The following is a 60,948-nucleotide window of genomic DNA, read 5'->3' as shown; positions in this document are numbered from 1 at the left end:
AGTCTTATCAGTAAAATCATTCGTGCCCATAAGCCCTAAAGAAAGAAAAATATAAATAAAAAAAAAAAAATGGTTGTTGGAAATAGGAAATGGGTGAATCACTCGGATCTTGAATCAACTAGTAGATCATCAAATCAACCTTACACAAAACAGTGATTATCAAACTTTTTTTGCTTTTTATGAAGTCTGGGAACTAGTGCTTGCCGGATAAATAATGTAGGAGTCGGGATTTGACCACTATTTAACATTTTTTTTATAGATTAAATGCAAGTTGCCTTAATTTATTTAGTTATATTGATCAAAATTGACTTTGAAACGTGTTGATTTAAGAAATATAAAAAAAAAAGATTAAATAAATTGAAAGAGTTTGTCATACACTCAAAATGTTATAAATTTAATATTAAATTACAGGTTTTTTTTTAAATTTTAAATTTTGAAGATTAAGAAACCTTTATTTTTGGGTCCTAAAACAAAAAAGATGAGAAATTGGACGGAATAATATTGAAAATTAATGAATTTGAGTTGCCACTTTTTTGTTCTTATTTACCCTATATTCACCTTCTCAAATATTTTCTTATTTCAAGTTTAGATATCAAAATTCATATTATCTCATCGGGGAAGCGGGCGCGACTATCATTTCAAATTTTGGTTCACAAATTTCAATTTTAATCAAAACTGTCGATGAAAAGAAAAGTCTTGGCTAATTTAGGAAATTATCATGAGTTTATAATCAAAGAATACTCTCTTCATCAATTTATAATCAAAGAATACTCTCTTCATGTATGAGCCCTCTCTTCATGTACGAGCCTTTTGGAGAAGTCCAAAGCAAAGTCAGAAGAACTCATGCTCAAAGTGAACAATATCATACCATTGTGAAGTCGTGTTCATCTAACAAAAATACCTAATTGAATATGGTGATGTATGTTACTACCCCTAAATGATATCCACTATCTTTTTAAACTATTGATTTTGTGTTTAATTACTTCAATTTTTTTGTTTATGGCTTTTGGATTGGTCATTGTCGTTTTTTCAAGGTGATATTTGTAATCCTGCATCCATTCCTGTTTCAAAATTAAAATAAATAAATAAATAAAAACTTGGAAGAAAAAAAAAAAGTCACATAAATTAGGAGTTTATTACTGAAATGGACAATTTTAAAAAATTATTATTTATCACGTCTATTTCCCTTTTTTATATCTAAAGTTAGATATCTATCTTTATTACATAGTTTTATATTTAAAGCACAAAAATAGACATTATTTTAGTTATAATAACTAAATCACAACAATTTAGTATTAATTACTTACTATAGACAAGACAAGTTGGAAAACAAGGTAGTGAAGCAACTCATCATAAAAGAAAAAGACAAAAAAAACGACAAAGAGGGTGAAGACAAAATAAAAATAAAATTAGATTTCTTATATAGTCTTAATTTTAAAACCTATCGAGTTAGTATAAGAGAATTTGTGGAACTACAATCTTTTTTCAAAACTAACTTAGACTTAGTTTGAGATTATTATTACTTGTAAAATAGTCATCACCCCTAATTAAATTAGTGTTCAATAAATTAATTTTAAATTTTAAATTTTTTAGTATAAAATAGGTAACAAAACAAAGAAATTAATAGGTGTAAATAGTATTAATAAAGCTCCATATTTAAAAATTAAAAACAAAAAAGCAAGTTCTTCCTTGATAAGAATTTTGCCTTAATTTTCTATTATGGTTTAGACTTGGACTTATCTTCAAGCTTCCCTAAAAGGTTAAAGACTAATCTAATAAGATATTTACTCAAGAGTTTGAAAGGGAACTAATCTTTACCAAACCATCAATTCCCTTGTTCATGATTAAAGGAAGATTGAGATGTGAGTTACAAAACTGACCCATATTCAAGCTTTTTTCAAGTTCAAAATTATGAAAACCTAAGTCTGTGACAGTTTCTTTTGAAGGGTAATCAAACCAAGAGCCTCCAGACTCGACTCAAATTCAAGAAAATGGTGCAATTGAATGCGAGAAGGATTGAGTTGAAGAGTAAAGCAAAAAACAAAAACAGGGAAAAACATGCTAACCTGAAAGTTGAACGCTTATAGAAATCTTCCCTGTGTTCCGTGTCCACGTCAGCTACACGTGTAATTAGTAGAAGAGCCACCTGTCAGACACGTCAACATCAGTAAACATCTTCCCTTGAGAACACAAGAATATTGAGCATGATCCATAGTTTCCAATATAAGAGTAACAAATGAGTTTCTTCTATACCATAGAATGCAGTTCTGATGGAGTGATTATTTCCCTGTCAAAAACATCAAGGCATTTCACAAATTGTTGTGGAACATCAACTTCTGGTAACTTTTGATTCATCTTCTCAATTAAAGACATACCTGTCATGAAATACAGGACAATATTACAGATCCCAAAGAAAGAAACGAAACAAACTTTTGATTGATTGGTGAAAAGGAAGAAGAATTGAATGCAAAAAGAGAATCAATAGGACTAAAAGCTAGAACACTTGCGAGAACAAGGAACACCGACACCAAGAATACAGATGCAACAAAAAGAATACTAAAAAATGGCTTGTTAAACAACAACAAGAACAAAGATATTGATCAATGACAAGATCTTGTTTAAACAGAGACGAAAAACTTGAATAACCAAACCGAACCACCAAGCAGAAAGGATGTGTAATGAAAACAATATTAACTTTTCATTGCATTATGATTAGGACATTATGAAACCCACTCCATAAAGTTCATCACCTTCTTCATCAGGACGGTCAACACCAATGTTCTGCTCAGGATCATTGTTTGAGGTTGTTGTGAGTGAAGGACAAGGAAGAAAATCAGCAAAACCTTCAACAAGGTCTGGGTGGTCTTGCATCAGTACACAAACCTGCAAACCCAAAACTATTAATCTTAAATGAAGCAACAAAAACAGCAATTTTGTTTCTTACTTGAACTTGAAAAGTGAAAACAAACCTCCCGGTGGAGCTCATTTAGAGGCTTTTTTCCTCTTTTGTACAAATGCAAATTTCTCATAAATGAATTGAATATATGGAACTCACCTTCAAACCGTCTCTGCATATACAAAAACAAAAATGTATACAATGCAGGAAAGCAAAATAATGACATCAAACTACGTCAAGAAGTGATTGAAAAGTACTCCTAAACTACGAAGTTGGTTTCATTTATACCGAAACTCATAAATGCTTCATTTTAACGTTTGAAGTTTGAAGTTTGTTTCAAAACAACCTTTCGCTATTAAATTCATAGACAAAAAAGGTTAAATTTGCATAAGTGAACAATAGAAACACATTGTTCATCTGGTCGTCCTCATCCTTCAACCTCAAGCCCCAAATTTTCTTTCTTCTGTTTGTAACTTCTTCACTAAACCTAAACCAAAATTTTCATCCCGCATGTGTTTAGATTGTTCATTTCAACAATATATAAGCAGATACAAACTTTTCCATCATGAATTTAACGAGAAAAAACTTCAAATTCCAAACTTCAATGGTTAAAGTGAAAGTTTTCAAGTTTCGAGACAAAATTTACCTTAACCTCACTGACATAGTCCAAAGCGTCTCCAAGTTTAAGAGGCCGCCTCCTTCGAGGAGGCGTTTCATCCTCAAGAGGACAAGCTATTGCATATCTTTGTGGCAAAAAAGTATTAAAGCCCAAAATCAGGTCATTATGACCTCTGAATAGACGCTTTACCCCTGTTATGACGCCCACAATGTCAATTCTGCAAATCGATAACAACACAGATCACTTCAAAACTCAAATGGAGAAACCTATAAACTAGATTTTATATTGCAACCAAACCTTTGAAACGCTAAATCCTTCATGAGTTGAAGAAATTCTTCATATTTTTCCGTCTCGTTTCCAATGACGTCCTTCACATTCTTGAGAAATTCTAAGGCATCCTCCGCTGTTAATTTCCGGATACTTCCATCTGCCTCCCCGCGGTTCTTCATTTCTGACAAAGCACCTGTTAACTACGGTGATCTATAGAACTCACTACTCAACCAGTATCAAGATACAGACACAAGCACGTCCTATTCTATTGATTTGGCAAACCTCTATCCTGATCATTAGTTTTCATTTAATCCTCAACCATAACCAATATACTTCTCGATTGAAAGCAACGATAATAAAATCCTAAAAGAACAAACCAGTTCACATTTCTTGATAGCAACGCAACGATAATAAAATCCTAAAAGAACAAAAAGATTGAAGGAACAAAACAAATTCACATTTCTTGATAGCAACACACGACAATAAAATCCTAAAAGAACAAGAAGATCGAAGGAACGAAAACAATTAACATTTGTTCATAGCAAGGCAACAAAGACACGATTATGGAACAAAAAGATAAACGATTACCTGAAGAAAATCTGCGGAAGCTTTGTCGAATGAGCAAGAGTTGAGCAGTAGAACGAACTTAGGAAGGGCGGTTTTTGAAGATTCAAATATTCTCAAGTGGTTTATATAATTAATTTGAAAAATAATTAATTCAATAAAAATAAAATCGTATTTCATGTAGTTGGGAGATATATTTACGAAAATGCCCATGAAAATAAAAATTCTAAAGTAATTATTACAAACATAAATTAAAATATTTTCATTTTGATTTTAATATTTAGGATTTAATTCAATGGTACGAAATTTTAAATGCTCCATGTATTTGCTTGCATGCATAAAATTTTAAGATTTTTTTAATTCAATTAAATCCGGGTTTGATTTTTTGAAAAGACAAAAATAACCCCAAACAAAATTGAAATTTGAAAATTTTAATTTTTAATAATATGGAATTACCATAATAATAGACTTTATTTAAATTATATCCAAACATTTTGATTTTTTCTTATATATTTATTAAAGATTAAAAAATAAAACGTGAACGATAACCATCAGAAAAATAAAATCAACATGCAAAATATAATATATTAGATATGTTAGATGAACACGAATCTCTGCAATGGTATGATGTTGTCCACATCGAGCATAAGCTCTCGTGACTTTGCTTTGGGCTTCCCCAAAAGGCCTCGTACTAATGAGATAGTATTATTTGATTATAAACTCATGATCATTTTCTAAAAGACCTCGTACCAATGGATGAAAGTTCCGACTAATTTAGGAAATGATCATGAGTCTATCATTAAGAAATATTATATTTGGAGAAACCCAAAGCAGAGCCATGAGAACTTGTGGTTAATGTGGACAATATCATACCATTGTGGAGAGTCGTGTTCATCTAACAAGATAAACTCATTTTAAGCAAGTATTGATATTACAATGGATAAAATAGTGATACACTTCAGTTTTATGCAGTATGATTGATATGCATTTTTTTTTAATGATATCAATTGAATGATCATCCCGAGGACACACTATTTTTGTTGTTGTTTTCTTATTCCATCAGTTTGGTCTATTTAAACTCTTCTTAGAATTGATAATTGATTAATGGGTAATTGAAAAATCGACTCGAACAAAAAACATAAGGTAACTAACCAATTTGACTTGTTTGAGTTGGTTAGTTGGATTTTTCAATCTTTATTACTTACTCCTATTATAGTTTAATTTTAATTATAATATTAAAACTTCATTTATTTTTAGAAGATTGCAAATTTACTGGATGGTTAAAATCTAGATTTATTGTATTTTATTACTCTATTTTAAATTTTAAGACTATTTATTTTTAGGTTACAAAATTTTCACCTATGTCAAAAATTTGATTGGGAGGTTGTATAAAGTTATGTATGTTATATCTGTAAAATGAGACGGAAAATAGAGTAAAAAGAATCTTTGTGCTCTCCTTTAGCCAAACGACTAAGTTTATTTGCAATTCAATGTAATTTAAATTTCATGCTTAAAACCATTCAAACTTGGCATGATCCATCTTGCATGCGGAGTGATTCGAATTTAAAACAAGTATTCTTGTCTTGAGTAAGATCGATCTCGTTAAAAATACCTATTTGAGATTTTAAAATTGTAGTGATTTATACCTTTTCATGGATTTTAAAATTATAGTAATTTTAAAATTCAAATCTCAAATAAGATTTTTGACAGGATCAAATATTTGATCGGGATCTTATTTTTCTTGCTTGAGTTAAAAATATTTTTATTAGAAACCAATAATTTTAAAATTTAATGAGCTGTATTAAAGGAAATATTTATTTCTCTATTTGTTAGAAATAATAAAACTTAGAGTTTCTCTTTTTTTTCTTTTCATTTATTGAGTTGACCAATTGAGGTGAATAATAATTAAACAAGAACTAATTTACACCTTCACTTCTTTAGTTAATTAAAATCTCAAATTATGAAAAATAAAACATTCATAAAAAAATATTTTTTTTTTTATTAAAGAGACGTGAGAAATTAGAACGTCATAACACGGGCTATAACAAATACTTTGAAGATGAAAATAGAAAAGTAATAATAATAGGCCATTAGTCGGGTTGTCGAGACCCACCAAACATTCTCCAGAAACAAAAATTTCTCGATGTCAAATTTAAAATAGAAAATATAAATTCGTGAGAATCTAATTTATGAGTTTACGATACATTTTACATGGTATTCAATTAAATTAGTGGCCAATGTTAGACGAACACGACTCTCCACAATAGCATGATATTTTTCACTTTGAACATAAGCTTTCATGGCTTTGCTTTGGGCTTCCCCACAAGGTCTCATACAAATAGAGACAGTATTCCTTACTTATAAACCCATGGTCATTCCCTAAATGAGGTGTTGTTGGATGATGAAAGTCCCAGACTAATTTAGGGAATGATCATATGTTTATAATCAATGAATACTCTCTCCATTAGTACAGAAGCCTTTCGGGGATGCACAAAACAAAGCCATGAGAGCTTATGCTCAAAGTGGACAATATCATACCATTGTGAAAAGTCGTGTTCGTCTAACAGCCAAATTAAAAAAAAAAAAAAAAAAAAACTCAATTACAATATTTAATTTAAAAATATTTGATTTCATTTTTCAATTATGTATTTGTTATTATCTTGTATTTGCAAATTGATTAGAGATAGATTTTTTTAGTAGAAGAAAACGCGAATCATTCAAAGTAATATAAAATAAAAAAAAAAATATTAAATGAAATAATTTGGTATTATATATTTTTAAATTAGAAAAAAAAAAAAAGAAGCAAAATTTGCATTCGGTGTAGGAGTTGGCAGGGGCGTGCAAGGCACGTGAGCAGAATAATGACTTTCAAATTTTACTTATCTTTATCTATTTTAAATAAATCTTAAAATTAATTAGCTATTTTTAATAAATCTTAAATCTATTAAAACGGATTAAATAATACTAATAATAATAATAATAATAATAATTTTGATAAATAGAATATCTTTTTATATATATTTGAAAGAAAATATTAATAGAGACTAATTTAAAAATGATTTAATTTAATTTGATAATTAATATAATAAAAAGGTGGAGATGAATAATAAATAATAAATAATAAATAATAAATAATAAATATTAAATATTAAATATAGGATGTACAAAATTAATAATTTTAAGGTTTAAATATTTGGGAGTATATAAGATTTAGAGAGAGTTTCTTCTTCACCTAAGGTTGTTAGAAAATCACATAATCTTCAAAAGCCTCCTTCCTTCCTTCATTCCTTCTTATTCAGTTTCCTTCCTTTTCATTGCGTTTCTCTCCTAGCTTGCTACTGCACAACTCCTGCTCATTCACCCAGACTTCACGATTCATCGCAATTTTTATCTTCCTGTAATTCCTTCCTCTTTTCCTTCTCCAATTTCATCTCAATGTTATTGTCTTTTGTTCCTTCAATCTTGTTGTTTTCAGATTTTGTTTGTTGTTTTTGTTGGTGATCCGTCCACAGCTTCCGAATGATTTCTCGTTTTTACTTTTTTTCTAACTTTTTTCTTTCTTTCTCTTGGTTAGATCTGCTGCTTCTTTCAAACAACGAGTGTGGCTTGCAGGATTTTGGTTCTAATCCGGCGTGGGGTATGCTTTGCTGTTCCACAACAAATACTTAACTTTAGCGATGAAGAGGTCCAGAGAGGATGTAAACATGGAATCACACCTCCAGCGTCCAGTATTTCCCTCTAGAGGAGAATCGTATGTCTATTTTTGATGTGTTTGATGAATTTTGGTTTGCCACTATTTCGATTTTTTTTTTTTTTTTTTTTTTTTTTTTTTTTTTTTTTTTTTGGGAGTAAGTAAGGTTTTGTGTGTTGAGTTTGCTTTATCCTTTTACTTCGTTTTCTCCTTTGACAATCTTTTGAGTTCTGGTAGTTTTTTGTGCTTTAACTTGATGCGAAATATACTGATTTATGCTCTAGGATTTTCCATTTAATGAATACATCTGAATGAATACTATGATCAGGACAGATGGTTTGCCAAATTAACTAATGAGAAGTGCTTGTTTGTGCAATATTTTTTCTTGAGACTCGTTCAGTTGTGAGTTCTATAGATCACCGTGATTACCAGATCTTTATATTTTTCTGTATGTCGCCTTGGGAATGAAGAACTGTGCAGAGCCAGATGGTGGGAGGTGGCAGTATTCAGAAACTAACAACGAATGATGCCCTAGAATATCTTAAGAATGTCAAGGACATCTTCCGAGACAAGAAGGAAACATATGAAGATTTTCTTGAAGTTATGAAAGAATTCAAGGCTCAAAGGTTTGGTTGCAATAAAATGTGTACTTTCTTCCTTTCCCAGTCTAGTTTATAGGTATTCTCTTGAGTTTTGAATGATCCGTGTTGATGTTATCTGTTTGTAGAATTGATACTGCCGGTGTCATAGCAAGAGTAAAGCATCTATTTAAAGGTCATCGTGACCTGATTTTGGGCTTTAATACTTTTTTGCCCAAAGGATTTGCAATAACTTGTTCTCCTGAGGATGAAACACCTCCTCAAAAGAAGAAGCCTGTTCAATTTGAAGAAGCTATCAACTTTGTCGGTAAGATTAAGGTAATTAAAAATCACATTTTGACGTATTTTGGTGTGATTTTTTTTTTTTTCTTTACTGCATTATAAGCAGATATCTTTTTTTTTTTTTTTTCTACGTGCAGACACGGTTCGAAGGTGATAGCCATGTATACAAGTCATTTTTAGAAATTTTGAATTTGTACAGGAAGGAAAACAAATCTATAAGTGAGGTGTACCGGGAGGTTTGTTTTCACTTTCAAGTTCATGACTCTTTTTATAACAACAATCCAATGGCTATTAGTTTCAAGATTTCCTCTTTTTGTTGGTCTTTTAACATTTGATGACAAGTTTTGCCTTTTGCAGGTCTCTGCACTGCTGCAAGACCACCCAGATCTTCTCAGGGAGTTTGTTCATTTTCTGCCTGATGCTTCAGCCACAACCTCAAATAATCACGTGTCATCTCTGAGAAATTCTGTGCTTCGTGATAGAAATTCTTCAATGCCACCTATTCAACAAGTACTTACCGACATGGTTTTAAAATGTTCATGCTTTCACAACATTGTCATTTTTTTCAATTTTTTTTGCCAATATTTAGTTTGTGTTCATCATTTACAGAAAGAAAGGACAATGGCTCCACATGCTGACCACGACATGGGTGTTAACCATCCTGATTGTGACCATGCTAGAGTAACTATAAAAGGTGATAAAGATAAATGTCAGTACAGTGAAAAAGAGAAGGACAGGAGAGACAACACAGATAGTAGGGAACAGTATAGGGACATTGATAAAAAGTTTAATGAGCATGATAACAGTAGGGACATCAGCATGCAAAGTTTTTCCCTAAAGAAGAAATCTACCATTAGGGTTGAAGATACAACTTCAGAGAAATTGCGTCCAGGTGGAGAAGGTGAGTAACTTTCTGGAGTGCGTTTCATGTCCTAATGATAACAAAATGTAAAGTGTATCTGCAACGTAGTTTTCATTGTACATCCTTCCAAAAGTTCCTTTTCTTAAATTTGTAATTTTTACACGCACAGCCTCTTTGGGATCTGTAATCTATATTTGATTTCAGCAAAAAGAGCTGTAACTGTGTCCTTAAACTTGGTAGCAAAGAAATTTTGAATCGGTAATCTAATGGCTCTTTCTGTTGTTCCATCTTTTAATTTGTGTATTTCATGACAGGTATGTCTTTTATTGAGAAGATAAGGCAGAAGTTACCAAATCTTGATGTTTACCAAGAAGTTGTGAAGTGCCTTGATATATTTGACAAGGAAATAATCACTCGATCAGAACTGCATTCTCTGGTATGAAAAATATATATAACAAGAACTTTATTACTCTTGTCTTGTTGAATATATTTGCTCAGAAAATTGTGTTGTGGTAGTTAATCATGGAAGAAGCTCGCAGCATTGCAAATGTATTTGCAACAATGAACGAATTTGGAAGCACATTTTCTTTTTTGCACCGTTGAGTTGATATCTGATTTAATTTTTTGATGTGGCCATGTTTGCAATCTAGGAACAATGATTGTTCTTCCTTAGTCTGTAGTCCTCAAGTTAACTCCCCGACCTTATTGCTATTTTATCATGGGTACCAGACACAATTAGTAATCATCTTGACATTTCCTTTTAGATAGGGGCTGTCGTTCCCGTTTCCTACTCCTCAAGGCTTTACATTTCTCTAAAACATTTTAAATAAATTTTTTGGTGGTTCAGGATGACTCTAAATTAATTCTCAATATTAAAAGTTAGCCTAATATATCATTTGTTTGGCATTTTGGTCATCTATTTATGAAGTTATGAGAACAGGTTTTTTCTTTTTAATTGAGTGAAATATGAAGGGGGCGAGGAGGTTGGGGTATGTAGGGCATTGGATGAGTTTTACTTTTAGTAATTCGGTGAGATATGGAGTGTCCTATGATAATCTTTTGCTTGGTGAGTTTAGGATAAGATCTGTTAGATCTTTAAGTCAGGTAGTAATAAAGTAAGATATTTAAGACAAAAAACTGACCAAGTCATGAAATATATTTTGAAGTCTATATCATGATATTGTGATTCAATTTCAACGACATTATGGACAAAATTGAAGCTTTTAAAATATTAGAGACCAAATTGCAACATTGTGTATAGAAGGACCAAATGATATATTTAACCAAGAAAGGAAAACAGTATATAATATCAAATCGATTCTATTCAAACTTTGATTCTAAAATATTTTTAATAAAGAGGATCTTAGTACATTTCCTTAGCTCTCTTTTCCTGCATGAACCAGCATAGTTTTGGAGTAAAAGGCTTAAGGAACATAACAGCTCTTGAGCTGTTGGTAAAAGAAGAGAATTCAGAGGTTATTTCGTGGTGGTTAGAAGTAGTGGGACTAATTTCAACACCCCTGATTTATTTCTAGTGCTGTTTAGCCATGTCCTTTATACTACTAAAAACCTTTGATGGTTTTCGGAAAATGAATACTACATTAACTATGTTTGTATACATTTAACCTTGATCAGGTGAGAGATTTGCTTGGAAGATATCCAGACCTTATGGATGCTTTCGGTGAATTTATGACACTTTGTGACAGAACTGGTAACTGCTAGTAAATTAATATATTACCCGATATTGATGCTGTATTGCTAAAATGATAACTTTATCAATTACTATCCTGCAGATGGGCTTCTAGCAGATATTATGAGTAAAAGTAAGTGAAGCGATTTCCTTGCCCTATATGCTAGTATCAGTCAATAAAAAGAATTTTCTCAGGCTTGTGGCATTCTGTGTTTCTTTCCTTCTTTCTTTCCCTTCCCCATATAATTGCAGAAGTTATTTGAGATAATTTTTAACCTTAAAGAATTATTACTATGTCACAGAATCCTTGTGGAATGAAGGTAGTTTACCAAGATTGGTGAAGGTAGAGGAAAAGGATAGAAATCGAGATCAGGAAAGGGGGGATGGTGTTAAAGAACGAGACCATGGAAATCGAGAAAGGGATAATAGGCTTGATAAAAGTGTTGCTTTTGGCCATAATGATGTTGGAAGCCACAAGATGTCTCTATTTTCTGGCAAGGACAAATATTTTGCAAAGCCTATCAATGAACTTGACCTCTCTAATTGTGAGCGGTGTACACCCAGTTACCGTCTTCTTCCGAAGAATGTAAGAAGTAAAATAAATATTATTATGTTTTTATAAAAACAAAAACAACTATTATTATGAACTGACATTTCAATTTTGGCGTGTTTTTTTTTACCTTTTGTCTTTTTTTGGTAATTTATGTGCAGTATCCAATACCCTATGCTAGCCAAAGAACAGAAATTGGTGATCATGTTTTAAATGATCATTGGGTTTCTGTCACTTCAGGAAGTGAGGATTACTCTTTTAAACACATGCGCAAAAACCAGTATGAAGAAAGCCTCTTTCGTTGTGAGGATGACAGGTGGAATCTCAACTAAGATTAGTTCATGTATTTTCATCACTTCATATCTGTTGAATTAACAGATGGGATCAAATTTGAGGGTCTATTTCCTATAGCTCTATTGGATATAGTTGGCAGTTCTTTGCATTCACTGTTTCATGCCAATGCATAGTCTTGATTTTCTGTCATTGAATCTATCATCACGTTGAAGTATTTATTCATCTACGTTGATCCATGCTTTCTAATAACTATCTTAACTTATATTATGAATTATTTTCACTTATTTTCCCTTTCTTTTGAAGTTTTATTGGCACTGATTATTAGCTGTCTTCTGTTTATGCTGGCAGGTTTGAATTGGATATGTTGTTAGAGTCTGTTAATGTAACATCCAAGCGTGTCGAAGACTTATTAGAAAAAGTCAACTTGTCTGACAATCCAGTCCATATTGAAGATCATTTAACAGGTATTCTTATTGATGATATCTATAGGATATTTAATGAGTTCAATCTTCATGTTGTATTTTTAAATAAATTACATTCTTCATATAAATTTCCGAAATTTTCATTCTAGCAGCACTTAATTTGAGGTGCATCGAGCGCTTATATGGCGATCATGGTCTTGATGTGATGGATGTGTTAAGGAAGAACGCTCCTCTTTCTCTCCCTGTTATATTAACCCGTTTGAAGCAAAAGCAAGAAGAGTGGGCACGATGTCGATCTGATTTTAATAAAGTTTGGGCTGAAATATATTTTAAGAATTATCAGAAATCACTGGATCATCGCAGCTTCTATTTCAAGCAGCAGGATACAAAGAGCTTAAGCACGAAAGGTAAATTACAAATGCAAGCACAAAAAGTGAATTTCAAGTTCTCTCTCCATTCCTCATTTTCTCTGTGCATGCTATTTGCAGCTTTGTTATCAGAGATCAAGGAAATTAGTGAAAAGAAGCATAAGGAAGAGGATGTCCTGCTCTCTACTACTGCAGAAAATAAACGACCTATAATCCCAAATTTGGAATTTGACTATCCTGATCAGGATATTCATGAAGATCTCTATCACCTTATCAAATATTCCTGTAGAGAAATATGCTCCACAGATCAATCCGATAAAGCTATGAAGATTTGGACAACCTTCCTGGAGCCCATGCTTGGTATTCCTTCACGGCCCCTGGGTGCTGAGGATTCCAAAGAAACTAATAGGGAAAATAATTTTGCAGTTAGAGGTACTGCAGTTGGCATGGTAGAGATCAGCAGTAGTTCTAATGGTGGAGGTGCTGAGTCCAAGCTGTCAGATCCTCCCAGAACTGAAGTAGAAAGCATTCCACCTAAACAATCAAGCCCTTGCAGGGTTTGGCCCACGAATGGAGATTCTTGTCCTGAAGAAAATAGTTTTCACAAAGAAAACCGTGTTGACAGCAAGGTTGATGCTCTCTGTAAATTGCAGTTCAACAACAAACAAGAGAATTCTAATGAGAGGTTGGCAAAATCCAATGCGTTGGTTAGCAGTGCACTCGAACAAGAGAATGGAAAAGTAATTGTAGAAACTGCATCAGGTTTGCATAATGCTTCCAATTGACACTTTAAATTAATTGCTCGCTTTTCATCTGCATCTTTTTCTAACCATTGTATTCTAACGTTTGTCTTTTGGTTGTCAAGGGCTGCGTTCTACTTCATCCAGAACTTGGAATGGTAGTGTTGATAAAGGGCTTGAGTTAGCATCATCACAGGTATGGCCAATGGTGCAGAAAAATTTCTTTTAATTGGAACTGCCTTATGCTTCTTTTCTCCTGATTTAGAGATGTGTGGGGGAGGGTCAAGGTCGTGAGGGTATAAGAAATGAGAGTTGAGGTATCAGATAAAAAATTTCATCGAGGAAAGCATAAAAGTTAGAACAAATAAACAAAGAGCATGTTTTGTTTGAGAGATAAGGAAGAGTTTTGTTCTGTTAATTTGATGGTGATCTGAGGAAATTAAAGAAATGGGAGGAGGATCTCTCAATTTACCATCTTTTAACATAAAACATAAAGACCTAAGCCGCTTTAATGAACAAACTAATCTTTAACAATAGCGAGAGGTAACATTATAATAATTCTCATTCTATGCCCAAGTTTACAACTTTCAATTGGAAAATAATTTTTTTTTTTTAGATTTAGCAAAAAAGTTGGCTAATTTTATAAGCAAGGCTAAAGAAATTGCCACTTTTTAGTACTCAAGGATGTAGTCGATTAAATTTAGAATCCGAGGACTGTATTTTAGCTACCTCTGTAGACTAGTAGTTTACTTGTAGGTTTTGCAACTCATCTTTAACTTTAGAATAAATAAATGAAATTATAAATGAAATAAATAAACTTTAGAATTTGTAAAGTACATTTAAAGAGTCTTAACTTATGCAAAATATCCCTAATATATGTAATTGTTTTGATCTTACTCACAGTTTTAGAAGTTTTAATTATACCCTTGTTAATTTTATAAGAATCATTAAAACTTGCGTAACCTTTTTCCTTGTTTGTTTTGGGAAGGTATTTTATCCTCCAACCTTTATTTTCTTTTCATTAATCAAATGTTTCCATTTTAAAAAAATAAAGTATGATCTGTTATAGAGGTTAATACATGTTGTGGAAAGCTGCAAGCTGAATAGTCTTTTGGATACTTCAGGGTGGTGGTTCATCAAGGCCACTGTTGTCCAATGGTGTGACGGCCGAAGGCTCAAATGCTCCAAGTTTCAATGAACAATGTGATGGTCACTCAAAGATAGAGAGAGAAGAGGGCGAATTATCACCAACCGGAGAACTTGAGGATAATTTTTCAAATTATCAAGAAGCTAGTCTCGATAAAGCAAAAGACAGTGCCAAAGACAGGCAATGTTTCAGAACATGTGCAGACAAAGTATCTTGCAGGGGTGTGACAGGAGAAACTCATATAGATGCTGATGACGAAGGGGAGGAAAGTGCTCGGCGGTCATCAGAAGACAGCAAAAATGGTTCTGAGAATTGTGATATTTCTGGAACCGAGTCTGTTGATGGAGAGGACAGTACTCGTGAAGGGCAGGATGATGGGGGTCATCATGACCGTGATAGTAAGGTTGAGAGTGAAGGTGAGGCTGAAGGAATGGACGATGCCCACAGTGCCGAGGGTGATGGAACAGCATTACCCTTTTCAGAACGTTTTCTTCTTAATGTGAAGCCTCTTGCCAAGTACATCCCATTGGCATTACAGGATGAAAAAAAGAACTCCCGAATTTTTTATGGAAATGACTCCCTTTATGTTCTTTTTAGACTTCACCGAGTAAGGTTCATAAATTTGAACTGATGGTTTTGGAGTTTTTTATTCTAACGAGATTAACGATGAATTTTCCCTTGCACTGACCATTTAACCTCATTTCTTTGGTTTTACAGACATTGTATGAGCGGATACGATCAGCAAAGATTAATTCATCATCTGGTGAGAAGAAGTGGAGGGCTTCAAATGATACTAGCCCTAATGATCTCTACTCCAGGTTGGTTCCATTTGCTTGAATTTATAAATACTCGTGTGTCATGGTTACTGGAACTTCTAAATTTCACCCATTTTGGTCATAATTACATGGGAAAGGGAAGAATTAAATCTATTCAGATCCTAATCTTGATAAGATTTGTGTTCTGAAATGACCTCCATCTTTTGGTCTAGCTAGAATTTTTCATAGCTTCCTTTTCTTCTTCCTTGTTGCTTTGTAAGATTGTGATACCGAGTGTCGTCTACAGTATAGGTCCATTTGTAAAACTACCGGACCTTATATAATCCCATTTGTAAAACTAAGTGGGACAGCGTATGTTATACTGAATAGCATAGGAGTGGTATCTAAATCTTCAACCTATTTAGTGGGGAAATCGGTAAAGAAATCTATATCATCCTTGTTCATACACTTAGATATCCCATAATTAACAACCACCCCACCTTTTTATATTCCTTGGCTTTGATTTTGAGGTTTCTTCATCTTTTATCCACATTCTTGATAATTATCAATTTGTTCATTATCACTTGACCTTCTGTAAACATGAAACAGATTTATGAGTGCACTTCGTAGTTTACTTGATGGTTCGTCTGATAATATGAAGTTTGAGGACGACTGCCGATCTATTATTGGAACCCAGTCGTACGTTCTATTCACTTTGGACAAATTGATTTATAAACTCGTCAAACAGGCAAGATTTCTTAGCTGTATAGATGTTTCTTAGCTGCTGCTGTTTTGTTGTGATATTTGATCTGAAAGGCTATTTCAATACCATTTTCAGCTTCAAACCGTTGCTACTGATGAGATGGATACCAGGCTTCTTCAATTATATGCCTATGAGAATTCAAGAAAACATGGAAAAGATGTAGACACAGTTTATCATGATAACGCCCGTGTGCTTCTTCATGATGATAACATATACCGAATCGAATGTGTAAGATTTTGATACATTGATTTAAACTTTTAACTCTTTAGCCGTGCTCTTAATGTAATAATACTCTTACCTTTTTCAACAGTCATGCACTCCAGGTCATCTATCCATTCAGCTAATGGAATTTGGCCATGATAAGCCCGAAGTTACGGCTGTTTCTCTGGATCCCAATTTCTCATCTTACCTGCACAATGATTTCCTCTCCATTCTCCCTGACAAAAAAGAGAAGTCCGGAATCTACTTACACAGGCATGCAGATTATTCACAAACTCAGATTTTACTATTAACATTGTTTGGTTTGGACATTAACATCAACACCTTTTTTTTTTCTCTCCTCAGAAATAAGTGCAAGTATGCCTGCAGGGATGATATCTCTGCTGCATGCCAGGCCATGGAAGGACTCAAGGTTGTCAACGGTCTGGAGTGTAAAATCACATGCAATTCATCAAAGGTAGAGTTCCAATACAAAGTTCTTTTTATCTAACTTTTCTTCCAGTATTCCAAAATATATTGTTATACAATGAAAGTACAGAAGCTATATTCATACAAACACAAAGGCCCTACCAAAAACTATTTTAATAAATGTAATTTCTTGCAAAGAGAGCGCTGGGAGAGACTGAAGCGGATAGTATTAGAGTTTATTTTGATAACGTTGGATTTATATTTGATTTGGGGGCATTCTGTTGATATGATGTGGTTTATGCACGATAGGTCTCCTACGTTTTAGATACAGAAGACTATTTGTTTCGCCCAAAAGTCAGAAGAAGGTTGAATAGAAGTGGTTCTTACAGTCGCCACCTATGAAGATCTTCAAATGGAAGCTCAAGCAGAGGACAACGATATCAAAGATGGTTATCGAGCTCGTGATCACGTCCTATTACCTAATTGTAAGCACCGCATTACACGTACTTGAATTTCTATCTGTTAGAGCATCATATTGCTCTCCCTTTTGCATCCTCATGGCTTATTCTTCTTCCCATTTCTGTGTTGGCTCACTGGAGTAAGAAAACATCTGAGATTCCTTTCTCTGCATATCTAGGTTTCCAAGGGCACGGTACGAGCATAGAAAGGAAGGACGGAGCGTCCGGAAGAAAATAAAAGGAAAAGCTGTAGGTGAAGTTAGTGATTATTTGTCTAATCAGACGAGTTAGAAGAAGAATACAATGGATGGAGGGAGGTCGGTCGAGAGCTATAGATCGGTAGCGTTGCGTGAGAATGTTGTAAATAGAGGTAATTTGTGATGTGAAGTGGAGAGAAACTACGTCGTCTACAATTTACACATTTCATTCTTTCTGGTTTCTTCAAATAAACTGTATTTGTATACAGCAGTTGGTTGCGTGTTTCATCTATAATTAATTTGTTGAGGCCACTGTAAAATCATTGGCTGCGAGTCAGAAAGGGAATTCCAACAGAGTTTTAAATGCATATTTTTGTTTTCCGCCTACTTTGTATGCCACACACGGCCTATAGAGATTACATTCATTAAGAAGGAAATGTACACTTTTTTTTCTTTCTTCTTTTGTTGTTTAAACACTATTCGTTCTATTGATACATAGTTTTAGGACAATCTCGGTCTATATCGAGTATCACGGATGTATTTTTCTACTTGTGATAGTTCTTCAATGACTGTTCCGGTTGGTTAGCAACATGGAGAATTGAGGTAAAAAACTTCTTTGTACTTCTTTGTACTTCTTGAGCTTCAGAGTCAGAAGAGTAATTTAATGAGGGCTACAATTGAAATTTGACATAACAATTGTTGAAAGTTTGGTTGGTTTGTTTTATTTAAAATACCATTTGATTCGTACCATCTTCACAAGTTGACTATACTTGGGGCATTATTTCACCTAAACATTCAAGAATAAAATCCAGAATCGCATACTTAAACAATGATAAATTATTTTGGAGCATCATTCCACCAAACAATAAACAAATTGGGATATTGAACATGTGGGCAGTTCAAGATACTCTATTAAACCGAAACTTATCTATCTACTTAAACTTTAGTTGGACGAGTCCACTTAGTAACTATTTCCAGACACCATGTTCTAGAAATGAGACATGTTCGCAACTAAAATTTCAACTAAAATTTGCGCTTGAAGGAAATTTTGTATATAATTTATTCTCCATTAGAACCTGGATGAGGCACAATTTATGCTACTGCTTTCTCTGGAGGTATGCAAAAATATTGTCAATGTACACAATTATGAATGTGTCAGCACACTTCTTGCACAATTCATCAATCATGAATACTGTGGGGCATTAATTAGGCTGAACGACATAACCACGTACTCGTAGGGGTCATACCTCATCTTGAATGCTTTCTTTGGCACACTCCCCTCCCTTGTTCCGATTTGATGATAGTTTGACCATAGATCAAATTCTCTATGAGATGGAGAAGATATTATTCTTTACTATTATCCTCTTGTTCAATTCTCTGTAATTAATGTACCATGCATTGATCCATCTTTGTTGACAAATAACACTAGCGCATCCCAAGGAGATACACTGGTGTAGATAAAACCCTTATCCAAAAAATTTTGTAACTGCACTTTGAGTTCCTTTCATTCTGTCAGTACCATCATATTTTGGTATTGAATATTTGATTAAAATCTCTATATCTTTTCAAAATTTTATTTCAAATTTAAGATATTTCTTCTTTCAAACATATATGTTCATCTGGATTTGGACAAACTGATACTCCAAGAAGTCTATACATATTCACAAGATTGAAGTTGCAGTCTCCTCCAGTCCTATCGGTGTGATAACTAACCAAATTTATTTAAACCTTTGAAACAATGAAGTTCTTTGTAAGCATAATTGTATCATTAGTTTAGTATCGAGTGAGATTGATAGGTAAACATCCAATTGAAAAGTTTTTGGGAACAACAATTTGAGTAGCACCATACCTCTCACTCTCTACAAAAAGTATGATAAGTGAAAAAGAAAAAAAAAACTAATTCAAATAAGTAACAAAAATATATAAGAAGGTTCATGCGAGCACACAAATTTAGGGAAAGATATAAGAAGGTTAGTGTGTACCTCAATGACATTGTTTTTATGGTTTAAACAACTTCCGACTGTTGAGTATTGCTAGGAGGGAGTCTCACATGGGCTAATTTAGGAAATGATCATGAATTTATAAGGAAGAATAATCTCCCTGATGCCTTTTAGGAAAGCCCAAATCAAAACCATGAGAACTTAAGCTCAAAGTGGACAATATTATACCATTGTGGAGAATCGTGATTCCTAACAATGACACCATATCTTTCACCACTTAAATAGTTTTGCCTTGGAACCAATCTAGGTTAAAACTAATGGGTGGAGTGGGTGGAGTTAGATTGAGATAAGGACACGAGAAATAATTGTTATGCGAGTATATATGTGATACGATTAACTTTATAATTATTACAAATAATTTGGTCAAAATCGTTCATTAAGAGATATGTGAGTAGATACATCATATACAAAAAGTTTGTACGGAACTAGATTGCAAAATATTTTATCTCTATTTATAAATTTGTTATAGAAAAAATTAATATTTTACATATTTTACAAGATTATCGTATGCGACTCAATCTTAATCTTGAGAGAGTTATAAATTCCTGTCTTACAAATTCTTGCTTGTGAAGGCTTATTTATTGATTTGCATGGGTGAGAATGACGTTGATACCCAATTCAATATGCATATCATTTTACGATATAGAATTCACTCATTTCCATGTAGGGCAAGTAGATGAGTAGTTCTCTTAAATGTTAATTTTGGGACTTGAACCACCCTCTAGCATCCCGTGAGAGACTTCATTTATGATCCAACATCACAAATTGTAACTCAAGGTCATAAACAAATTAAACATTAGAGAATCCATGGTACTTAAGGGGTAAGATGTAATAACAAAAGTAAATCATGCTTTTGTTCAAGTTGTATTTATGAACAACTAGTGAATGATCGACTTGCGTGTAAAAATTATACCAATGAAAACATATCCTATAGTATATACGAGTTTAACTCTAGGTCTTCTAGGTCTATACTAAAGTGGTCTATAGTTAATAAATGAAAATTGATTAATTAAATAGCTTAATTAATTAATTTGTATGATTCAAACTTTAATAATATATTTGAAAATTTATAATTCTTTTTATATTTATTTAATTTTAAAATAACTTGTTTTTATTTTAATTTTTGTATTTTGCAATAATGACTGTGCTAATTTAAAGTATACAAAGAAGAAAACACACACAAATGATGGTATAAAGTACTTAAAATTCGTGACATTTCATTACAATAAGGGAATTGGCAGAAACATGGAAGTGGAAGTTGTACAAAACGAACCGTTTTGAGCTCATAAATGTAAATAAAAAGGAAAACGCCGTTGCCGGGGATCGAACCCGGGTCACCCGCGTGACAGGCGGGAATACTTACCACTATACTACAACGACTCATTTGTTATTAAAATTCGTAAAATGTATTACAAAAATAAAGTTATCAGAAACACAGAAGCGGAAGTTATGCAAAACGAACCGTTTAGAGCTAATAAATGTAAATGAAAAGAAAACGCCGTTGCCGGGGATCGAACCCGGGTCACCCGCGTGACAGGCGGGAATACTCACCACTATACTACAACGACTCATTTGTTCGTGGGAAGAAATCTTATATATTTTTTTTGTACCATTTATTTTACTTTCAGTTATTAAAAAGTTGGAATACATTTGTGAAAATTACGAAATGAATTTATATATCATTCTTAGACCAAAATAAGAGTTTTTAGTTTGGTTAAAGTTTATTTTGACATGTTCTAATTATTTTAATATATTAAATATATTAAAAATATAAGTAAATAAAATATATTTGATTTGAATTGTTTAAATTTATTTTTAATATATTAAATACATATAGAAAAACATATATTTAGTTTAGAGCGTTGAAATGAGTAGGAGAAAAATATTTAATTTTAAGTGTTGAAATTAAAATATAATTATATTATACATATTAATCCTAAAAGAGGAAAATTGTATCCCTTGTATTTGATACATTAATTATTTTAATAATTAATGTATATTATATATCTATATTTGAAATTTGAATGAAATTCAAATTAGTTAAATATAAACGATATTTAAATAAGATATTATATCTTAATAATATATTTTGTCAAAGATTTAAATATATCTAATGAGATTTCAAAATAAATTAGATATTCAAATATATTATCTTTGAGAGAGCAAATATTTTTTTGACAGCTTCTAGTAAGACCAATCTAATTCAAGTTCTAAGAGTTCGTTCATTTAGGGAAAATTTAAAATTTAATCCCTACTCTCAATGTTTCTTTGGTCTTAATTCAAGTTCTAAGAGTTCGTTCATTTAGGGAAAATTTAAAATTTTAATCCCTACCCTCAATGTTTCTTTTTGTTAAATCCTATTCATTTAGCTTTGAGACAATAAAAGAAATTTTTTTTATGAAGAGATCGAGAGTCAATGAAGTATCAACCCAATTTATAAAATTTTCATTCATTCGAACTCAACTCAACCTAACCTAAACCTAAACCTTTTAACCCAAACTAAACCATATGTGCTGGGTTACGTTGATCAATTTTTGAAGTAATCATCGATTGAGATGCATTCTAATTATTATTCTTCTATAAATTAAGTTATTAACAATTTAGGATCGTTGGAGTTCCACATTGACTAAGAGGAATATCATGACAGGTAAGAAACACTATCTCCATTGGTATAAAGTCAAAGTTAGGAGTGTTTATGTTTAAAGTGGATAATATCATATTATTGTGGAGGTTTATTAGAAAGAACTCAGAATAGAGTGAAGTTTAAAGGTATACCTGTCTTATCAAATTTCCGATTCAGATGTCAAATTTTAAATGAATGTCGCTAAAACTAAATTAAATCAAATTCAACATTCAATAATTTAATCTACTTACGCCCACCACGCACTGCCCCTGCACACCCCCCGCTCTCCAAAAGCCAAACTCCAAGCTACTAACTTCAATTATCCACGCAATAGCCCATGGTGAATGCCCTCTCAAGATTTCACTTTCCATTCAAATCGGCTTTATTATATCTCATTCTTGTTATTCTTATTTTGAACGCTTTCCACCTAAAATGTGTTTGTTTAACTACGATGTTTCCAATTGTTTAGTTCTAGTGGATCATCAGCCTCCAACTCCATTTGATGGAGATTCAAACAATTTTGACCAATCCTCACTTTCCCTTGTTTACTGCAATATCTTCATGTGTTTTGAGGGTAGGTTTATTTGCAAACAAACCCCATACCTAAATCTTTTGGTTCGCCAAGCACACAACCCAAGAATGTTCTTCTAAAACACATTAAAGCAAGAAATTGATTGTATGTCACCAACACCTTCCGGGTACAACCTTTTTTGGAACAAAGGTGATTGATGTCGCATTCATACCTAGGGAAAGAAAGACAATGTCAAAGAAATAACACGGAAATACACTATGAATCTCATCTCGTGTAATAGCCTGGCATAAAATCTCACAACACTCCTTCAGCTAAGAAAAACTCAATCACAGATTTATTTGACTTAAAATTAAAAGTTTGTTGAGACCTATTTACCGTATAATTAAAATTTCATATGCTCTTCTTACCAGTGCCAACGGAAAAAGTTACCTTGACTTGGGTAAACACAGTCTTCTATGAATGAATGAACGGTTTCTTTTAGGAAAAAAAAAAAGGTTTAAAAAGTAGTGAAATTAAAGTAGACGGTTTGAACACGTAGGAATTATGCTTAAATATCTGTAATAATTCAAAAACAAAAATAGAATCCTAATAAACGATTCAATGGTTCACAAATTTCCATGAAAATTTATATCGAATTATAATTTAACTTAGCCTATAAAAAGATTGGTTCAGCATAATCTATTAGAATTTTGTTATCATTGTGCAAATGATTTTTTTAAGTGACAAAAAATTGAATGCATACGAGGTATTCGCACCTTAAAGCAGCTTGCTTCTTAGAGGACGTGTTATGTTCACTTGAGCCAACAGCTAAACGGCCTTGTAAGAACATGCCCCGCCACTGTTAATTGCCTTGTAAAAAAATGCAGCATGAAGAATAATTAACATATTCATCTAAAAAGGGCAACGTTTTTTGGTAACAAACCAGAGGGACACCATTTTCAGACGAGCTTATCCAGCCAATTCGCTTATTGGTGAACGATTCATGACATCAGAAGCAGTTGATGCATTTCTTTGCAAAGATGGATCAATATCAGGCAACTTCGGAATTTGAGCCAACAAGTCGATTGTTCGTCGCAAGAGGCGTGCCAGATCTCCCTCATCCATCGCACAATCCATCATTATTTCTCTCCACGTCAAACCAGAGGCCCAAGCCTCAACCATTCCTGAAAATTGGCTGTCCAAGGAACATGGTATGTCCACTCCATGCTTTTGTTGAAGATCTAACAGAGAATTTCTCTGCTCTTCTAAGAAATTAACCATATTAATTACAGTTCTTGATGGCTCAAATATGTAATTGTTACCTCTTCCGGGGCGGATTTTGATGCCTTCAGAAACTAAACTTGCACAGACACCAGCAAGCTCTGTAGGTTTTAGTTGTACTAAGAACTTATTTCTTAGAACCACGGCAATCCAGAGCTCATTTTCACCACGGATAGCAGCTGCAGTTTCTCCGAGTGGGAACATTACATGAGAATTTATATCCAGTGCTCTAATTTCGTGTATGACATTGCTGATCTGCAAAAACTCTTTCCAGCCTGATGGTTCGATTTGCTGAATTCGATTACTTAGCCGTTTATATCTAGCCTTCAATTGTCTAATCTTGTCCTCTATAATATTGGCCATATCTAAAATCTTCTTGTACTCTCTGAATCCTTTTGTTCTAGATATCCTTTTCTTAAATCGTGAAACTTTATTTCTTTGCTCCTTGTACCTTGTTAAGGATTCCATGTATGATTCAGACATTTGCAAGAGTTCGTCATTTTCAGAAAGACTATTCAGAACTGGCACGTTTAAACTCCATGACCATGTTTCCAGAGATCCTTCCATACATGATAAACTGCCAAGCTCAGAATCAGCAAGCTTCTCCCACTTCATTCCCTCTTTATCGAGAAGTGTCCTCATAATCTCCCGAGGTAAAGGATCCCCTTTAGTTAAAGCAACATTAGGAAAGCCAGTTTTATAAACAGTTTTGATCCATTTCTCAGTAAATAGGTACCAAGAATTATCTGAACCTAGAGCCACATAATAAGATGATTCAGCACCTGGGTCCAGATTTTTACCAAGATTTGGTTCTGCACCACTCAAAGAATTATCAGCAGGAAACATGTTAATGAGCTTTGATGAGTCCATGTTTCCAAAGAGAACTGCAGGAATTGAATGTTGGACTCCTTCAGAATCTTTGTATTGCAAACATAAAAAGGGCAACTGTCCATCTCCTAAATTTTGTAACAGAGACTTGAGGGCACAAATTCTTTGCAATTCCATCTCTTTTCGTAGTTCCGTCCTTTGACGTTTATCTGATCGCAGTCCCTCCTGCAGCTCTACTAACTCGTTATATGCCACATCTGACATGAGCCTCCTGCATTTTTTATCAATTGCTTCATCAGTTATTTCTAAATTGAGCACTTCAATCTCTTTTTCTATTTTAACAAGCTCCTCCTTTGCTGCAATCATGACATTGCTCCCAACATAGTTTCCAAAACTCTGCTCAACCAACTTCCTAGCTTCTTCCAGCGTTCGCCCAGCTTGGAAAGCTTTTGTCCCATCCATTTCACTCGTATGAGTAACCTTTGCACCTGCGAGAAGATTCAATACCATTCCATATGAAGCTGTAAACTGAGAAACAAGTGGTTCGATGCCAGCAAACAGGAGCTTGCAGCACTCTTCAGCACCTTCATATGGAGTTTGAAGAAGCACCACATGACCTTTTTTATCAATACCTCGACGTCCAGCTCGCCCTGCCATTTGAAGCAGTTCATTTGAGGTTAACTGGGTACGACCACTATTGCTTCGTTTGCTCAGGGATGCAATAACTGCTGTCCTAGCTGGCATGTTGATTCCAGCAGCTAATGTTTCTGTTGCGAAGACAACCTTCACTAGTCCCCTCTGAAACAGCTCTTCAATGAAAGACTTCCACAGAGGCAGACAACCAGCATGATGTGCAGCAACTCCTTGCAGAAGTCCTTTCACAGCCGATTCCCGGACAGCATCTGGAAATTGAATACGAAATTTTCTCAATGCAAGTTCAACTTCACTCCTCTCACAATCATCTAACAGGTTTTTGCCTTCAATGTACTGAACAGCTGCATCACATCCTTTCCTGCTAAATATAAACCAAACTGCAGGCAGCATATCTTTTGACTTAAGTTGCCACAATGTATCAACGACCTGAGGAACCTGGAAAGGTAACAAGCAACCTGTTAGAACATTCTTTGATTGAGTTTAGCAAAATAATATTGGCAAAAGTTGAAGGGCGATAGAGAGGCTGGTTCACCAAGTACATTTGAACGGCGGATTGAGTTTATGTCATTCTTTGAAAGTGTAGCTTGTCTAGACAGGCTGCTAGTGCGGTCATCGCTGATCTCATTCCCATGCCTTTTTGGGTTTCTTCTTCTTGATCCATCATCCTTGTACAATTTAGCTCCTGAAGCATGAAGCTGAAGATAATTGAGCGACAGCTTCCTGCTCCAATTTGGAAAGAGGGAAAAAGAGAAAAATAGTGAACACTGGGAAGTTATTTCAAATGGCTCATTCATACGAGTAGGCACACACCACACACAAGGCAAACACAAATTTTTCACTGATAAAATTAAGAAATAGAATAGAAGTTATAGATACCTTTCATTAATAGATTATATAATACCAACAGACCAACCAAAAACAAAAATTACAATAAACACTCAGAATCCGTTGCAAAAAAATATGAAGTTTTAAGTTTTTTCAGAATTCCACAGTGACGTTGAATAAGCGAGGCGGGAGTGAATGAAAATATGACTAACATGTCAGCTGAAAACAAATAGTGTCTATATTTTTATCGTTGCATGGGCATATTTGGTTATTTTTATATTTGTGACCTTTACTTTTACTTTTTATTTTAAACAAAAACTTAACTTTTATTTTTCAATATCAATGAGCATTTGGGATAGCTTGCACGCATCTCAACTATTCTTACGAGATCATTGCTAGACCTTACAACATTTGTTTTTTCAAGGTAACTCATAGAATATTAAATCTAGACAACTATAACTTGAACAAATTCTCTGTCTCTTTTATTATTGTTATTGACTAGTAGGCCAAGCTACAAATTTATCAGATACTAAATAGATCTCCCAAAGAAGGAAAATGACTATAAGCAAGAAATACATTATATAGTCAAACCCTATAAAAAAAAGCTTCAGACAAAATTCAATATTTTTATGATAGCACAATAAGAAGCCACACTAGGCTAAATAATATCAAATCTATGCCAATAACTTTTGCAGAAATTCAAAGGTACCTATTCATGTGCGTTCCTTTCTCGTCAAGGAGAGGAAGTAAAGAGGTCTTTGTAGAGAAATGCCAATTCAATGGTACTGGACGCTTTGTTGATGTTACTAACTCAGTTTTACCATGAATCTTAAGAAGTGAACAGAAAAGGTAATTAACATTCACGCCATACATACTTTCAGCACATTAACATCATAAAAAAACTCATCCCATTCATCTTGAAAGCTGAGAAGAAACAACTAACTTTTACAACATCATACTGATGACCATAAAGGAAGCAATAATATCCTAGAGACCTCATATCCTAGAAAGGAAGCAATAATATTGACTGATAGCGAATGTAAAGCAGAAACCCAGGGGTGAATAATTGCATTATAACAAGCAGCAGAAGAGGAAAATGAAACCAATGTGATATTCAGAACATAGATATGTAGACCACATAGCTATTTTAAGTAGGAATTGGATTGTTTGTTCTTTTATGGGAAAAAATCAATTTATACCCTAAAGTTGGGAGGTTGTTTTAATTAAAAATTCAAACTAATAAATGTATCAATTTAAACCCTGAACTTTCCTGAGTGAATCAATTTAGAACCTCCAATAGAATTTCATTTTAAAACCGTTAATGCATAACTTTCACAAAATGCAAGAACTAATGGAAATTAGAGAGAAATGCAGAAATTTAATATACTGTAGAAGTTTATTTTATCAAGTTTAAATGATGTTTCATCTACTCACCTTCCATTATTTTTCTCTACTTTTTTAGAAAGAATTATGTGACAATTTTTCTTACTAGTTTGGTAGGATTTTTGGAGAAAAATGATTTTACTTAGTGATTATGAGCTGATTTTAAATGGAATCAAGTGAAAATAGCTATAAATGACTAATAGACTGTCTAAATTGATTCACTTATGAAAATTTAGGGTTTCAATTTATACAATTATTAGTTTGAGTTTCAATTGATACAACCCCCAAAGTTTAGGGGCACAAATGAATTTTTTTCCCTTCTTCTATTTATACTTATGATCTGTTTCCTATCAAAACAATCAGCTAAGACAATAAGCAAAAAGTCTCAGATCTAGAGACTTCATCCACCTCAACACACACAAAAAAGTGACCTAATAGAACTTGTCGTCCTGTATGCTTAATTGGATACATGCTATCATCTAAAGCATAGGTTAAAGTTGTCGTACCTTTGTATGGACATGTCACTGCCATTTAGAGTATCAATAAGCAAAATGCAATACGGTCTGAGAAATGTAGAATGAGCAATAGAAGAGGAAATATTCCACTAAAAAACAAATAGTGAAGTATCACTGTCACTCTTCGTACAGTGAGTTCTGAGTGAGATATGAATGTGATACTTGTCCATTAGCAACTAAACACTTGATACCGTTCTTTTTACTGATAAATCAACAAAGAATTGTTCATTTCTTAATCTTTTTATATGGTATCTCACTTCATCACACTTCTTACTCTGTCCCTCGTTTTATTCGTTTTTTTTTTTTAATAAGAAACAATTTTATCCATCATACTGGGGGGGGGATGAGCCCCAAGGAGTTACAATGAACATCTCCAAATTGAATAAGTGAGAAGATAAGCTAGAAGAGTTAACAGAGAGTCTCCACTTTACACCAAGATAAAGGAAGAAAAAGAACACTATCAAAAAAGACCGGATTGGTTTTTTCCTTTGATTTAATAATCTTACTATTTCTTTCCATCCAAGTCGACCACAGAAAAGCCCAAACAAGATTCATCCAATGATTTCTTTGCTTCCACGAAAGGAATGACCCAAAAAGAGGAGCTTAAGAAAAATGTAAAGATGTTCTAATTCTATGACCCTCATATAGAAGGAATAAATCCAAAGGGTCAACTATTGAACATGATTACCAGGACAGATGCCAATAATAATATGAGAGACACCAATCGTGGTTGTTTTACAGGCTTAGGTGCTTATCGAAAACACTACCTGACCAATCCAGCCAGCCAGCTCATCTGGATTTGCAACCGTTGCAGAGAGACAAATAAGCTGCACTTCTTTTGGGCAATAAATAACCTGAAATATACACAATTCTATTAATAGAACATGCGTTACTAAGTTAGACACGACAAACGAGAATCCCAAGTAACAAATACTTACAATCTCTTCCCACACTGTGCCCCGAGAGATATCACTGAGGTAATGAACTTCATCCAAAACAATTACATCAACGTGAAAAAGTCCACTTTCAGATGAGGCCATTCCAACACTGCATGAAAAGATATTCATACCTATCACAATTTAAACAATATGCTTGAAGTTGGAAAGAAAACAGGGAAAAAAAAACTTTCCACAGTGGAACAATCAATAAGTACATAAAAAATATATATATTATCAAACACAAAAATATAAAAGAATCATTTCCTGTAAGAAGATTCATTTTTGTGTTATCAGAAACACCTTAACCATCTCAACCTCATTTGATGAACAAATTGTTATGAAAGAATAGGAAGAAAGATGTCTATAGTCACCGGGGCACCATCTCCATTAATCAGAGTGTATTTCTCACAAAATAAAAGATCTTAGATGAGATGCTTATTGTCAACGAGATAATTAAAGATCAACGGCACAGTGGCCATTTTCTAAAAATCAACTAAAAAAGGGCTGGTGACCATGTAGATTGGGACTTCTTAGATAAAATGTTAATAGAAAAAGGCTTTGATTTTGAATAAAGAGCACAAATTTGTAACAGTGTCATAAAAAATTCCATTGTGGTAAATATACTAAGCCTAGTGGCAAGATTCTGGCTACTAAAGGGATCAAGCACGAAATTCCTTTGTCTCCTTTTCATTTTTGTAGTGGAGGTAGTCGTTCTTTGTAGACTTTTTTTTAGAAGCACGGGTACAGACTTTGTAGAAGGGTTCGTTGTGAGAAGGGACTATTTTCTTATATTCTAGAAAACAAGACTCCTTAGTGTACCTTAATAGGATCTGAACAATTTTTAAATCATTGAAGATGCCAATTTCCAGTGAAGATTTTTAGGAGGATTTCGTGAGACTTTTGTTGAGCGGAGATTGTTGGACACGATTGAGGGGAGTTCTGTTAGGAACTACGGATCTCCACAATGGTATGATATTGTCCACTTTGAGCATCAGCTCTCATGACTTTGCTTTGGGCTTCCTCAGAAGGCCTCATACCAATGAAGATACTATTCCTTGCTTAAAACCTATGATCATTCCCTAAATTAGCCAATGTGGGACTTCATCCCAACAATCCTCAACAAGTTCTCCCTCCTTAAGTGATAGAGAACTTCCCTGATACTGGTATATGACATTAGCTGGAACATTATATTAGAGAAAAATAGGAGAGCCTTCATGGCACAAAGGGTCTAAAAAGGAGATTTAGAGCATGGCTCACTTCAAAGCCTCATTGGATGTTCCCTACAAAAGTTGCCTGTTATATTCTTTTGTTGTTAATAATTGGAGTCACCTCCAGTAAATGCTTTGGTTTTGCTGTGGTGGGCTGCTTTTTTCAGGCTAATTTTTCCCCCTATTTTGTACAAGCTGGTTTACTACTTGACATGAAAAATAAAATTCTGTAAAGTGTATCTCATGCGAGTTTAAAAGAAGACGAATCAAGAAAAAAAATCGTTGATAAAATGGCTGCTTAGACGGAACCCCATGCTAGGTTTTTCCAACTGATTGGAGCTCATTGACGATTTCGTGCATAAAATGCGATCGTAACTAAGTACGTTGACATCTTACCTCTGATACAACATGTTGCGCAAAATTTCTGTAGTCATGATCAAAACCAGGGCATCTTTATTAACTGCAGAATCTCCCGTAAGAAGCCCAACGTTGCTGTCTCCAAACGTCTCACTGAAACAATAGAAGGATATTGATTTAACAAAAAGTAAGCGATGTAAGAACTGCAATAAGTAGCAAAAATGTTGAAATTGTTTACCGGAACTCCCGAAACTTCTGATTCGACAATGCTTTCAGTGGAGTCGTGTAAAACAATCGTCTCTTCCTGGCTACAGTAGCAACAGCCGCCGCCTCCGCAATCAAAGTCTTGCCACTGCTGGTAGGCGCCGATACCACCACCGACGATCCTCTCAAGAATGCTTCTATGGCTTGTCGCTAACGAAAAATGATAAAAATTTCAAATGTACAGTCTGTAGAGTTGACGCAAATTGATAAACATGTCACAACATTCACCAAATTACAAATAAATGTAAAGATTTACCTGAAACTTGTCGATACGGGAATTATAAACTGAAGCGAGTTCATCAACATCGACAATTCCTTCTCCAAACTCTCTAACTTCACCGAGAAGCTTTTCGACTCTCTGCGATTTGAACTCCTCAGGTGCAATGGAGATTTCAGTAGCTTCCATCGACAATTCCACTTCATCGTACCTCTGCTCCAATTCTCCAAACGCATCGATATCGTACTCCTCGGCTGCCACGTCGTCGTCGTCATCTTCATCTTCATCCTCATCCTCATCCTCATCCTCGTCTTCGTCGACATCGGAGAGTTGAGGTTTTTCAGAGAAAATGGACCTCGGAGAGCGGACGGAAGGTCGAAATGGAACTGGAAAGGGAGAGAAGATGGGGAGAGGTTTAAGGCGACAAAACCTCGTGGCCTGAATCGGAGGTGAAGAACAACGAGGACATAGAGAGGAGGGGAAAGGATAAGATAATGGCGGCCAGAGATGTTGGGGAGAAATGATGGAGAAAACGTTAATGGCGGGAGAGGCCATGACGCCGAACTTAGGCTCGGCTACTCTCTTTGGATAAATAGATTTTCTTTTCTTTTAGGGATAAAAATATAAGGTTTGCTCACCATTTTAAATTTCGTATCGTCCATTTAAAAAAATAAAAATAAAAAATGATTTCGTGAAATATATACACGCATCCTTTCTAGATTATAACTCGAACCCCATTTTTTCTGGATCCATCTCACATCAATAACTCGATCCCTACTGCCTATAGGTAATTTTAGACAGGTTTCTTTTGGAGTGGATAAGTGAATGCCAAGTATGGCTCGTAATAATCTATCGCCCGTCTCCACCGATGATCGCAGAATCTCAATTCCATTTTTGTCTAAATTTCGGATTAAGCGGGCTTCTAGAAGTGGGATTTCGTTAGTGATTTTTTCAGATCCATGGCTTATCACATGAGTTTGAATATTATCTGGTTAGCTTTCTATCGGTTAAAGTATATATATAGTTATTTTATAAAGTTGTAATTTTTCAATTTAACTTTTATTACAAAATTGTAACGTAAAAAGACTTGGATGTAGGTTTTAAAACTGCATCACTTGGAACGTAAGAAGCCTGGGATGCAGGGTTCATACTATGCTGCTTAGAACGTATAAAGCTTTGGGCATAGATATTCAGACTACGTACACTGCTTAGAACGTATAAAGCTTTCATGAAGTAACGTATTCAGACTATGACGCTCGGAACGTATAAAGCCTTGTGCATAGGTTTTCAGACTGCATTGTTTGAAACATATGAAGCCTTTGAGGTAGGTTTCAGACTACACTACTTAGAATGTAAGAAGCCTTGAGTGTAGATTTCAATTTGTATTGTAGGAAGCACATGAAGCCCTAGAGGCAAGTTTAGACTACGTCACTTCATGAAGCCTTGGACATGGGATCAAAATGTGTCATTTGAAACGTGTAAAGCCTTGGACAGAGGTTCGCAGGTTCATGTCTCGTATCGTAAATTCTAAGGAGATTGTTGTAGGGAACAAAACAAGAACAAGAACTAAGGCCAAGGACAAGAACTAAAACAAGGATCATGATTGGAGTTCTCCGAACTAAGAACCCAAAACCTTAGAATTAAATCATAACCAAGCTTAAAGAACTTGAGAAGTTGTTTGAGGATAGACGCGGATCTAGAGCAAGTGTCATACGAAGAACAAAACCTATGGGCCTAAGTTCTCAAGATAAGAAAATAATATGACCAGAAGAAGCTGGTTGAGTATGGACGCGAATCTAGAGCAAGTGTCATACAAAGTCACCCCATATTTCATAGAATGTTTTAAGTTGTTTTGTTTATTGGGTCGAATGTATTCAAACTCTATTTTGGAATTATAAATAAAATGTATTTATATTTTTTTAAATACGAAAAAAATTTACCGTCTTTTTTATCCTCTTTTATGTTTTCAAGTCAGCAGTGACTTATGAAAATCGAGTTGTGATAGATCTACTCTCATCCTTGACCATCTCCTAAGTGTTACATGAAAAACATGTAAAACATGAAGTGAGTATAAGAATCAGTAAGTAGCCTACTTGTAAACTCTTAAATGCTAAGGTACAGTACTCTCTTGTTTTGATCAAGGACTTAACATGGTTTCTTGGCTTAAGAACCTTAGTCTTAAGTCATGAGTAATGAGTCATGGTACTTAGTTAACCGGGTAACTATCCCTGTCATGCCTTAGACTAGTCTCTGTGGAAGACGTAAAAGGTCACATGGTTGGTGAACATGAACCTAAAACGTGACGTCCTACAAGAAACATGGACACGACACACTACAGTTAAACATGGTTATGGTAAACGGTGTCATGCAAAAATATAGAAAGGACATTCCATCTAGTTGAGAAGAACATGAAGCACGAAACATGACATCTTGCTAGGGAACATGGCCTAGGACATCTCACCTAAATGAGGAAAAACATAAGATCATGATGCACAGCGTGGTGGGAGGTCAAGAGTCACTTAAAGCATGGGTCAAAGTAGTACCGAACAATCTTAAGTGTCATGGCAGCTTTAGGGCTTGAGGTGTTCAAGGTTCTTACTTTCACTCATGACCCTAGGGGTAGCATATTCGTTCATAATTCATGGGGTTATCCCTAGGGTTTATCATGTAAGCTTGAAGCACACCTAGACATTTGGTCATAACATAACATTCATAACCCTAATTCAAACATATTGATAATATTCACGTCAACACGTCATTCTCATAAGTATAAGTCATTTATAATACTATTTATGAGGGTCATACCAAGTTTCAAATACATTGGAGTCCATTAAGCCTATAAATATTATCACGGTTCGGGCAAGGGCATTTATGTCATTTTCACCCAATCATGTGCATACCCTAAACATGATGCAAGTCATAACATCCATGAAAATAAGCTTCAAATTAGGAATTTATTTACTCTACAAATTAATGGTTGGACATGGAAGGACCATTTTGATCATTTTATCCTCGTCTTTGGTTTATGTCATAAACATACTCCGATGTCCACCAAACTTTACATATACCTTTATTATGTCATAATAAGTCATTCATTAAAATTTCATAAGTAGTAACGCTTTTCTATTTTCCTTTAATTCTTACTAATAGTAAGTTGCCAGTAAAACTTGAGAAAAGTCTAAGAGACTACTTATTTGCTCGACGACGTTGGAGACCTTAATTATTGTACCCAGATGTCCAAATTTCTCCTAATTATCTTGGACAAAATTTCTCAAGTTATCAACATATCAAAATTTGAGCTTACGATGCACTTACCAATTCAAACTAAAAAAAAAAAAAAACTCCTTCCCAAATAGCATGCAACTCATTCCTATAAAAGGAGCCAAGTCAAACTTCAAACTTTGACTTTTATATATATGAAAAGTAAATATATAAATGTATAATATATTTGGCTAAATTTACAATAAAATCCAAGAAAAAAAATTCTTGAGAATTAAATAATAAAAAGAAAAAGAAAATCCTTATATTTATATAATAAATTATGTACAAAGTATTGTGTATGTGTATACCTTCCAAAATCAACATAAAATTAAGCAAATCATTGTAACCAATAAGGCTACTCTAAATTTATTAAAATAGTAAATACCATAATATAAATTAATAATTAAAAAAATGTAATTACAAGGGTATTATTGTCTCATCAAGAAAAGTTCAACGGCAGCGACTACCAGTGGGCTCCACCACGAATTCAACACCTTCGGAGCACCTCCCTTTCTGGACATATCTCTCTCCTGTACCGACGACGGTGGTGTCGTCGTACTCGACGGTGGTGACGGGTTGCCGTTTGGGTTTGCGCCGTACAATTCTTGAATTCCGGTGACGTCGTCGACGGCCAGATCTACCTTCCTCGTCCTCGATGTGATTGTTGGAAACATAATGGATTCCTCAACGGAGGAATGGCCAAGCCCCAATAAATGCCCAATTTCATGAACCGCTACCGATTCCAAGTCAATCGCCGTCACCGGAGCCGATCTCAGGTCGCCGTTAACGACCCAGCTCTCATCGCCGTCCAAATGAAAATGCCCACTCGGCGGCGAGAAGGCATGAGCCAAAGTCCCTAAAACTCCATCGAACGGCTCCCCATCGCCATGGTCGCCAGCGTAGAATCCAATCCGGATATCCGCCGCTCTGAACGATTCCACCGCCGTGAACGTCAACGGCGTAACAGCCGCCCAACGAGCAAAAGCCCTAGTGAAAACCCCTTTAACCTCATTAGTAAGACCATTCTCCGGCGCAAATGCGTAAGTCAAATCCCGACGGTGGTCAGGCCAGCGAGGACGTCCAGGGAAGAAAGAGTAATGAGAAACAGAGTGAAAACGAGTAGCGTTATGCGCCACTGGGCTACCGGAGTTCATAGAAGAAGCGCCGTTGATTATATCGGCGATTCCACATCTGGGTAGCTGAATCTGGGCAAGGGTTTGGTCGTCGAGGAAGCCGGTGGCGTTGAGATTGAAATTCTTCTGATACGTTAAAAGGGCAGATTGGAGAACATTGTCGAAGAGATCGGAGAAATTGGAAGGGGAGTTGGGAATGTAGCCGAATTTATTAAGGTATGTCTTGAGATTGGAGAGGCCGGTGAGGTGATCGCCAGGGCGGCAGCCTTTGAGGTTCTGGAATTGGTCCCAAGCGTATTTGGTCCGGTTGAGCCACGACGGAATTGAGGAGGCGTTGGGGAAGATATGGGCGGAGATTGGGTGGGGGTGAGCCAAAATGGAGAGTGAAAACAGAGCCAAAATCAGGGGTAAGGATTTCATGTTTTTTTAGTTCAGTTCTTGGTTGGATTTGGGGAGGGGGAGAGGGATATGAAGAGAGGGAAGGGCGGCGGACGGCGGCGGGCGGCGAGGGTTGTTTCTGAGTAAGTTCTTGAGGTGTGGAAGGTGGGGTTTGTGTAGAGGACAGAGTGCAATTGCGCGTTGAAATTGTTTTATGGGGTTTCAAATTTGACTGGCTCCAATGTGTGCACATCGCCGGCCTTGCTTACTTGTCTTACTTTCCACGCCATCCTCCAAATTGGTTGATAACCTATTTCTTTTCTCAATTTTATATAATATATGTTTTTTTATTATTATTTCAACGTTATTCTTGAGACTAAAATAGTCCCCGTGATTATAAACACATGATCATTTCCTAAATTAGCTGGGACTTTCATCATCCAACACCTCCCGTTAATCGAGCCTCGACTGCTTTGGAGTCTTAGTCATTTCCCCTTATCGAGGCTCGACTCCTTTGGAGTCTTAGTCATTTCATTTTTTACTGCCCCTTCGAGGAGGCTTGATATGATATTGTCCACTTTGAGTGTAAGTGCTCATTACTTTGCTTTGGGCTTCCCTAAAAGGCTTCGAGCCAATGAGGGAGTATTCTTTGTTAAATTAGCCATGTGAGACTTTCATCATCCAACGATTAACATATATACTGTGAATAAGTAAATTTTTTTAAAAATAATCGTAAAAAATGAACTATCAAACCTACCCCCAAATGGGTGAGTTTGAATGAGTGGTGAACTCAATTCATGTTGTTCCCAACCCAAAATCCAAAAACAATCCCAAATTTAACGGGTGTACACATCTCAATAAATCAAAAATAATTGATCAATTTGGCATATGATATTTAGAATTAAAAAAATAATAAAAAAGAATCATTATCTTTATTTATTTACTCACGAATAACTAAATTCATATGATTACATTTTTCACATCATTTATTAATTATTAGAATAACTTAGTTAAAATTGGAACACATTTTTAACATTTTGTTAATACATTAAAAAAAAAAAAAGTTTAGAATTTTAAAATATTCAGGACAAAATAAGTTTACGAAAGTATATTATTTTTAAAAAATCATGGTGAGAGTTGGTAAACATAAATTATTTAAGGCCCAATAATTTCAAAATATTATATAAAATATTCCCACGTTAAGACACGTCATTCATGTGGGGCTGCATCCATAATCAAAATAAAATAAATAAATATTCAAAATTTACCCAAATTTAGTATATTTATTTTTATTTAATCGACATTATACTAAATTATATTTTCACATAAATCAATTTAAGAGGACGTAATGACCTAAATTTTTGAATCGAGAGATCAAACGTTCTCACCGTTTCTTAGATTTAGAGGTAAAACAAACTTTTAACCTTTAACGTTAAATAAATAAATACAAAAAAGTCAGATAAGATGACACGGAAGCATTCAATAACGATTTTATAATTAGATTGGAAAATTCCGAGCGGAGAAAAGAAAAAAATAAAGAATTGAGAACCCAAAAGACTTGAGGGACCCAGAACAAAAAATATAGTCAAAGTCAAAGAATGTATGACGTGGCGGGAGATGGACGACCAATGATTCCATGTTTGGTTTGGTTTGGTTAAGTTAGTTGGAACAAATAGTTAATTATTAGATTGGTGTTTCTTCCAGACTTTCTGGTACCGTCCAAAGGCCGCTTCGACACGTCCGCCATCCACGTGTTCTATTCTTATAGGTTCTGGGTTTTAGTTTCTGACATATGTCGTGCGTTTGTGCTGATGCAAGCATTCGAGAACGGACACGTGTATGAAACCAAAGTCAAACATATGGGTAAAGTCAAAGGCATGCGATTAATGGAAATTAAGGGTGTATTTAGTCAACAATTTGAAAATTATTTAAATGAAAATTAAGCGTAGTTCTCCAATAAATAACTAATTTATGAATGTGGTTTATATTATTTTGTAATATTATACATATTTTAATTTAATAAAGTGGATTGAATTTATAAGTATTATAAATATTAAAATTTCAAATTCAAAATTTATATATATTGAAGATTCTCACTATTTGGATAAAAAAACAAAAAAAACAAAAAAAAAAAAAAAAAAAAAAAAATTTAAAAATGGTTTTTAAAATAAAATTACATTGCCTACCAAATAGGCTCTTAAATACTTTAATATTTATCCATAAATGGTGATTTAAAATTTTTGTTTGGAAAATATTTACTTAACTATCCCAAAAAAATCATAAATAAAATTGAAATATTATCAGATCCACCGTAGCAGATAAGGTCATGTGATCATATCAATTCGTATGATTAAATTTTGTAACATCCCAGATCCACCACTAGCAGATATTGTCCTCTTTGAGCTTTCGTTTTGGGCTTCTCCTCAAAGTTTTAAAACGCATGGGAAGGTTTCCACATCCTCATAAAGGGTATTTTGTTCTCCTCCTAACCAACGTGGGACATTACAAATACAATGATGATTAAGCGTGAGATGAACGTATACGTGTCAAAAGCGCAAATTAGTCTAAATTCATAAAAATTTGGGCTTGCCTTAATAAATATAATAATTAAGCCCAAGTCTGGGATAAAAATGGATTAGGCCCAAAGTCGAGGTAGGACCAAAACAAGTTCATTCGTTCAAATATAATTAGAGATGTCCATTTAGCTGGTAGGTATCCATCCCAATGGGACCGACAACAAAAGAGGAAGCACTAAGAGTTTATATTTTTCATCTCCGTAACCCATTTCTAATTATTTGATTATATTATAATATTATAATTATATTTTTAATTATGAATGTTATTTTTGTTATGATAGCTGATGGTAAGATTTTTTCAAAAAAATAATAATAAATAAATAAGAAATTTCATGGAGATAAGGATTAGGAATAGGGAAGGTGCATCATCTAACACACCACACGGAGTTGGCATTGAAGACAAGTTGAGACATAAGCAAGATAGAGACATCGAATAGACAAGAGGGGCAAAGATAGGCTTGTTGAAGGGTCGGGTAGGGTCTCAGGCCTTACCTCGAAAGTCGAGGTTCTAGAAGGAATTTGGGCATACGGTTCTGGAGTTAAGTTCATCCATATGAAATATGAATGCTTGTCAAGTTTGGTGCGAATCGGACACTGGATGGACACTGCACGACATTGTATGACCGTTCCCCAAAATTATGTCTATGTTTAGAAGATCATAAATGACTAAAATGTACTATAGGGGTACCATGATATAACTCTCCACCACCCCTAGGCCCTATGGCCTAAGTGAGCTAGCCTGTGGTACATGACTTCCCCCATTCTAGCCTCACTCCATGGACATCTCTAAGGCATGTGTACCATTCTTAAAAAAAAAAAAAAAAAAAAAAAAAAAAAAAAAAAAAAAAAAAAAAAAAAAAAAAAAAAAAAAAAAAAAAAAAAAAGAGCTTGTCACAACCGTGTAAGCGGACTTGAATTTCATTCCCACATCTTGTCAGCGCAGCTCCTCAACTTTACTCTCTCTTTTTTACTTGCTCGACCTCTCTATCACGTGCTCAATCTATTATTTGTTTGTTCTACTCAAACAAACAATCTTTTAACCTCTTTCTTCAACTTCTCAATCGTTTTTGTGTTGAATCTCTACTATCTTTGGTCTCGGTTATCTCTCATCATAGCAGGGCTTGAGTCCCAATAGTAGATCAAAAGTTTTCTTGCCATTTTCAACATGGGTTTGTGTTCGATGAAGATTTTATCGTAATTTTTGGCAGAGTTCCAACACGTTATAGGTAAGTGAGTGACTAGTTTGGGTCCGACGAGGGTTTGTCTTCTATCTCAAATGTGTGCTCATCTACACCAACTTCTCATCTTTGCCCCTTCACATATTCCAACAGTTTCCCTATGTGGGATTGGTTGGTTGTAGTTAGTTCAGGTAGATTTTTCGTGTTTCGGTTCATTTCATGCAATTTTTTTAGTGTCTTAACTATAACCCATAAATTTTTGGATCCCTTCGTCGGATACTCATAATATTTAGACGTTTGATCGATGCTGGTGGGTTTGTTGGTGCAATGACCCACTTTTTAAGATTTCAAATTACTGGTTACTACCATAGACTAAATGGTAAAAGGATGGTAATTTATTTTCAATTTTGTAAAATGAGATATATAAAAAGTTTAAAATCAAACATAAACAATAAATATGACATAAAAATATTAAAAGTGCTAAATTATATCCATGGAGTCACGTCAAAACAATTTACAAAAATACACAATTTTCAAGAAAGCAATACTAAAATAATATTAAATTAACAAATGAGGAAAACTACTCGATTTAAACGTCCTTCCCGCAGCCACACGATTCCACACGCGCTCGTTATGAACTGGAATCTAAGCTCCATTTCTAAATAAAGAATAGCATGAATGAATATAAAAATACTCCGTAATTCATTGAGACTTCTCCTATTTAATGTTCCTTAAGCTCACTCGGGGTTCAAGAGTTGGCCAATTCCATGGCTTGAGTTTATATGTAGCCCTATCAGGCTTTTAAGGTTTATACGTCTTACTTACCACTATTCCAAGGGTGTAAGTCACCCATTAAGGTGTATTCGAGTTTCAAGGTGCACCTATAATTTCGGGTTCTTAATTCCTTATGTAAAAGGAATTTCAAGGTTATCAAGAAGATAAAAATGACTAACAACGGGTAAGAAATTTGTAGAAAAAATTAGATTAATTTTGTTTAAATAGTCAAAAGATGGCAAATTATCAAAATACCCCTGAAATTTAAGAAAATTACAAAAGCGTTATTGTTGAAACAAATTTGAGAAGCTATAGTGACCATGTGTACAAAATCCACCTAATCTCGAAACTAGTCTTTGGATTTCCTTTAAATTTCCTTTAAGTTTGGATATGATTTAGAAGGTCTAGAGCTTATCACATCCAACGGTGGATATTCAAAACTGAAGTTGGCAAGGCCCTGGTCAGAGAAGATATCTATGGCGGAGGTTCTAGAAATTCAACCTTGAAATCATGACTATGTTCGATGTTTTAATGTAGGCGAATCATTCCATTATAAATTATGAAATATGGAGCCAGAATTGAACTTTATTCTTGAATTTTTTCTAAATTCGAGATCTATGGTTCACCAATTTCCTTCAAAGTTGTTACTATACCTTCAAAATCAAATTGCCCACAACTTTAGTGAAAAAAAAATCGAGCATTGAAAGTTTCTCTAACCTAAACCCTAATACAATCGCCATTAAAGATGCTTTTGAAAGAACTTGGAGATCCAATCCGAGGATACACATAAATTCATTCTGTAAGATGTTAGGAATCACGGATCTTCACGATGGTATATTTTTGTTACTTTGAGCATAAGCTCTCATGACTTTGCTACGGGCTTCACCAAAAGGTTTCATACCAATGGAGATGTATTCCTTACTTATAAACTCATGATCATTCCCTAAATTAACAAAGTGAGACTCCCTCCAAGAATCCTCAACAATCCTTCATTCGAACAAAGTACATTGTAGAGTCTCCCCTAAGGCCTATAGAGCCCTCGAACAGTCTCTGCTTAATTGAGACTCGACTCATTCTCTGGAGTTCTCGAACAAAGTACACCATTTGTTTGATACTTGAGTCACTTTTGATGACGCCTTCGAGGCTCACAACTTCTTTGTTCGACATTTGAGGATTCTATTGACATGACTAAGTTAAGGGGATGGTTCTAATTCCATGTTAGGAATCACGGATTCCACAATGGTATGATATTGTTCACTTTGACCATAAGCTCTCATGGCTTTGCTTTGTTCAATTTCGAGAAGGCATATCTTGCTGACAACAAAACTTTGTAGATTGAAGGAAAGAGGATGTCTACATAAAAACTCTCGTAGAAAATCAGTGGACATTAAAGGATGTCAGATATATTTTTGGTCTCAGAACCTGATCTCTATTGGTCAGTTGGATAGCACAAGTTATGCAACAAAGTTTGGAAAGAGTTTGTGGAAGATTGTGAAGGGTGCTACAGTGGTAGAACGTGGCACAAAATCTGGAACCTTATATACCACTGCAGGGTGTATGAACATGGTCGCTGTTGCTGAGAGTGCTTCAAATTCAAGTCTATGACACAATACACTTGGACATATGAGCGTCAAATGAATGAAGATGCTGGCTGCGAAAGAAGTTTTGGAAGGTCTGAAATCTGTTGATATGAGTCCTTGTGAGAACTGTGTTATGAGTAAACAGAAACAAGTTAGCTTCACAAAGACTGCCGGAGAATTGAAGAAAGTGTAGTTGGAAATGGTTCATACAAACATTTGGGGACCATGTCCAGTGTCATCACTTGATGGATCAAAGTTCTACGTCACCTTTATCGATGATTTTAGCAAGAAGGTGTAGATTTATCTCTTGAAACACAAGTCAAATGTGTTTGTCACCTTTAAGAAGTGGAAAGTCGAAGTTAAAAATCAGATTGGCTTGAAGATCAAATGTCTGAGGTCTGACAATGGAGGAGAGTACGACAAGTCAGAATTCAAAGCATTTTGTGCAGCTGATGTAATTCGATTAATGAGGGCAGTTCCTAGTAAAGCAAGACAAAATGATGTTGCTGAAAAGATGAACAGAACTTTGAATGAGCAGACAAAGAGTATGAGGATTCATTCTGGATTGCCAAAGAAATTTTGGGCCGATGCTATAAATACAACAACCTACTTGATCAATAGAGGGCCTTCAATACCCTTGGAGTTCAAGTTGCCAGAAGAAGTATGGACAGGAAAAGAACTCAAATACTCTCACTTGAGAACTTTTGTCTGCACTGCGTATGTTCGTGTTTATCCAGAGAAGAGTGACAAGTTTGACGCTGAGCCTGTGAAGTGCTACCTTATAGGCTATGATTCTGACATGTTCAAGTACAAGTCATGGGATGTCAAGAAGAAGAGAATCCTAAGACATTGTGGCGTGACTTTTGATGAAAATGTCGTATACAAGGACAAAGAGAAGAAAGGTTCTAGGATAACGAAGCAAGTAGGAGTTGAAGTTGAGTTGCGGAAAGATTCACCTAGTGATGTTGTAGCAGATACTCTTGAGATTGTTGCTGAGGAACCAGAGGCGGAGTAAGTGACACCTGAGCAAATGTTGAAAAGATCATCCAAAGTTATCAGAATACCATACATGTATGTCCCTTCATTACACTATCTGTTGTTGACGGATGAAGGGGAACTAGAGCCCTTTGATGAGGCATACAGTTGGAGGATACAACACAGTGGGAGCAAGCCATGGATGATGGGATGTCTAGGTTTCAGAAATGTGTTTCTCTTTCATCTATTGAGGCCAAGTACATAACAATAGTTGAAGCTTGAAAGAAGATGATATGGATAATAGACTATCCAGAAGAATTGGGCAAGATGCAGCACAAAATTATTCTTTATATAGATAGTCAGAGTGTCATACAGTTGGTGAGAAACCCGGTCTATAATTCAAAGACAAAACACAGAAGGTGATACCATTTCACTTGCAAGTTAGTTGAAGATGGTGATGTGTTTGGCGAAAGATAGAGCGTGCAAAGAATACAACAAACATGTTGACAAAATGTGTTGATGCTGGAACATTGAGGCTGTGCAAAGCCTTAATTGGTATGGTGCTAAGATTGAGAATGAAATTCTTTTGAGAATTTACTTTCTTCATTCCTTGTGTTCTCTGTTTGTGTACATATATGAACTCATCAATACAGATCTTTTTGCCAATATTCCTCCTTGCATTATCTCTCTCTTCTTTCTTTGTGTTCATCTTGGTCGAGTGTGCGTTGTTGTGCGATCCTAACATAAGACCTATGCCATTCAGTTTATGTACTCTCGAGAACCAACTTCGTTGAAGATCACAAAGCGAATTGAGCTCATGAACGCACCTCAATTGAAAAATTACTTCCGAGTAAGTTTTGGGGGTAAAACTCAAATCCTTGTTTCGAGTCCATTTCATTTAGAATTGAGTATTTCATTAGCTTTAGGGGACACAATAAAGCATTCTTGATGGAGTTGAAGGCTAACTTGTCATGGATCGAGCTGCCTAATAAGGTCTGTGTATTTTGGTAGGTATACATGGGTCAAGTTTTGGTAGGTATACATGGGTCAAGTCGGGTTGGGTTGAGGGAATTTTTTTGACCAATCCAAAAGTTCAGGTTCCAATCCACCTTAAAAATTTCACAACCAACTCTTTTATTCTCAAGTTGGATTGTCATTAAAAATTATTTAAAAAAAAAACTTTTATTTATTCACCATTTATTCTTGGTTCCAATCTTAGATAAAAGATATTAAAAAGTTCAGAAATAAACATAATTCAAACAAACAAATACGGGATCAATAATATAACCTAAAATTAAAAAAAAAAATAAAAAATAAAAAATTAAATAGTTCAACATTGCAACATCCTAACATAGTTCAACATTGCCATAAAACTAATGACAATTAAATAACGCTACTGAGCAATTGATTAGTAAGGAAAATACCAAAGTATATCCTAAAATTAAAAAATAATAAAGATAATTACTTTAAAGAAATGACACATAATAAAAATAAAAATTACTATACAAATATTTTACTTACATTAAAAAAATATTTATTTATGCATGATATTCATGGAGCTACAAGTCCCTAAATTATCAGAAAAATCGATATAACAATGTACTAGGTTGCGATGACGAGATAATAAATAAATTAGAACTTAAAATTATTGTCTCAATTTTAAAACAAAATTTTCAAACTTTTGAGAAAGATCTAATGAAACTAACTTTCCAATGTTGATTTAGAAGCTAATAGATACTAGAATAATAAATAATAAAAGATTTGGGTATTTAAAATCATTTACTTTCCCCCAAGCCCGATGAAAAAAATTATGGATGGAAAGTAAAAGAAATCCAAAAAAAACTTTCATAGTCGCTTTCGGGTTCATGACTAATACCATAAATCTTATGAAAAACGATATAATGATAAAAAAACTAGAACAAGGATCAAGATCAAAGTTTTGAAGACAAGAACTCAGAACCAACCCTGAGACCTCAGAATCCAAGAACCAAGGTCCTTAGGATAGATCATGATAAAAACTCACTGGTTAAATACTAAGGGCACGATTAAGAGCCTGAGTCTTTGTACTCACTCTATGTTTTGCAGGTAAATAAGGAGCTGATGGAGGTCGAGAGCGGACTTTGGACCAAGTACCATTGGGTCGTTCTCAATTTTCAATTTCCTTGATATAATATAAATATATTGTATATTATCTTTTAAATTCTTAAATTTTCAATTTCCTTATTTTCAGGATTAAAAAAAAAGGAAAAGAAAAAAAAGAAAAGAAAAAATCCCTTTGCATCTTCTTCGTCCTCCCTCTCTCTTCAATCCGTCGTAAATACAGACATCTTCCGTACAAATCAGGAGGTGTCTGACGCCGGCGCTCTCATTGGGTGTTCTTATTCAACCATCCAATTCGATCCAAACCCCACTCCCTCTCCTTTTCCTATTTTCATTCCGATCCCGACCCATCGCGCTCTGTTCCTTTCTCTCTTTCGCCAGGGGCTCTAGATTTGTTTGGGAGCTTTCAGAAAGGGTTAATTGCCAATTCGACGCGTTCAGTTTAGGGATTCTGTTCTTGCTCATTGCCATGCGCTTCATCGAATTTCTGAGTAATTGAAAGCATTAGCGCATATTTTTCGCCTGGGGTTTTGATTTTTAACATGTCAGCAGCTTCAAGGGGTAGAGTTACCATTACACTCGGCCGTAGCGGACAGGTTGGTTTGCACCTTGTTTCACTGTTCTTCGATTCTCTTGTGGTTGGTAATGTTCATTGTTGACATATCTTGTTTCAGATTCTGCTGAGAATGATTTCTCTTAATACGTAATGAGCGTGATTCTCGTTTACTGCTTCGATTAGTTATCTGTATAAGCGTGAAGATAGGCGGAATGGGAATAAAATTTTGTTTCTAGTTTTTTCTAATTACTCTGTTAGTACTGATTGAATCTGGAAACGTTGTTGATAGTTGTTTTTCTGGCTATCTTTTGTCTCTATTCATACGTTTATCTATCACATTGAAGGTAGTAAAAAAGGCCAGCCCAGGGACCGATGTTTCAGTCTCTGATTCTTGGCCCGTGTCTGGAACTAAGCGGTCTGTAAGAGATAGGTTGGGAAGTAGCTCTGATAGTGATGGGTTATATGGAAGCCAACTCGCCAACAAACGGTATGTTGTTCTTTCCTTGTATTTTTTATCTGCTAGAACTTTGGTGTATTTTGAATGGATGCATGAAAAAGGGACGTTAATCGCTTTGGAAAAACAAATTATTAGTTGCAAAATACTTAGAATTGTTGGTCATTAACAGAAATGTTGGATAATTCATATGGCGTCCTCAGTTTTGGAGTCTGGATTAATTTCTTTTGTTTTTTTTGTTGTGTTTCTTTCTATTATCTCCGGTCTTTTTTGCTCCTCTTCAGAACTTAATATCTTATTTATCTTCTTAGCAGATTACGAGGAGATGATGGTATGTCGAATTGGAGTTCTAATGGGTTGGACGGTATTGAACTTAATCAACATAATTTTATTGTCTCTCATGTTAATCACAATCTAATGCACCTTTTATTTTCTTTATCTTTAAAACCAGTGTCACACTCACACATTGGTAAAGACGACCTTCGGTATAAACTTTTGCAAAAAGATGCATTCAGGCGTGCTCAAAGTGATAATAAGAAGTGTTTAGATCTTCGGGAGAGGCTACCTAAGGCAAATCAAGCTCCTATACGCCACCTTGATTCACGGTATCATGATCCACCATTGCATAACACAAATATCTTACGTCGAACCCCTTCAATGAGAAGTGCAGATGATTTACCTCAGAAGGACTTGTTAGGTAGTTCTTATTCCTCATGGACCATGGATAATTTGAGACAAAGATCACCTGCTAGAGTTGTAGAACCATCGAGGCGCTACTCTCTACAAAGAGATGATGAGAAACTACAGAGAAGGACGACAAACTCTTCTGTTGAAAATGCAAGATCAGTGGGCTATGTAGCCAAAGATATTCACAATGCTTCAGGTTCTGTTAGTACTGCAACTTTTATGACAAATTCTCTATTGCCTCCTACGTCTGCAAAGCCTGTGGCACCGGTTGTTCCATTACATCCTCCGCCAAGTGGCATTGCACACAAAACTCTCTATCCAGTACGGTTTACTTCTATTCTCTCTACCATTACTAAATTTTTTTTGGCGTTTGGCTTTTGTCTTTTCTGTAATTTGATTTTCCCAACCTGATTTGAATTAACTGCTGCCTGTTTTGATTGATTTGGCTAGTTGTGAACATTTTAATTACTGTAATTTTTGTGTACCATTATAGGATGTTGATTTTTGAAGAAATTTTAGCACAACTTTGACAAAATATATTATTTAACTTATTATTGAACTTCTGAAGTTTCTTTTGAGAAGCAAAATGAGGTTATAAGAATTAGTTTTCAGTATTTAAATGACTGTGCATGTTTTTAAAACTTGAGGCGCATTAAAGTACCACAGCCATTTGGTGCTCAAGTGCGAGGTTCCAAAAAAAAAAAAAATGCAGCCTTTTTTTTTGTGTGTGTGTGTGTGTGTGTGAGGCACACTAATGCAATAGCCTTCTGGGACTTCAATGTGGATTCACCCCCCCGCCCCCGCCCCACCCCCCCCTCAAATGCACTATATAACAAAATATATAAATATATATTTAGGTGTGTATGTATACATAAAAGTAAACATCCATGGAAATAAATGTTTGATAATAAAGAAAAGGATATAACATATGAAAGTTAAAGGTAAATAACGTTTAAACTTTCTATAATTGATAGAAGGTTGGGGGTAGAAGAAGAAGAATGGTGGATAAATAGTAGAGAAAGCAAGATTTGAAGTTTGAATATGAAGATAAACCTAAATGCAAAGATTTTGCATTTAGGATTAGTAAATTTATTATTATTTTTTTAGCTAATAAAGAAGCCCGTTAAGCGTGCATGTGCACCTAATGCCTAGGGATGCCTCAAGGGACATTTAAAACACTGCCTGAGTATATTCTTTTGCTTTGAATGAAAGATCATTGTGCGTCATATTTCATGTGTATAAACTAGAACCAAATTAAAGCCTTCATCCTCCTCCTGCAGAAGCTCTCTCAAGAACCACTGTCCTTTCTGTTAAACTAGTTGACATGATTAATGGGTCATTAAATTAAGCTAGTTATGGAAAGTAGTTGCGTTTAATATGCCATGTACAGAGCCCTGCTTGTATTATTATTTAGTTAGTAACATAGATGGTTGTATGATTCAATTGTTGGACATTTTGAATGTTTACAGATGTTTGGGAAAAAGGTATATATAAATATATATATGTGATTTCACATTTTTTCAATTAAAGTCTTGTTTCTTAAGAAAAAAAGGATAGAGTTAATAGCTTTATATGCATTGTGTGATGATGGACGAGGAAATTAGACTTCAGAAAGCTTAGGGAAAGATACTGACAAATCTAGCTCCTTGACAAGCTAGGACATGATTAGAGGTTTTTGTAACTAGTTAATGTCTAAATAATCAAGTGAAATAAAAATTTCTGATAACTAACAGAGAAGAAAACTTAAAAAGTAACATTGTATAGAAATGGAACATGATGGAAAGGATTGAACAAATTATAGAATGGAGTTGATCTTCAACTATTGCTTCGTTAGAAGCACTGATTTGCTAAAAAATGATTTTATCAGAGGAATACAAATTCTCGATCAAATTTGTGAGGAAGAATTAAAATATGGTTGCCTTTTAAGATTGATATAGGAAGGTTTTGGTTTTAAATGGAGAGTTTGGATTTGGTTAAATACTCTATCTTCATCAATAGAAAATTGAAAGGTAGGATTCTTGCTTCGATAGGATTGAAACAAGGTATCCTTCCTATTCCTATTGGTTTGGGATGTTCTTAGTAGAATTAGTTTTAGAGGGGCGGAGGGTAACATTCTTGAGGGGTTTCAAGTGAGAAGGGATTGTTTGCTCCTGATCCACCTTTAGTTGCTGATGACATGATCTTCTTTTGTTTGGATAAGGAAGGGTCTTTTTTTAATCTACATTGCTTTCTGTCCTTTTTTGAGTCTATTATGGTTTGAAGATTAACGAAGTGTCAAGTGTCAGACATTAATTGTGATCCTTCGAAGATAACTAGGTGGGCCACTCTAGTGGGTTGTGAGGTGGGTTCTTTCCCCTCCATGCATTTTTGGGTCTTCCCTTTGGCCCTTAGTAACAGTTCTAGAAGTTTGTCTTTCTGGGACCCAGTGATGGAGGATTTAAAAATGCCTTTACTCTTAGGAGAGGAGCTTCTTCTTTAAGGGAGGTAGACTAACTATTTTATAATCAATTTGAGGGGAATCCTAGCCTACTTTCTCTCCTTGTTGAGGGTCTTTGTTTTGTTTAGCAAGAAGTTCAATATGTTAATGAAAGATTTTTTTCGGGAAGGGGTTGATGAGGTTTAAAAAGGCCTTTACTCTTAGGAGATTGGCTTCTTCTCTAAGGGAGGTAGACTACCTCTTATACAACCAGTTTTGAGCGGAAACACAACTTTCTCTCCTTGTTTAAGGTTCTTGTTTCGATTAGCAAGAAGTTAGAGATATTTATGAGAGATTTTTTTTCTGGGAAGAGGTTGATGAAGGAAAGGGATTTCCTGCTGTTGAGTGGGAAGTGGTGGCCAAGCTATTGGCTCTTGGGAGATTAGGCATTGGTAATATTAGGACATGTAAGGAGGCTTTATTGGCCTAGTGGTTGTGGTCATTTATTCGATAGACATATCGTGGCTCTTTGGTCTTGGATAGGGCATTTTTTGGTTTGATTGGGGAGAAGGGATTATGTTTTTGTTTTCATGTAGATTCTTTTTCTGCAGTTTGGTGGACCCTTCTTTACATTGTCTGGTTTTTTTTTACTTGCTGCAAAAGGTTGAAGTTCCAAGAAGGTCAAATTTTGTATGTGGCAAGTACTTAATGGTAGAACAAACACTTTGGACTGCATCATAAGAAAGTCGTCCTTTTTGATATGGCTATAGTGTTGTATCATTTGGAGGGGGTGGTAGAGGATCTTAGATTTAGCTTCTTTGATTTGGAATTGTTTTTTTTTTTTTTTTTTAAATGCTAAACGTTTCATTGGCTCTGCAAAAGCATGCAGTTCAATGTTGGATAGTTTCTTCTTGATTTGCTTTTTTTGTGATAAGGTTGTTTTTTTTGTGGCTCGTGGGAGTTTGTGCTATTTTGTGGGGCCTTCGAGAGAAGCAATAGAATTTTTAGAGGGGTTGGGGTTGAAGGTTCTGGGAGAGCAGGTTTTGGTCCTTGTGATGTTTCATGCCTCTTTTTAGGTTTCAATGTTTAAGAATTTTTGTATCATCCTTGAAAAGTTTTATTTGGTTAGATTGGAGCCCCTTTATGTTTTAGTTTGGCTCCTCTTGCAGGGCTGCCTCTTTGTATTCCCTTTGTGGTCTTCCAGTTTCCCTCCATGAATTTGTTTTCTCATTAATAAAAAAGACTGATTTAGGAAAAGAAAGCTTATCTGGGTTGAGAATTACAGTAGTTTTTTAGAGTAGATTTGAAGATCAATGGGATAAGTGAGTAAAAAGTTGTCTTCGCGATAATTTTCGGTTTTTATCAATGAAAAGAAATTTCAAGGCTTAAGACTGTGAATTGATTTTTAATTTTATTATTATTATTATTATTTTGTTAAGGAACTGTATATTGTAGGAAAAAAGGAGGGAGAAATAGCCTAGGGACGGGGATAGCCCCCGCCTAAAGCAATAAAACGAGAACTTTCTGGTCATTGATAATCATTAGAAGGTGGTCCTTTTTCACCCTTCATTTAATTGGAGATACTAAAGAAAGGGGTTTAAAAAGTACTATAAAGATTCCCTTTACAGTTTGCAGATGATATTGTCTTTTTTTCCTTTTTTGGCAAAAAGGATAAGTTGTTTTTAACAACTTATCTAATGCATTATTTTTCATTTTTTTTTTTTTTTGGAACTACCTCCTGTTTGCAAGTAATGGAAAAGTTAGCCGTAAGTGGGAACATCTGTAAAGAATAAATGGAATAGTTGACTCTACGATTAGGTTGTAAATTTGAAGAGATTCCTATGAAGGGACGTTTCTTTGTTACTCTCTTTGTTGGGGGTTATGGTGTTTTGTCACTATAAGTATAGGGAAGTTTGCTTGTGGATTTCATCTCCTTTGAATGGGTCCTCTCTGTTTTGTGTGATTCTCCTCTCTTGCATTTTTCTTGTTGATGAAGGTGAGAATGTTCAAGGTCAACTTTTTTACTTAAGGCATTCTTCCTTGCTATTGGGCGTTATATGCAAGAGTGCAAGTACCCACATTAGTACCTATTTAATTGGTTCTATCTTCTATATAGTTTGAATCAGTAACTCCCTAGGAACATTTAGTTAGTGAGTTATAAAAGTGGTGAAATAGCATCAATGAGTAACCTTTCAAAGTCAAAAGATAATACCTATTATTTGGTTTTCCTAATCTTAATTTCTTATGAATTACGGATAATGAAGTACCTGATATCATTAATTTTTCATTCTTTTTTCATGGAGTTCTGCTTATATTGGATTTCACTGATCTTTTTGGAGGGATAAGAATGTTTATATTGAAAGAAAGATATATTTTTAATTTTGTAGGACTGGTTACTGGAAGTAGTTTCCTATTTTCTTTTCAGTTTCCTAAGTTAACAGATGAAGTGTTATAACTTTAAGCTTGTTGTTTTCTGTTGGCGTTGTTATTTACAGGGTGACGAACTTCAAAGTATAGATGGCTTGTTGCAGTCTCTAGGATTGGGAAAATATTCCATTCTTTTTAAGGCTGAGGAAGTATGTTAAAATTTCCCTTTTTGAGCTACACATATCATTGGTTTTGCTTCATTTTAACACATGCCAACTTCTATCTTAATTTTTCAGTTATAACTTGTAACTTCGGTGTCCACTATCGTATTTCTACCTTTTATGTGACACTTAGCATGCATGAATCATAAGATAAGGATATTGTACCTGTAAAGGGTTCTACTATGATCCGATATCCTAACTCTAGTTTTCTAATGGGCGATGGTTTGCATGTCTTGCTGATTCAAGCATCTCTTAGTATTTTACCTTTATTTATATGATTCATTTGTTTACTTAGCGGTGTTTAGCGATATGACTAAGAAATTACGAATTAGTTTCATACATTGGGAGCAAGCTTTCTATGTTGGAACTTGAGCTGCTGTGATAACTGATAACTGTTGCCTACGAATTTCTATGTCAAGGAGTTTGCTACATTGAAACTTGACTTAAAAGCTTCCTTAGGTTATTTTCACCATTGCTTTTTGTTTGTGAATACTGCCCGGTGATAGAGAAAGATTCAGACCTCTTGAGAAATCTATGGATTTTGTATTTGTCCTCTTTTGATTCTGGTTAATTTAATACAGAGCTTTCTTTACAAATTATCTATCCTCTCACATTATAATCCGATTTAAGAAATAATGCTTTGCCACTATTCAAAAGAAGAAATATTGTTGTCTCTTCTTACTGACATCTTAAAGATGTGCTGTTGTAGTTATTTCTTCTTCTTCAACAATAGTTTCACTGTTTGTAACACTCATATGCTTTCTCTCTCTCTCTCTCTCTCAAGATGTTCATAATGGCTTCCATAAAAGTAATGAGGTTTTCTTTATATGTCTGGTTGAGTCATTTATAAGATATTTGATCTGTGAATATAGCCTCAAATTTTTGTTTTCACCATCTTATATTCAGATATCTCCTAATCAATTAGTTGTATAAGTGGAAGTTCAAATCTTCATATTTATCGACTTTAATTGGTATTGATGGTCCAATAGTGACAAATCTTACTACCTATCTGTGGTTTATTGGATTTATTATGCAGGTTGATATGACTGCCTTGAAGCAAATGGGGGAGAATGATCTCAAAGAGCTTGGAATACCTATGGTACGTCAGTTGTTCCTGTTCTTCATCTTATGTCTAGGGTTTATATGTTTCTCTATTATTATTGAGGTTTGGAGTCTTTGATTTCTTTGCTTTTTCAATGAGAGACAGGCACTCTCCTTAAAGAAAGAAAGATATAATATAAAGCTTGGATGGTAAATTCAAACTTTAAAATATCTAACAATGCAAATAACTGAAAACATGGAGATGAGTTGTGAGAAAATATTTTAGACACAACCAGCTTCGTAGGAGTTTCACCTCTGCTTGGCTTAACCATCAGGGGTGCGATGAATTAGTAGTTAATTTTTTGAATTTTATTTCTCATCGTTGTTCTTTTATTAAATTATAACTTTGGTCTTGGTATTTGGACTTTTAGAGTTGTATCTATTGATTTTATATATTTTGGTTGTTCCATCTTGTCCTCTATATTAACATCACTAAAAGACAATGTCAAATGATAATGATCTTAATTCTTACACACAATAGAATATTGTACCCTCTCTTGGGACTAACCGCTTACTTTGACCACTTTCTTACCTTTGGACTCTGGCCCTTTGACGAAGTTCTTATTGGTTAATGTGCACTTCATTAGGAGGCAAGGGTGGTAGAGCAACATTTTTTTACCTTTGTGATTGGATGTGTACATATTAAGGTAACTAGGGGTGAGCATCACTGACCGAAAATCTGAGTCGACCTACTAAAACTGATCGAATTGACTTCTGTTAGTGATTTAAAGGTATATATCGGTCGGCAAGCCTAATAAGGACTCAAACTGATCGACTATAGTAGAAATAATAATAATAAAAAAAGATAAGAAAAAAGAAAACCGAAAGGTTGTATGCACGGTTGCACTGCTGCAACATTCAGCTTCTTGGATGACTAGATCGTCTGGTCTTCCCGAGGTTATATTTCTTGAAAAAAAAATTAATTAACTTTTAAAATTTTTCCTTTTACTTCTCACTATTTTTGTCTTTTCCATTTACCATTCTTCTCCAATTCTCCCTCTCTCCACCTCTCTCTTTTCTTCTTCTTTTCTTCTCCTTTCTCTATTCTTCTCGTCCTCCTTTCTTCTTTTTTTTTTCCCCTTCTTTTCTTCTCCTTTCAGTACTTTTTTTTTTTTTTTTTTTTTTTTTTTTTGGTGATGTTTTCCAATTCACAAACGATAAAAATCAACTGACTATCGGTCAGTCGGTGTACCCAAGCCCTCCAAAATTGACATGTTGGTGATCATCGGTTTGAGGCCAAAACCAATGCCAACCGACTGATGATCACCCCTAAGGGAAACAATCATGCTTCATTTTTTTTTATTAAATTGCCAATTGCTTCCTAAGAGTATATTCCTGCACTCATTGGTGCAACATCACCAATTACTTCATAAAAATACTTATCCATACAGGAAGTGACTAGGACTTGCTTTTAACTTTAACCTCCTCACTATGGTCATGCCATTTTAACTTGTAAAGTTTAGGATGAAGCTTATTGGTTGTTTTCAAGCGGTCTACAAGGTGGAACTTACTACATATTAGTAGAACTCCACTATTTATGGCAATGCTCTATGGTGTAGAACTGACTGTTCCTCTAGTGTGAAAGAATTTCCCTTTGGTTTTCTTCAAGTTCTATTCTTATCTTTGGTATTGAAGGTTTTTCTATTAACTAGGGTCATTGAAGTGGATCCTCTTCATGACTGTCTAAAGCTTCTTCTTCTTCTACATCTAAGTTTTTAACATCCTCTCTCTCATCCTCCCCATCGCCGATCACAGCTCTCTCCCTAAGGACCATGTTTCTTTTTTTAGGGCATTCTTTACTATTATGTCCTATTTTTTCCTTCGTTTTGACACTTCCAACATTTATGCCTATTTCTATTAGGTGTCTTGGCTTTCTCCTAACCATTGGAAATCTCACCCTTAGGTTTTCTCCTATCAACATTAGATTTCAACTAAGACTCACACTAGTGGAACTCTCTTCTTTCTAGGGCAAAGTAGTTTTAAGAGCAGATTTTGTGTACCGTGACGACTTCTTGATTTGTGACTAAATTTTGACGGCTATGTGAAGGAGATCCTCAATGTCATAAGAAGGATGCATATATACCTTGTTGTATATGTCCTTATAGAGTCCATCCAAGAATCTTGCTATTGTGGACTCCATATCCTATATATCTCCAAGCGTGTTATGAGTGCATCTATTTCATTGTAATAACTCCACACCATTGGATCCTTGGTAAAGCCTTTGGAGGCTTTGAGTCAGTTCTCTACGATAGCGTCTAGGCACAAACCTTTTTCTCATTTAGCTGTTTGAGTTCAAGCCATGACTCTATGGACCTTCGTTTTACCTTCTTCTCGTAGACATTATTTTATCCCAGCCCCTAGTTTCATAATCTTGGATATGAGTGATGGCTAAAATAACTTTCTTATCATCAGTAATGTTATTGCAAATAAACGCAATTTCAACAACCCTTTCCCAATCCACAAGCTCCTCAGAATTGAACTTTCAGGAACTTGGGAATTCTAAGTTTGATGCCTCCTAAACCTCTTTCATCCCTCCTCCTCTCTATTGGAATCCTCTTGGGGCTTGAATTCTTCTTTGTCCTGCAAAAACATTTTCATTATTAGGTTGATACCCTCGGTATCGATTGTGAAAGTTAGCTTGGTGCAAATCTTCTTCTTCTTGATTTTTAAAGTGTTATTAATCTCGGTGGCTCTCACATGAAAATAAAAGGAAAAATAATAAAAAAGAATTGCCTCCTTATAAAATAATGCTGAACTTTGGTCCATATCTAACAATGTTTCCTATTGGTCAAATCTATTCCTAAAATACCATACCAAAAAAAACAAAAAAAAAAAGGTAAGTAGGGCAAAAGAATGATGGCCGCAACAGGGGTGGCATGCATGTACACTTGGGTAGAGGCGTAGGCAGCACAGACATGGCAGTATGCCGATGTAAAAATATATACACGGACACATCAGGCACACACTATGGTTTTAATTTTTTTCAATAATATTAAAAAATGAAACCCAAAATACTATAGTTTTGTTTTTTACTAACTATAAAAAAGTGAATGAAGAAAAATCTCCAAACCTTTAAAGTGGTGGCGGTGTTGGGTACCATTGAATTTAGGTGAAATTTAAGGGGCGTTTGTTTAGTTTAAGTCAGGAAAGTTTGTGTTTGGGATGCAAAATTGTTTAGTTTGGGTTTAGAAAGTCGTGTTGGGGTGCAAAGTTAGTTTAACATGGAATTCTGAAATCTGTTTATGCCTGCTGTTTTTTCTACAACTTTTGTTGTACTATACAATTGAAGTTATATTAAGTATCAAATTTTTAAATGTTAAATAATATAGTTTTGTGTCCATCAAAGTAAATATTTTTTCCTTTTCATCTTCACTCATTATCTAATTTAGATAGCTAGAGGCATTTTTCAAGGAATTTCCTTTAGAATTATCCTATTAGAAAGTTCTTGTTTTTTAAACTATTTTTATTGTTTTTTAAAAATATGACTATTTCCCAAACTGGTCATATTTTACAAAGTTTCTGAGAATTTCAAAGTAAGTTACTAAACATCAATGTGTGGTTGAGTCACTATTTCCCAGTAATGATAACAGTTTGTTTAGACAAAACTTAACAGATCTAGGAGTGGTTGAGTCACTAGCTTTGATGAACATTTTCTATTAACATTTACCAGAGTTTTTCTGTTTTCCCCCTTCAATCTACTCATCATCAACTAGAAATTCGCTGTTTCTATCCGTTTCATGTTCTTCTGAATTATTATTATCGGACACGATACTTACGAACGCTACGCTTATTTATTTGTTAAACTTCTACATTTTATTTTGTTGCGTCTATAGTTACCCTGGTGATGATGTGTTAATTTCAGGGACCTAGAAAGAAAATACTTCTTGCAATTGCTCCACGTTCCAAGCGACAACCTTGACGATAAAGCACCTCTTTCATCGGCTGGTCTAGTCCAGACCTGAGACTCGACACTGTATGTTCTTTAGATTTAGAGGCAAGAAAATGGTACTTGGATCTATCCTATCTTTTTTCATCAGACCAACAACTTTCTAACATTGTTTGGGGTATTAGCTTTTGTTTTCCCCGGGTCATATACATTCTTGCAGAGTCTCAGAACACTCTTAAACATTTTTTGTGTACTACCGTTGATAGGTTTTGTTGTTCCCATTCATATGTGATAAATCCTGGTGTAACAACAATAGTGTCAAATTATGGCAAGGTTTTAAGTTGAGAGAGATGTGTATATTTCCAAATGCTTAATTTCCAGATTATCTTCTTCAACCCCCCTGATAGTGAAGGAAAGGTCTCTCAGTATGCCCTGGGATTCAGCTACTAGAACGACATGAGCTTGGACTTCGGATCATTGTGTTGTGGGTTTAGATCATCGCCGGTATCTCGTGCAGAGGATTTGTTTCTAATCTTTCTTTATGCATTCTGAAATTTGTTAACACTTCTCTCTGGCGTTATGACTTGGTTATGTAATACCACTTTGTTACATTTTTCTTAACCTTTAGATTTGCTTCTGATTGCATAATTAACTCTACCTCTTCTAGGCTATAATTGAGAGTACTTGGTGCTTTTTCTATATGCAGGCTCTCTATCAAGTATTTTTGGCCTAGTTTATGTTCATTTTGTGTCGTGAGTTTATTTATTTATGGATTAGGTACTATTTTGGTGTCCGAACTTTTGTTTTGGTTCATTTTGGTTTATATACGAACTTTCAATATTGTCAAGTTTGGTTCATTTTGGTTGTAATTTCAAAATATCCATTTTGGTCTCAAAATGAACACTTGGTGATATTTAAATCTCTAAACTAAGTTAAATTTTTTTTAATAAACATCAATATTGACTCCAAACGCAAGAAGATAAAACTTAAATTGAAGATAACGAAAAAAAAATACTCTTTATATCTTAAATTAGATTGGATCGTTGCATTATTCTAGTCTCTTCATAGTTAGGTTGTGACATTCTCACCACTTAAATTACTCATCATCTTCGAGGACTTACTTGGGGGAACAATCATTACAAAGATTGTGACGCTCTCCCTCACTTAATTTCGGCATCGTCTTGGATGACGATCCGACTTCAAACTAACGGTTGATCGACTTGTTGGAAATAAGTGTTTCAGAATGAATACAGAAACTATGCACTACTTATGAGCTTTCCTATTGACAAACCTTCCATCGGTCTCCAAGACTTGCAGCATAAGTAGGGCAAAACAACTGCATTATGATTGTGGGCCATCCCCTTTGGGCCTCCCTCGCCCTTCTTTCGGACTCGACCTGAAATTCATTAGATAGATCACGACAAAATAACTAGCTTTGGCATATCCTAGCGTAGGATAAGGGGAGAGCGGCGGGGAGAGCGGCCCACACTTGGCCACCTTAGCCTCACTCATTGTATTCTCTGAGTCACACACAATAGTGCACCACTCAGGAGGCTCACAAGCCAACAACGACATTCACTCATCGTGGCACCAACCCTTACAGTAGCAATGTTTGGGAGATTGTAACACATCCCGTGTTGGCATTACACTTCGGCCAACTCTTCAACTCACCACCTTTATGTGGCGATTGCTGCCTTGACACTTCTCTGATCTTCCTACAACTTCACTTCTCTACGTCCACGTTCAGCTGATGCTCACTTCTCGAGCGGATGCTGGTCTTGACAACTCTTGTGAAACCACCCACCTTAGGTACGAGATGGTGGATCAAAGTGTGGCTCTAATACCATATTAGGAACCATAGACCTCCATAATAGTATGATATTGTCCACTTCGTGGCTTTACTTTTGGTTCCCCAAAAACCTAACACAAATGGAGATGTGTTCCTTACTTATAGACCCATGATCATTCCCTTACTTAGCCAATGTAGTTCTCCCTCCCAATAGTCCTCAACAATCCTCCCCTCAAACAAAGTACACCATAGAGCCTTGGAGTCCTCGAACCGTCTCCCCTTAATTAAGGCTCGGCTCCTTCTCTGGAGCCCTCGAACAAAGTACAACCCTGTGTTTGACACTTGAGTCAATTTTGACTACACCTTCGAGGCTTACAATTTCTTTGTTCGACACTTGAAGATTCTATTGACATGACTAAGTTAAGGACATGACTCTCATACCATGTTAGGAATCACCCCAAGGGAAAGTAAGATTCGAATTACATTACTGTCGGACTTTTTCAACCTTGCTGTGTGGTAATTTGGACATGCTCACGACCATCCTTTAGGGAAACCCAAGCCCCATATTCATTTTTTGCCCAACTCCATATTCTTGGTTTTCTTTTATATTGTTGTAATTATTTAGATTTTTAGTGTCGTCATAGCATTTTTTTTTTAAGGAATAAGAAAGAAGAAAGAAAGAAAAAAAAAAAAAAAAAGAACGGATTTAAATTTACCAAAAATTAATTGTAAACCGAGTAGATATAGAAGTAAGAAAATGGAAGATTTGGAGATTTAAACTATTTTCTTTAAAATTATCTAAGTGGTTTAATAATATTGATTTAAAGGTAAAGAAGATTTGGAGAAAAAAAAGGTAAAAAATAATTTAAAGTTGCCAAAATAAAATGGAAGATTGGGATATTTAAACTATTTTTTAAAAATTGTCTATGTGGTTCAATATTGATAATTTATATATATATATATGGCCAAATACAACCTAATTTATAAGAGAGGACAAATTATGAAAATGAAATTACTTAAAAAAAAAGAAAAAAAGAAAAAAAAAATATATTCTAAGATAAAATCTCTAATACTCTGCATGAAGTTTAACATTGGAGCATTATAAAATATAGATAATTGAACTTGAAATTGATGGCATGGGTTCACATAGGTTGACTTGGATGCAAAAGATAAAATCGAATTTTTATCGAGGACAAATTGGTGATACCAGCCTAACTTAATCAAGTGGCTTTACTATTGTCATGGTTATATTTGATGTTGACACGTGCCCCGTGGTTCTACACGTGTCATATATATTGATATGTGTGAATTGTTTGTAGATGGATATGCTAATGATATGTTATGTATATGTTATGTATATGTGAATTGTATGATAATACTTACGGTACGATTTGTTTAATGATATGTTTGAGATAGGATATGAGAAGGATGCACTAAACGATGTAACGATAGGAGTAAGATGTGTTCATGGAACGTTAAGGTTAGGCTTCGTATCGAAGTGCTATGGATATGAGAGATTGATAAAAATGATATGGTCACGATCGATTGATAAAAGAATACCAAAACTGTTCCAGAATCATAGTTTTGATATCAAATGTGATGACCCTTGATCGAAGTACACCAAAACAAATAGCTGAAGCATAATACACCAAAACAAATAACTGAAGCATAAAGAGAACAACTTGAGGGGAGAGATTCTTTGTACTAAGAACCTTAAACACTTATGTCTTTCAACTCTTTTGTTGCTGTGAATAGAGCATAAATCTTATGAGTATTTATAGGAAGTGCTCTAACTACGTTTACCGAGCAGAGCTTATTGACTCGCGTTATGGATATTAGAGTTTTTATTTTATTTTATTTTTATCATGATTAGAGTTTGTTCTTTTTATTACTATTTAAGTCAACAAGGAAAGTTAAACCTTTAACCTTTTTCATATATTTTCATTAATAGAAAAGATAAAGATAAAAGAGAATCAAAAGTTGAAACATGTATGTCCAACTAAAATTTGAGAGTAATTATTGGAGGTGTGAGGGTATAGAAGAATTTAGGGAAATGGTTAGTCTTTAGTTACTAAGAATTGTTAGTGTTTAATGAGAAAGAAGGGTTAGTATGTAACA

General features: G+C 34.7%; 5 protein-coding genes and 2 non-coding genes across 10 annotated transcripts; 2 read left to right on the top strand and 5 right to left on the bottom strand.

The window, feature by feature from the left end:
- Positions 1 to 846: 846 nt before the first annotated feature.
- On the bottom strand, positions 847 to 4,457 carry LOC111806112 (paired amphipathic helix protein Sin3-like 3). The gene is made up of 8 exons (XM_023691470.2): positions 4,374 to 4,457; positions 3,813 to 3,966; positions 3,543 to 3,732; positions 2,970 to 3,068; positions 2,751 to 2,883; positions 2,254 to 2,375; positions 2,067 to 2,146; positions 847 to 1,061 (listed from the first exon to the last, which is right to left on the bottom strand). Exons 2-8 carry the CDS (start codon positions 3,962 to 3,964, stop codon positions 1,016 to 1,018), a joined length of 822 nt encoding a protein of 273 aa, XP_023547238.2. The 5' UTR covers positions 3,965 to 3,966; positions 4,374 to 4,457; the 3' UTR covers positions 847 to 1,015.
- Positions 4,458 to 7,571: 3,114 nt separating this feature from the next.
- LOC111805219 (paired amphipathic helix protein Sin3-like 3) lies at positions 7,572 to 18,253 on the top strand. Of its 2 annotated transcripts, XM_087128286.1 has the most exons (24): positions 7,573 to 7,746; positions 7,924 to 8,100; positions 8,511 to 8,666; positions 8,768 to 8,957; positions 9,059 to 9,157; positions 9,279 to 9,431; positions 9,531 to 9,822; positions 10,098 to 10,219; positions 11,419 to 11,494; positions 11,577 to 11,606; positions 11,776 to 12,059; positions 12,185 to 12,339; positions 12,666 to 12,781; positions 12,889 to 13,146; positions 13,228 to 13,869; positions 13,973 to 14,043; positions 14,972 to 15,601; positions 15,712 to 15,812; positions 16,359 to 16,497; positions 16,588 to 16,740; positions 16,823 to 16,986; positions 17,077 to 17,188; positions 17,449 to 17,624; positions 17,777 to 18,253. In XM_087128286.1, exons 2-23 carry the CDS (start codon positions 8,027 to 8,029, stop codon positions 17,539 to 17,541), a joined length of 4,110 nt encoding a protein of 1,369 aa, XP_086984412.1. In that variant the 5' UTR covers positions 7,573 to 7,746; positions 7,924 to 8,026; the 3' UTR covers positions 17,542 to 17,624; positions 17,777 to 18,253. The 2 variants fall into 2 exon arrangements, with proteins under 2 accessions (XP_086984413.1, XP_086984412.1); XM_087128287.1 differs by lacking the exons at positions 16,588 to 16,740; positions 16,823 to 16,986; positions 17,077 to 17,188; positions 17,449 to 17,624; positions 17,777 to 18,253 and having other exon boundaries at positions 7,572 to 7,746; positions 14,972 to 15,606.
- Positions 18,254 to 21,102: 2,849 nt separating this feature from the next.
- Positions 21,103 to 21,174, bottom strand: TRNAD-GUC (transfer RNA aspartic acid (anticodon GUC)). The gene has a single exon. It is a non-coding gene; the product is annotated as a tRNA-Asp (tRNA).
- Positions 21,175 to 21,290: 116 nt separating this feature from the next.
- TRNAD-GUC (transfer RNA aspartic acid (anticodon GUC)) lies at positions 21,291 to 21,362 on the bottom strand. Its single transcript has one exon. It is a non-coding gene; the product is annotated as a tRNA-Asp (tRNA).
- Positions 21,363 to 22,996: 1,634 nt separating this feature from the next.
- EMB25 (DEAD/DEAH box helicase) lies at positions 22,997 to 32,004 on the bottom strand. 2 transcript variants are annotated; one of them, XR_002816666.2, is made up of 9 exons: positions 31,438 to 32,004; positions 31,156 to 31,331; positions 30,957 to 31,070; positions 29,353 to 29,461; positions 29,182 to 29,268; positions 27,226 to 27,344; positions 26,231 to 26,411; positions 23,705 to 26,126; positions 22,997 to 23,160 (listed from the first exon to the last, which is right to left on the bottom strand). XR_002816666.2 is itself a non-coding variant. In XM_023690469.2 (8 exons), exons 1-8 carry the CDS (start codon positions 31,951 to 31,953, stop codon positions 23,898 to 23,900), a joined length of 3,531 nt encoding a protein of 1,176 aa, XP_023546237.2. In that variant the 5' UTR covers positions 31,954 to 32,004; the 3' UTR covers positions 23,603 to 23,897. The 2 variants fall into 2 exon arrangements, 1 of the variants encoding a protein (XP_023546237.2); XM_023690469.2 differs by lacking the exon at positions 22,997 to 23,160 and having other exon boundaries at positions 23,603 to 26,126.
- A 2,895-nt stretch (positions 32,005 to 34,899) lies between these two features.
- Positions 34,900 to 36,377, bottom strand: LOC111805739 (metalloendoproteinase 2-MMP). Its single transcript, XM_023690957.2, has one exon. It carries the CDS (start codon positions 36,210 to 36,212, stop codon positions 35,088 to 35,090), a length of 1,125 nt encoding a protein of 374 aa, XP_023546725.2. The 5' UTR covers positions 36,213 to 36,377; the 3' UTR covers positions 34,900 to 35,087.
- A 9,121-nt stretch (positions 36,378 to 45,498) lies between these two features.
- On the top strand, positions 45,499 to 57,689 carry LOC111805211 (uncharacterized). 2 transcript variants are annotated; one of them, XM_023690154.2, is made up of 7 exons: positions 45,499 to 45,949; positions 46,254 to 46,396; positions 46,678 to 46,694; positions 46,815 to 47,371; positions 51,962 to 52,042; positions 53,091 to 53,153; positions 57,018 to 57,689. In XM_023690154.2, the coding sequence occupies exons 1-7, from the start codon at positions 45,896 to 45,898 to the stop codon at positions 57,072 to 57,074; spliced, it is 972 nt and encodes a 323-aa protein (XP_023545922.2). In that variant the 5' UTR covers positions 45,499 to 45,895; the 3' UTR covers positions 57,075 to 57,689. The 2 variants fall into 2 exon arrangements, with proteins under 2 accessions (XP_023545922.2, XP_023545921.2); XM_023690153.2 differs by having other exon boundaries at positions 45,500 to 45,949; positions 46,678 to 46,727.
- Positions 57,690 to 60,948: the final 3,259 nt, after the last annotated feature.

Source organism: Cucurbita pepo, chromosome 11, assembly GCF_057944985.1.
Source record: "Cucurbita pepo subsp. pepo isolate OVF chromosome 11, ASM5794498v1, whole genome shotgun sequence".
In the NCBI taxonomy this organism is placed as follows: domain Eukaryota; kingdom Viridiplantae; phylum Streptophyta; class Magnoliopsida; order Cucurbitales; family Cucurbitaceae; genus Cucurbita; species Cucurbita pepo.
Note: the sequence above shows the minus strand (reverse complement) of the source record. Positions and strands in the feature narration are given on the sequence as shown.

Bases quoted from the DNA above. Each gene is read 5' to 3' on its own strand.
- EMB25 (XM_023690469.2), bottom strand. From the start codon at position 31,953: ATGGCCTCTCCCGCCATTAACGTTTTCTCCATCATTTCTCCCCAACAT. The intron at 29,269-29,352 runs GTAAGTATTTGT...TGTATATTTCAG, and splicing joins GCACAGTGTGGGAAGAGATT to GTTATTTATTGCCCAAAAGA. The intron at 27,345-29,181 runs GTAGTGTTTTCG...TCACTTCTTAAG, and splicing joins TGGCTGGCTGGATTGGTCAG to ATTCATGGTAAAACTGAGTT.
- LOC111805219 (XM_087128286.1), top strand. From the start codon at position 8,027: ATGAAGAGGTCCAGAGAGGATGTAAACATGGAATCACACCTCCAGCGT. The intron at 8,667-8,767 runs GTTTGGTTGCAA...ATCTGTTTGTAG, and splicing joins AAAGAATTCAAGGCTCAAAG to AATTGATACTGCCGGTGTCA. The intron at 15,602-15,711 runs GTAAGGTTCATA...TTGGTTTTACAG, and splicing joins TTCTTTTTAGACTTCACCGA to ACATTGTATGAGCGGATACG.
- LOC111806112 (XM_023691470.2), bottom strand. From the start codon at position 3,964: ATGAAGAACCGCGGGGAGGCAGATGGAAGTATCCGGAAATTAACAGCG. The intron at 3,733-3,812 runs GTTTGGTTGCAA...ATCGATTTGCAG, and splicing joins AAGGATTTAGCGTTTCAAAG to AATTGACATTGTGGGCGTCA. The intron at 2,884-2,969 runs GTTTGTTTTCAC...TTGGGTTTGCAG, and splicing joins TAAATGAGCTCCACCGGGAG to GTTTGTGTACTGATGCAAGA.
- LOC111805739 (XM_023690957.2), bottom strand. From the start codon at position 36,212: ATGAAATCCTTACCCCTGATTTTGGCTCTGTTTTCACTCTCCATTTTG.
- LOC111805211 (XM_023690153.2), top strand. From the start codon at position 45,896: ATGTCAGCAGCTTCAAGGGGTAGAGTTACCATTACACTCGGCCGTAGC. The intron at 45,950-46,253 runs GTTGGTTTGCAC...ATCACATTGAAG, and splicing joins CACTCGGCCGTAGCGGACAG to GTAGTAAAAAAGGCCAGCCC. The intron at 46,728-46,814 runs GTATTGAACTTA...CTTTAAAACCAG, and splicing joins GAGTTCTAATGGGTTGGACG to TGTCACACTCACACATTGGT.